Consider the following 67,119-nt stretch of genomic DNA (forward strand, 5'->3'; position numbering starts at 1 on the left):
GGTTCAAGGCAGTGCTGACCATTTTAGGTCATAATGCCAAACTAAGACTTTCAGTTTATTAAAGAACTAAGTTTGAAGTTTTGGTTTTTTCCCCAGGAGATGAGCTCACTGGTGCTCTGCTTGCTTTGTAAACTATTACAAAAAATAATTATTTTTTCAGGAAGATGCTGTAAGTCCTCTGCTTTTCCTGAACTGCAGTTATCAGAAATGATTATCTTTGTGCCTGAGAGATCTGTCATGTCTGCCCCTTCCCTTAACACTTACAAACATGTATCATGTTGATGAATTTAGATGGTCATTTAAAGGTAAATTGCTTGCTCTACTTTTTGCTTCTTATTGATTGTCATGTAATTAACTGATTCATTTTGTTAATATAATCCAGAATGTCTGTAACCCACTTAATCAGCAGAGCCTGATCAGAAGACTAGGGTTTAATTAGACTGCACTAATTGCCCCAATGAAATGATATTTCCTCTGTCCTGAGCCATTACTTATAGGACCCAGATGTTTTTTTTCTAGTGAGATTTAATCAGGGACAGAATAATATTTTGCCTCCTGCCAGAGGAAGGACTTTTCTAAGCAAAGACAAAGTGGTTGGGGAGAGCAGTCACACATGGATAGAGGTGATACACCCCTCACCAGCTGAGCAATATGATGGTTTACCCACCCACTGAGACCAGGTGTATTTAAGGTTGCCTGGTCTGTGCTGGGAGCACCTGAGCTGACCCTGGAGCAATTCAGGACCTGGGGCAACTTGGTACCATAGTGGTGAAGGATGGTGTGTTGTCACAAAAATATTTTGAAAAGCCTGATGCCTGTGTGTTATACTCAGACCTTCTTTAAACAGAAGACCTGAAGCGTTTGGGGACTGTGCATACTGTGGATGTCTTCCAGGGGATGTACCTCTACCACCCATCAAGATGGTTTCTTCAAACCCAGATGTGAACATAGAGAGCCCCTCAGCTGCCAGCCAGCCTCATTCCTGGCCCTTGGAGATTGTATAAATTACAAAACTCATACACGGGGGCTAAAATATTCTCCTAAGGGAGCCAGTGCTTGCTCTCTGCAGGGTTCAAACAGTGGGCAGGGAAGTTATTCCTGCCCTGGAGAAAGACCCCATTTGCAGAAAAGTCTTTCTTGGTCATGCAAGCTGAGAAGCGAATATTTTTAAATGTGGTACAGGGCGCTTGGTAGATTAACTGCTTAGAAATTAAGTGTGTGCATATATATCTATTATATATTCTATCTTTCAGTTTTCACACCCGGACTGACTATGGTGGGTGTCTCTCTACAGATCATAAAAATGACATGATGGAGGTAGCTGTTACAGAAAGATGGGTGCAACCCTTTTTGTTTCAGTCCTGGTCCTGCAACTGGATTTGCATGAAGACATATTTGTACCCCTGAGCAGCGTCCCTGAACGCATCCCCAAAGAATTTTGGTGGTGGTGCTGAGTGAGTGGTGAGGACCCAGCAGGATCAGGGGCTGTTCCTGGCCCATAAGGCTGAGTTATGTCCTTGGATGTGTTCTGCAGTTCTCCAAGTGCTCTGTAAATGTCTGAGCTTGGCAAGGAAAATGGCAACTGATTGTAAATTCCTTGCAAAAATGGACCTTTAGCAAGGCTAAAACAATTTGCAAAATCAAGCTGAATTTGAGAAGTCATTTCAGCCTTCCCTCCTCCCTTTAAGAAACGCGGGATGTGGTTTTGGAAGTGCCAGCACAGCTTGACTTTGACATTTCCTAAAACCAGGCTTTTTAATGCTTGCAGGTTGTGCTGTTGGCTTGCTTGTGCTTATAAAGGAGAGAGAGATAAGACTGGCTAATTAGCTTGTAAACAAAAGAGAACATTTTGCTTTTCATCAAATGAAATATTTTGTGTTGTTGACTCAGTCTCACACATGTTTAAAAACATTTTGGCAAAAAAATTAAGCTAGAACCAAAGGTGGAAAGTACCCTGTAGGGACAACCTTCCTCTTGAATGAAGGGCTCGTTCTTGAAAGCAGTTCCACAGACTGGCAAATGGCTATTGCACTCAAGTTGCTGATGTTTTTTTCTCAGAGTGGGGGGAAAGTTCTTTGCAGGTGAGCAAGCTAAACACAGGCTGGTGAGTGAGCATCTGCTTCCAGGTACTCTTCAGCCAGTGCTATAAGCTTGAAGAGGAATCAGCTGCTTAATGTCAAAATTAGTGACAGAGACTGTGATTAATGCTGCATGCAGCAACAATGTGGAAGGAGGCTTTGTCTCTGGAGGAAGCTGTTGCATTACCTGGAGGTCACCCCTCTTCCTGCTTCTCCACTCATCCCACATCCTCCTCCTGTCTCAGTGCCACTGGTCCTTTCTCCATTTCACAACTTTCAAGCCATGATGTGTGGTTTAGCATGGTGTGGAGGTCTCTGCCCTTGAGGTGAGGGCATCTTGATTTCCAGCACGGGGGCAAGGAAAGGATACACCAAACTCATGAGGAAGGAAGCGGGTGTGCAGCATTTCTAGGCATCAGAGTCTGCCGGAGTAGCAGCTGTGGAGATTTTCCCCTATTCCTTTTGCCTTTGCTGCTTTAAGGAAATAGGATTTTGTAGGTCCTTTTTTTTTTTTTTTTGTAAACAAACAAGATTAGTAAAGATTCATTTTTTCTCTTCTAACAGTAATAAAGATTAGGTACCACTGGGGCAAAAGCGACAGCAGTCATAAATGAATCAAAAGAAACCGTGAAATCTAATATGCGATATGGGATGATGAAGGGCTCCAAGGCTGAAGCGGTCAGTGGATGCCCAGCTGCAGGACACGAGAGAGCTTCAGGCTGAAATGGGTGCTGTGAAGGAGGGCACTGCATGGATGGCTGGGTGGGATACGGACTCGGCGCGTAGCCACAGCCCTTCATTGATGGCACAGGCATATGGGCTCAAGCTCTGTGGCAGCTCAGCAGCCAGACGGCTGGGGGTGGGAAGCATGTCAGCTGCCTGACTTGCATCAGTCTGGGCTCATGACTCAGTTTTCTTTTGGGTGATATTCATATAAACGTGCCAAAAGCAGCGGAAGTGCTGGAATCTTCGCTGAAGAGGCTCTGCCTCCATCCAGCATGCAGCTCAGCGGTATGTTGAATGGCACCTGACCTCCAGAAAGAAAAAGGATTTTTGTCCGTGAAGTTAATATTTTTAAAGCACTTAGCATTTATTCTCTCAATAAGTGGCTTCAGTGGAAAAGCAGTTGAGCTGTCGCTGGCAGTGATGAAATGGGATCACAACTCCAGCTGATAGCAACTTGGTATGATCATACTCAGTTTCCCTCTCGTGGTTTGCAAAGGAATTAACTGAAAGGATATTTAACTAATTACTTTCTCAGCTGAATGTGGCCAAGCTATGCTGGTGCATGGGAGTCTACATCCTGCAGTCTTCGTCACTTCAGGGCTTCACCTGAGAAGATCTAGGTGGCATTGCTGAATTTTGTTAGAACTGTAGCTCTGCCCTTATCCTCATTACAAATTTTCACTTCAGCTTTTCATTGTAGAATGGCTGAAGCTGTTAGACAAGGTTTGAGGAGTCCCTCCATCAGGAGACGTTTTCTCACATTCTCTCTCCCTCAAGCTCTTTTCCACTTGCCACAAAGGTCATGAGCTCTCTTGGGAAGACTTGTCTTTATTTCTGCCTGTGAAGAGCTGATATGAGGCCCCAGTTGCTGTGATCCATTTCTTAAAAGTTTCTGTGGGGAACTGGGAAGAGCCTGTGCTCCATAGCAAAAGGAAGGAACCTCCAAAAAGGCAGTGCCATGAGTTCATACCATGGTGGTGACTGAAAGATAGGCTCTGTTCGATATTTTTTTGACTGCTTTTTTTTTTTTTTCCTGCCTAATCATGTAGGGTCCCTGAGGAAAATGTTTGGCATCCACCCCTCTCCTTGCTCACACTGGAGGGACTCGGCATCCTGCAGAGACACAAGAGAAATCACTGGATTATTCCTCATGGTGATTATCCTGTGATCCCTCAGGACTGTATAAATGGGAGCTGATTACAGTCAGAAAAGGACTAAATTGTGTAATTAGAAAGAGGGAAAAGGGGAGGACTTATCCTCTGTCTGAAGGTGTCGGTTTGGAGAGAAGAGTGGAAAAGACAGTGCCAAGCACTGTCTGTGTGCAGGGACCCATAGCACCAGAAAGGGCCACCACTGACCTTGTTGCCAGCTACTCCTGCTGCCTTGGGCAAGCCCTTTGATCTTCTCATCTGGAGAAAGAATGAAATATTTCTTTACGATGTATCTCTTAGCTGGTTTCTTTGGGAAGAAAGGGGATCTCCTTCATGCATGCCCACCTTGCTCCAGGTGTGCAGTGTGGTTCGCTTACAAGTGGGCACGTCATGCTCAGGCATCAGCATTATCCCAAATTTCCCTCTGGGACTTTTTGTGAATGGTCAGAAGACAAAAGCTATGGCAGGATGGAGTCCTCAGTGGCTCTGTGTTGGGTGTAAGATGACTATGACCATTTTTCTTGCTGTAGCATTTTGCCTCCCCTTCCGCTTATTATTGACCCAATCTGGCCTGGGCCAGAAAATGTGTCTGTTCCCATTGCAGGCAAAATGTATGCGGCAGAATTGTTCTCAAAGCCGTGGTGAGGGAGGCTATTAATCTGAGTATTATTCATGCCAGGAAAAATAGCCAATTACCTTCCTATAGAACCACTCTCTGCCCAGTGAGCCAGTAATTGCAACATCTAACATTCGTCACTGACTTCTGAAAGCACTTTGGGAATAAAATACTGACAAATGGATTTGAGCTTAAAAGAAGAAGAAGGGGAAAAGTTAAGTACTAGATATTCTGGAAGTGTAAATGGCTGCAGGGAATCTATGCTCACTTCCTAAAGATGAAAGAATTTGGTTTTGTCTTATATCCACTCTATTTTATGGTCCATGTTTTAAAGGTGCATAACCATATTAACATAGATGTTTAATAAACAGAATAGAAAAATAGCATGTAACTTGAGGGGGTGCTGGCCTCTTCTCCCAAGTGATGGGGGACAGGACAAGAGGGAATGGCCTCAAGCTCCGCCAGAGGAGATTTAGGCTGGACATTAGGAAAAAATTCTTCACAGAAAGGGTCATTGGGCACTGGAACAGGCTGCCCAGGGAGGGGGTGGAGTCACCTTCCCTGGAGGTGTTTAAGGCACGGGTGGACGAGGTGCTAAGGGGCATGGTTTAGTGTTTGATAGGAATGGTTGGACTCAATGATCTGGTGGGTCTCTTCCAACCTGGTTATTCTATGATTCTATGATTCTATGATTTTGCGTTTCGTGACATTTAAGAAGGTCATCGGTTCAAATGGACATGAATGAAGTGGTTTTGCGTGTAATTTATGTCCCAAGTTTACCAGTGAAACAAGCAGCAAAGGGGAAATCCATCCTTCCCCTTCTCCTTTCCCTCCCTGGAGGAGGAAGGAAATCCAAAGTCCTTTTAAGAGCCACAGTGCATTGCATATTGAATTCTTTGCTTCGCTGGACTGCGCTGAAGGCCACGCTTCACTCCCTGTCTGTCCCCAGGTGCTCCACAGATGGCATCCAGAGATGTGACAAGTTTCTCACAATCTATGAATGCTGTCGGATGGTGAAGCCTCTGGGAACCCATGGGCTCTGGAGGATGTGCTCCAAGGGCTGAGACACACGCGTCTTGTATCGCAGGCCTTGTGGGAATCTCATCTTGAGGGCACCTTCCCTGCCTGCCCATGCAGGGGTTCACTGCATGGATCAGAGGACGTGGCTCATTTCACAGACTTGTGAGGGGTTTCCCCTGTGTAGGCAGAAGGAGAAAATAGCCAGGTATCTCCAAAATGCTGTGGGTTTGCCATTTGTTAAAAGCGTGTCCTTTAAACTGCTCAGTGAGCGCCAGCCCTCATTTATCACGTCAGCTGTGATCCATGGAACAGGATCATCCTCACTCCTTCCTGAGGAGTAGCCTGCCCTTCTCTTTCAATGAAAACAAATCTATGCTCAAATTGCTGCTGCTCTGAGTTTGCTTTTCATCCCAAACCCACCCACCCCCAAACACCCTTTAGGCTGTACCAAAGGGATTGCCATTTTGATCTGAGAGTGCACTAACAGATACTGGACGGGAACTGCAGCACTAGGGTCAGCCATGCTCTGAACGGGTATGTAAAACAACATAAAATTGTACAGAAGTGTCAGTGTATTTTGAAACACTACTGTGCAGGGAAGGCATCTATCTCTCTGCATCCCTCTCTCCTCGCTGCGCTGCCTGCTCTGTCCCAGCACAGGATCCGCACTCCTGCAGCCAGCAGCCCCCACGGCCAAAGGCTGTGCCTTCAGACCCTCAGAATCAGAGAGTTGTTAAGGTTGGAAAAGACCTCTAAGATCATCCAGTCTAACCACCAGCCCAACACCACCATGTTTACTAAACCATGCCCTGAAAGTGCCACGTCTACACGTTTTTTTAACAGCTCCAGGGATGGCGATTCCATCATTTTACTGGGCAGCCTGTTCCAGTGCTTCATCACCCTTCCAGTAAAGAAATTTTTCCTAATAACCAATCTAATTTTAAAGCTCCATTTTAAAGCCCAGCCTCTTGTCCTTGCACCTCTGTATTGCAAGAATGTGGGAGCAGGGCCTGTGGCTGCCTGCCTGTCTGTCCATCACCTTGCTTGTCTACCTGCCTATCTGTCTCCCTGCCTGTCTCTTTGTCTGTCTGTCTCCCTGCCCGCCTGTCTCTCTGCCTGTCCACTTGCCTGCCTGCCTGAGTGTCTCTGTCTCCCTGCCTGCCCGTCTCTTTGTCTGTCCATCTGCTTGCCTGCCTGTCTGTCTGTCCATCCACCTGCATCTCCCTGCCTGTCTCTCTGTCTGTCCATCCACCTGTCTGCCTGTCTGTCTGTCTACCCCGTCTCTCTGTCTGTGTCCGCCTGTCTCCCTGTCTCCCTGCCTGTCTCTCTATCTCCCTGCCTGCCTGTCCCTCTGTCTGTCCATCTGCATACCCATCTGAGGGTCTCCCTGCATGTCTGTCTCTCTGTCTGTCCACTTGCCTGCCTGCCTGTCTCCCTACCTGTCTCTGTCTCCCTGCCTGCCTGTCTCTCTGTCTGTCCATCTGCTTGCCTGTCTGTCTGTCCATCCGCCTGTGTCTCCCTGCCTGTCTCTCTGTTTGTCCATCCGCCTGTCTACCCCTGTCTCTCTGTCTGTGTCTGCCTGTCTCTCTGTCTGTCCATCTGCATACCCGTCTGAGGGTCTCCCTGTCTGTCTGTCTGTACATCTGTCTGTGCTCCCTGCCTCCCTGCCTGTCTCTCTGTCTGTCCATCCGCCTGCCTATCTGTGTCTTTCTGCCTGTCTCTGCCTGTCACTGCTCGTCTCTCTCTCCGTCCGTCTGTCCATCTGCCTGCCTGTCTGTGTCTCTCTGCATGTCTGTCTGTCCCTCTCCCTCCCCCTCTGCCTGCTTGTCTGTCTGTCTCCCCCCCCCCCCCAGCCGATTCCCGAGCGGGTCGATGCTGCTCGGCGCTCGCTTGGCCGCGCCTGCGGCCTCGGGGCGGGCCGGCGCTTTCCCGCGCTCGGCGCGCGGCTCCCCGTGAGGCGATGGTGAGTGCGGGGCGGCGGGCGGCTCCGCGGCCCCTCGGCCTCCTCGGCCCCTCGCCCCCTCAGCTATGTGTCCTTCTTGCAGAGGCGGAGCCTGGCCCCCAGCCAGCTGGCCAAGAGGAAGGCGAGCGATGAGGAAGAGGAGGAGGAGGAAGAGGAAGAGCGGCTCGTCCCGGCGGTGAGCGGGGTCGCGGGGCGGGGGGGGGCGGCCGCCCCGGGGATGGAGGCCCCGGCCCCGAGTCTTCGCCGCTGCTCCCCTCTGTCCGGGCGGGTGCTTGGCGAGGAGGACCGCTGGTGGCGCCTGGGTGCCCCTTGGCACCGAATGAACCCTCGTTTTGGTGTTTTAGCAAGCGAGTGGCCTTTATTAGCCTGGGCTACACCAGGAGTGATCTCCATCTATGTGTTTAGCGAGACACATCTTAAGGGGAGCGGCTGAAGGAGCTGGGGTTGTTTATCCTTGAAAAGAGGAGGCTGAAGGGAGACCTTATTGCTCTCTACAACCATCTGAAAGGAGGTTGTAGAGAGGAAGGTACTGGCCTCTCCACCCAAGTGACAGGGGACAAGATGAGAGGGAATGGCCTCAAATTGTGCCAGGGGAGATTTAGGCTGACCATTAGGAAAAAAATTTTCACAGAAAGGGTCATTGGGCACTGGAACAGCTGCCCAGGGAGGTGGTGGAGTCACCTTCCCTGGAGGTATTTAAAAGATGGGTAGGCGAGGTGCTCAGGGACATGATTTAGTGGCAGATAGGAATGGTTGGACTCGATGATCCAAGAGGTCTTTTCCTACCTGGTGATTCTATAATTCTATGAGACAAGAGCTGAGGATGAAATTTATTTCCTACTTCCAACCATATGGATAAATTTTCTGAGGAATCTTATGCATATTCTATTACTTTCCGAGGTCTGATTTTAATGTTGCTATAATCTTCACAACAGTCAGAACTCTTAATAATTTGGACCTGGCTCTGGCTCTGCCTGACCTTGGATTTGAGATAGGAAGAAAACTCAGGTGATTACAGAAGACACATCTGTTCAGCACAGATCAGACTGAACGTGAGATGTTATCATCTCCAAAGAATGAACACTGTCTGGAAAAACACTGTTTTAAAAAAATCATGCTATCAGAGGGACATTCTGTCCAGTTTTCAAAAAACACAGTTACTTAGATGAGACTTCACTTTAGCTTAAATCAAAATATTCCACTTTTTGTAATAGTAACCACTTCTTGTATCGTTTGGATGGGCTCCTTGCACTTAGTCAAGTTCCTTGTGGGATTCCACACCTACAGGAGTGTGAATTTGATGTCCCTCGGCAGTTGAGGAGGGGGGTCAGCTGTTTGAGGGTTCCTTTTCCCCGCTTGAATGTGACTACAGACCATCAAGCTCCCACTGTTTGCCATAGTTGTCCAAATTTGATCACAAAATTAATAGTAAATTGCCATCTCTGCTGAATGCCTCACCCACGGGTTGTGATGGGCAAAGCCCAGTAGTCTCAGAGGATAGACAGCAATAGGTTATTGCTGTCATGGAGTCACCACAATCCTAGTCAATGTGCAATTCTTGTGATGATTATGACTATCACGATGTTGTCATGAAAGCACGACATCAGGCTGGCTGTGACTGGTGGATGGGGCACTGCACCTGGAGAAGGTGCAGATGTGTATGCCTGCTTGTGAAATAGAATAGAATCATAGAATAACCATAGAATCATAGAATAACAAGGTTGGAAGAGACCCAGGGACCTTAAAGTCCATCCAGTTCCAGCTTCCTGCTGTGGGCAGGGACACCTCCCACTGGATCAGGTTGCACAAATCCCCATCCAACCCTGAACACTTCAGGGAGGAGGCAGTCATGGCTTCTCTGCGGAGGAGTATGGGTGCTGCTTTGTGGTTGTGGAAAAAGCTATCCTGGGAGAGTGAGTGTTTTGTAATAGGGCAGGCAACTAGGAATGGGTAGATGTTTAAGACAAAACAGAATGCTATGGTGCTAATTCTGCATCATACAGGTCAAGTGATAGGATGAGAGGAAATGGCCTCAAATTGTGCCAGGGGAGGTTCAGATTGGACATTTGGACAAATTTCTTCACCAAAAAGGTTCTCAGGCACTGGAATGGCTGCCCAGGGAGGTGGTTGAGTCACCATCCCTGGAGGTATTTAAAAGATGGGCAAAGTTTAGTGCTTAGGAATATGATTTAGTAGTGGACAGGTACAGTTGGGCTTGATGCTCTCTAAGGTCTTTTCGAGCCTAGTGGTTCTATGATTGTATGAAAGTGCTTTGCCTAGAGCTTTCTGTGTCAATCCTCTTTTTCTATGCCAGCAGGTGGTTAAAACCATCCCTCAATCTGCAGAGGACTGTGTTAAATCAGGGAACAGATCAATGACTTATTTATCTTCACGCCTTGATAGATGTCTGAAATTGAGGTTTTAGTGCAAGGCCTTTCACCTGCTTAACAACAGGTGTCATGGGAGCCTCTGGGGACTTTCATGTAGCTTGTTCCATCCTATTGACCCTTCCTTTTTTCACTTCTGCTTTTTTTGGGGGTGGTGGAAGCAGCATGAATCCCATTACTGACAAACCTGCTCCTTTACAGGTTGGAAGGTGGCAGCTGTTTTTGCAATTAGGAGAGTATTTTAGCCCTCACACAGGTTAAACATTAAGGCTTGGGGACCTTGGTGGTGTTGTTGGCTCTGTCCTTTGGCAGTGCAGGTCAGTAATGATTGGGTCGGTTCAGAGATACTCAACTGGCTGGGACGTTGTCAGTGTGGTTAAGTGCTTACTGAGTGTGACAGTGGCACATTTATCTTCTGGTCTCACCAGATGTCCCTGAGTTTTTCTATCTTGATTCTGTTTTTCAGACTCGCAAGAGACAGAAGCCTGTCAGTGAGACAGAGAGTAGAGAATGTTACAAGTCGCCTTTTCGGAAACCCTTGGCTCCGTTGACCAATAGACCTCACTGTGTGGATAGTAGTCAACATGTAAGTGGATGTTACTGCTAGAACGCCATAGCAGGTGGGTGGCATATGGAGCTCATTCATCAGAGGAGTCCCAGGAGGGCTAAATCTCCCTAAATTTCCATGGTCCCATCTAACCAGAGATGTTATGGAAGTGCTACACACGAGAATCTTTAGAAGAGATCTTTTGCCAGCTCTGGCCTTTTAAGGTTGCAGGTGTGGTGGAGGTACTTTCTATGATAGGCAACCTGAATAAGAGAGTTCTGTGGGGTCTTCATGAAGGAGAGTGCCAGGGGAAGCTTTTCATACGGATCGCTCAGCTACTGTCTGCCTGGTTCTCTCTGGGCTTCCACTGCTGGAGACTGGTTGGGTGCTCGCTGATCCAGCATGAACGTTTCTGCAGTGGTAACCCAGATCCTTTACAGGAAATGAATTGCTTGACTGAATTACTAAGGCAGAGGGAAGTAATAGCATTTAAAGAAGTGAATAATGCTAGTGGACTTAAGATGGGAGTTATGAAAAGTCAATTTCGGGCATTAGAAAACCCAAAGGAAAATAGTTTCGAAATGCAGAGTTGGTGGGGGGAATTCTGCTGGTTGTTAATTTTGTCATTTTGGGTATTTTTGAAAATAGTTGGGGTTGAAACTTGAATAGGTTGAGTAGGAGGACTCTCAGCTCTTGGCAAAATTGAGTTCTCAAAAAATGTCCTGGACTTGTCTTCTTGACCAGCATCTGATTTCAGACTTATTAAGCATGTTTTCTTTCTGAATTCCTAGGAGGCTTTTATCCGCAGCATTTTGTCCAAACCCTTCAAAGTCCCCATTCCAAATTACAAAGGTAAGATGAGAAAGTTTAAGGATTGTCTGTGTTGACTGACTCGGGTAAAACAGATGACACTCAGGCCTGTCAAATATATCTGTGGGGATTATTGTTATTTCTTGCACTGATGCATATGTTCCAGAAATCCTGACTTAATTCCAAAAGAAAAAAATACTGGCACATTAGCAAAGTCTTCACATTTCTTGCTAGTGTTTAGTTTGGATAATCCTACATTTCAGAATTGGATTTTGTATTACTGCTGTGTATTTGATGTAGTGCCAGAAAGAGAGTACACCATATCGCAAATACAAAAACAAGATTAATTCCACACGGTGGAGGTTTACCATCTAAATAATACCCTAATGATACTAACAGACAGAAGGCTGTGGGTGAAAAAGATAGTATGTGCCAGCTTTTTACTTGGCTTGGTGTTGTTAAGTCTCAAGGTGATCTTCAAATCAAGACACTTTCAATGTTCAAAGCCTCAGCTGGTTTAAATCAGAGAAACACAGGATCCCAGACACAAATAGGCTTGTTCTTGTCCCCTTCTTCCCCTTCACCCTCGAGCTGAAAAATTCAAATGCAGATCAACCAGTTTGAGTTAAACTTAAAAAATATGTCTGTAGGCAGACGCTGACTGTGAAATGGCAAGCCCTGAAAGAGTTGACAAAGTTAACTTGTGGAAAAGCAGATTTGTCAGGAAGCTGAAACAACTGTAACAGGAAGCTGCTTTCAGTTATTTTCCTGTTTTCACTGGGACATGAGACTGTTTCGTGTGCTTTTTGTCTTGGTGTACACACACGGTTGCTGCAGCTTGTGATACACTCCCATTTTGCAAGGAGCTTTAGCAAGCAGCAGGCAAATTGACCCTGCTTGAATCTTTCCCGAGCAGTATCAATCCTGGCAGCATGTTTGCCTGAGTTTTGATGGGAAAAAGGATTTCTGTGAATGTTCTTTTTATCTCTGTTTATCATCTCCATTCCAAAACTGTGACATCAAAATCTAATACTAGGAAGAGGGACTCATCCTTGGCTTCTGCTCTTCACAGAAATAGGTTACAAGGCCTAACATCTGCTATTGGTCAGCAGAGGGAAGATAATGCCATAGAGTAGATAATGGCAGTATGGTGCTAACTCTGGTACTGTAAATCCTCATCACTGTTAAAGATCACTTCTTGACTTTGTATAAAAGATACAACTCCGGCTAAGTCTGGGTTAGGTGATCCAAAAAGAGGATTTGACCCAGTATATACTATGAACATGAAAATGTATTTATTGAGCTACTAAGGTGTTACATTCTGGAATCTTGCTTGCCTTCAAAAAACTCAACCAACCACCTTTGGGTATTAGGAGTAGCCCTGATGCCCACAGATAGCTGAGGGAGATGTTGTGCCTATTCGTGTCACACAGGTCTGGGATTAAGCCATCTGTCACCTTACAAGACAGTTTATACTGCTGTGTGCCAGCACATATGGCATCTCTTCCATGCAGTCACGCCCATTTTGCTGCACCCAATGTGATGGGCAATGCCACCGGTCCAGCTTTTCCTCGGCTCCTTCGTTCTGTTCTTTCCTGCTGCAGAGCCTTCTGCTGTGTGCTGGCAGAGTGCTGCCAAACAACCACCCTGTGTGGGGTTACTTTCTGCACAAGTTGTGCCTGCAGCTCCACTTCTGCAACCAATTAATTCCCTGTTCCTAAATGTAATCACACTCTTCTGCAAGGCTCTGCATTCTTCCAGGAGGAAGTTGTTCTTTGAGTTGTGCCTTTGTTTGCTTTCAGGGCCACTGGGCTTGCGCGCGCTGGGTATCAAACGGGCAGGGCTGAGGAGTCCTCTCCATGACCCTTTTGAGGAAGGAGCTCTGGTTCTGTACGAGCCCCCGCTGTTGAGTGCCCACGACCAGCTGAAAATAGACAAGTGAGTCATCACCTGGCACAAATGCCTCAGCTCTGACCTCCTTGTACGCGTAGGTTTGTGTGCTTGCTTCCCAAATTTGTCTAAGCTGGGGTCTGAACATCAAGGAGAGATTGATTCCAAACATTCTGCCTCTGAATTGGTTCATATATGGTAACCATCAAAGAAGGAATGTACCCATGCCAAATCATTTGCTTTCTTCCACAGGCTGTATTATCTCCCACTCATCAAAAATTTAAACGTGTTGCAAGGGATGAGGATGCACGCATGGAGAAGCTGCTTAGAAAAATCTTATGGTTAGTTGTTAGTCAGGAAACATCAACATCCAGGACAAGCAAAGGGAGATGACAGACAGTCAAATGTTAGGTACTTAGTGGTTTTTATTCTTAGATAGGTTCCTTCTGTGCGGTTGTTACAACTTAGAAGGGCTGTCAGCTGCATCTTCATGGACAGTGGAGAGGATTCCTCTCTCCAGTAACGCATTTACAATATTGTTATTGAAACAAGGAAAATAATAATGAGTCTTTAATCGTGTCTCTGAACCACATTCTACCCTTGTTTTAACCATGGCCCAAATACGTGGTTTCACCGATGTTTTAGATTGTAGATAAGGCCCCTGTGACTTCATTCTCAAAACTGAATTAATGCATATTTCACTTTCTTGTTGGTAGTTGCTTCCCTCATGCCACTGGGGCGTCCTCAGTATAGCCATGAGATTTTCAAAAACCTAAACAGATGCTGTACAGAGTTCATTAATCACAGTCTTCTTCCTTGACTGCCTCCTGCAGGGACAAAGCACCCGTGCATGTTGTGGTGGATCCTGTCCTTAGCCGTGTTTTACGGCCCCATCAGAGAGAAGTAAGTTTTCCATTGGGACCTGAGGGTACTGCTGGAGGGCTTATTGCACTTCAAAACACTGCAGTTGCTGTGCTGGAATTGTTACCCACCAACTGTGAGGTTTACATAAACCTTGCATACTAACGAAGTGTGACAGTTCACAGACTCTAGTCTGCTGCAAATGTGAAGTGAAAAACTTGGTCTAGCTGTCCTCTTAGAGGCCTCAGTGCTGTAAATATTCTCTGTCGCGTGTTAAGCAAGAGGACATACTGGGAGTATTACAACAGTCCTTTTTGTCCTTAAAAATGTTGAAATTTACTGCTTTCTTGTAGGTAAGAGCTGTCTCTTCTCTTGCCTCTGATCTAGCAGGGCTGGAGCACTCCCAGCCTAAATGTTGATGCTGACTAGTATGCAGATTTGTTTTCTGTGGGGTTGTGGGTCAGCTGAGAGTGGAAACTGGGGAGTTTCTGGGAGCCCTGTATGCTGGTTGCACAAGTGTAGGAAAGCACCCTGGCTGACTTCTGTGTCACCAATGATACTGTAGGAAAAGATAGATTCTGCAGGTAGATGGGATCTTGCAGAGTTGAGGCACACAGTCCAGCCTTTGCTTATCCTGAAGTCTGGAGATGCAGCTTTGCTGAGGGGAACTCAGTGTGGGTGGTGATAGGATGTAGTTGCAGTAAATTATCTTGCAGCCTAGTCTTGAGTTAGGCAGGGCAGGCTGTCCACGACTGTTTTGCTGGGTAGCAGAATTACTTGGATCTGCAGTTTCTGAGGCAGGAAACACTGAAGCTCTTCTATGTGGTGCCGTGGTTCCCGACAGAGTGTGGAGTAGATTCCTAGTTCACTGTATTTTATTTGGAGGCTACCCTTTGTAGGTGTAGGAGAGAAAAACATTTTATGTCATAAATATGTGCAACGTCACAGTATCAAAGCAGTGATGCTGATCTCCACGTATCTAAAGCGGGTATCTGGACAATTTGAAGTTCATCACAGATACAGTATGTTATGATTTAAGCCTCGAGGCAGCACAGATGGAAGCTGTGATTGCTGATCTTGCAGGCTAAGCAGGTCAAGCTGGATGTGTCCCTGCATGGGAGATCTTCAGGTGGCTTTGAGAGCACTGTAGGCTGCTCCAGGCTTGTTCTTTTATCAGAATTGGTACTGAACCTGGGACCCAGTGTGATGCTCATCTCTTGTTATGTAGCTGGAAGTACTCTGGTTTTGGGTAGGATGCTGCCTGCTGGTGCTTTTATCAAGTAATGGTAGTTATATTGGTGTCCTGGGCACACTGTCTGCTTTTGACAGCCAGATGTCTCTGATAAAACAGTCTTTGTTCTAGTCTGACTAATAAGTTGTTGCTTGCTAAGATTCCTGTGGTGCTTTATACAGGAGATGCTCCCAGACAGCATCACTCTGTTTTGTCATGTCTTTTGCCTGGTTGCTGGGAGGTTACCCAGCTGGATCCCCAGCCAGATGCACTCTTCTGAGTCAGTAAGGTATTTTGTAATTCCTTCAACCTGTCTAAGAAAGAAAGAAAAGGACTTGAAAGTGCAAGCAAAGGTGTTCCGTCTTCCAGTCCTAAATAGTGGAGCGCAGAATGAATCCGTTGTCCTGGTGAGTGAATCTGTCCAGGTGTGTTCAGATTGTGTCCCTAACTCCCTGCTCTGCTGGCACGGTGCAGGGAGGTTGTAGGTTCTGTGCACAATACCACAGTTTTCCCGTGATAGAGGAATGTTTTGGAGTCTATCTCTTTTCTTTCCCTCCCCTTTTATCTGCTTTGGTGATGTGTCAGGGCCTAATGCAGGGCTGAGCTCTTCTCCCACCATGTGACGTGGGCTATAACCTCAGCCCTGTGTCTTCTCTGAAGTTAAATCAGCTTTGGGCCTTGAGTCCCCATGTGAGTCATTTCAATTCTATGCAGAAGTGACAAGGTTCTGCTAAGGGTGTTCTAGGAGTTAATCAGGCAGCAGAAACACTTCTGCTGTCTCTATGAGTCTGTGTTTTTAAAAGTACCTAATTGAGTGACGTTAACCTGTTTGCACTGATTGATGCAGGTTAGGTGATGGCCTGGGCTTATCTAATGCAGCCAAGGGTAGACATTTCTGGGAATTCCTGTCAGGAAGATGGTTATAATTGTGCAATTAATATGTAGTAAGTTTTCCTGCATGTTATGAGGCAGGTGTTGGCATCAGTACTGTTGTTCTAAACCAGATTTGACTGCACTTTAGTTGCATCTCGGGTAATTTCCCTCTGTCTCATTAGAACACTGCGTTTCCCCAGGGTGGTGCTACACAGATTTGCTGTTTGTTGTAGTCTGTATTGCAGTAATGAAGCTGTAATGAAGTTGTCATTCTACTGCTGTCCCCATCCTGCTCTGAGAGAACAATTTTTTGGCAGGGAGTGAAATTCCTCTGGGACTGTGTGACAAGCCGGCGGATCCCGGGGAGTCATGGCTGTATCATGGCAGATGAAATGGGGCTGGGCAAAACCCTGCAGTGCATCACACTCATGTGGACGCTTCTCCGGCAAAGTCCAGACTGCAGGCCTGAAATCGAGAAAGCCATGGTGGTGTCTCCCTCCAGCCTGGTGAGAAACTGGTACAATGAAGTAGAGAAATGGCTGGGGGGAAGGATCCAGCCGCTGGCCATTGACGGAGGCTCCAAAGAAGAGATTGACCGTAAACTAGGTACAGAAATGTTTGCAAACGGTGTGGTCGGCTGGCTTAGGTCAAATTCTTGTGTGGGAAGAAGTCTACAGTCTGATGTGAATATCTCGGAGCTGTCAGTAGAACTCTGGAGAGTGGGCAGAGATGGGAGGGGGATGGGAATGGGGCAGGAGTGGGGAGAGAAGCATGGGTATATGTGGGTAGAAGGAATGCTACAGATGAATCAAAACAGACAGGTTTTCCTAGATTTTAAGGCAAAAGTTATGACTACAGAGCTTGAACCCTTTTCTATTAGTTTTCCTCATTATTTCCTCTTTTTCCTTCTCCCTATCCATCTGCAGTTGGCTTTATGAACCAGCGTGGCCTGCGAGTGCCTTCACCCATCCTGATCATCTCCTATGAAACCTTCCGACTCCATGCTGAAGTGTTACAGAAGGGCAGTGTTGGGCTGGTCATATGTGATGAGGTACAGGGGGATCTTTAAAGAGAATCTGTTCCTGATGTTTTCTTGAGATCTGGGCAAAACTGGCTTTGCTTACTTAAAGGGAGGGGGGCAGAAGGAAACAAGGTGGCCACTTTGTAGGTCCCTGCCAGGGTGGGGGCACCTCCTAGGACCTTCTCAGCATGGAAGAGGTAGCAAGAAGGAGGTGCACTGTCTGCCTCTGACTCTGAAAGAGGCCTTACTCAGTTGGAATGGTAGTGCCCTGGCTCAGTGATCTGGTCTTCTGTTTTTCTGTTGTTTGTATCTGCCTTTGCTAAAGTGAAAAGTGCTTTCTGTTTGGCCTGGCCTCATGTTCTCCCTGGTATTTTTTAACTTGGCTCTGCTTTGAACCAGAGGGGGGACTGGAGACTCCTGAGGTCTCTCCCAACTTAAATGATTCTGCAGTTCCTCATCCTCTTGTGAGTAGTGTTGGCTGCTGTCATCCACTTTATCTAGCTGTCTTATGCTGTGCATGTGGGGGAGTTTGAAGGGCACTCCCATGGCAGGACCCTCTTTCCCTCTCTGTAGCCTCCTGTGCAGAGATAGGGGAGCTGGGTGAAGGGTTACCTAGTATTTCTTGTTCAAGAAGAGAAAGACCTGGCTTGACTTTTTCTGATTGCTGACTGCTGGTTCTAACTTTGCCAAGCCTGAGTTGTCAAGCTCTGCTTCCACATGACTGAAATGGAGTTGCTTTTTTTTTATTATTATTGTTTGCTATTTATAGTTATATGTAGTGAGCCCAGGGATGCTCTGAAGGACAAAACAGAACAAATGCCCTCTGCCTCCTTGAAATGATCAAGCTGGGGGCCTCAGCCGCTCTCGAGGTGTTGTCCACTGCCAGTAAGAAAGAATTTGTTAAATAGTGATGCCCCCCAGTGGTTTGGGATTGTATTTGCAAGAACAGTGCTGAGAGGAGCTTAAGAAGAGGGAACATCCTCACAAGTTTAACTCCAGCACCTCTCAGTGCCCCTGGGATGGGACCAGCAGCTAGGGGTACTGAGAAAGCAGGTCCTTGGCCTTTTGTCTTCCATATGTTCCAAATAAATACTCAGCTCTGCAGTAATCTGGCACTTGTAAAAAGCATCACATCACTCATGCTTTGTCCTAGAGCATAGCACTCAGATGCTAATAAAATTGCTTTTCCCAAGCATGAGAAATAGAGCCTGTATTCAGATGACCCCTATAAGAGGTGCAGGATTTCCAAGCTGCTTTCCATCAGAACTACTGGATTTATCAGCTTCATCTCCCCCAACTTTTTTTTTTTGTCTTTATTCAAAGGGCCATAGACTGAAGAACTCTGAAAACCAAACATACCAGGCTCTCAACAACTTAAATACACCTCGACGAGTCCTTATCTCAGGCACCCCCATTCAGAACGACCTGCTTGAATATTTCAGCCTGGTGCACTTTGTCAATTCAGGCATCCTAGGTAAGACGTGAGTGTGTGACAGACATGAGGAGGGGAAGTTGCTGGCAAGGCCTCCCCTCGCTCCCGCTGCCAGTGAAATCGGCAACCAAGACAAGAGGAAAGGTCGTGTACAGGTTGGAGATGTACTTTTCCTTTAGCTTGTATCCAGAAAGTCTAAATCGGAGTGCTCTGTTCCAGAAGATTGTAATTTGGAGTACACCAGTCCAACAAGTGTTTTGGAAGAGAAATTAGTAATTAGAGTAATACGAATATATGATGTTGAGTACTGTGTGGCTCATCCCATGTAGCTGTACTGGTCAGCCAAAACGTCCACTTAGGCTAGGAGCTTCTCTGACAGTAAGACCTTGGAGATACTGCAGGAGTTGCTTGGCAGGAGGAACCAGCTCATAATAATACTTCCCACAACACTCCCAGGTTATAGCAAATTCAGAAATCTAGGCCAGAAATGATGTGTTTGCAGGAGAGTCTTTGTGGAGAGGAGGGTTTGAAATGACATGCTCTCTGAGTTGAGTACAGAGGCGGCCTAGGAGACAGCATTCCCCTGCTCTCTTGTATCCATCTGGCACAGGAGGTTGAAGTGGCTGGTGCAAGATGTAATGCTGTACCTTGTGGCAGAGATAGGCAACAAAACCTGAATTTCTGGCAGTCTGCCATCACACTTTCATATTATCAAGGAAAAAGCTGAGGGTGGTGTCTGGCATTTGGAGTTAAGACTGCTGCTCTTCCTTTAAAGCGAGGGAGGCCTGTGAATATGGGGTTAACTTCATCTGAGATAGAAAGAGGAAGAGTCTGGAGGAGAGATTCTAATTAGTGTTGAGCTTTTGGGATCAAACACCTTCTACAGTTGCTGGGAGCAGACTCAATATCTGTCTGTGACTCCAGAGCTCTGTGTCTGAGAGCTCTGTTTTCATTTTAAAAGCAAAGTAGTCTTTGCATCTTCTCCTGCATCACTGGGTTAGGAGTGGGTGCACTGCTTTCCAGAGTGGAACAGCTTGTCTTTTTCAAGAGGTCATTTTTGTTTCTGTCAAGGAATGAAATAAACCCATATGTAAATCACTTTCTAGTTGCTGTAACTCTTCATCCACATTAGTCTGATTGTTTGGTGTCCAGTCCGAGGGGTTTCTCATTAATTCTAGTGCATGTGCAACTCTTGTTAAACACCATTCTTCAGAATCTTCATCTTACAGGCAGCAGCTGTTTTGCCTTCGGGATTTCTCAAGGAAAGGATGGGATGGGGTTGTAGATGTTCTGTGTCTGCTTTTTCCATGTGCTTCAATTTTGAGTAGTTATTGCCCCGCCTGATCTGCATTTTGGTCAAGACTAGTCTGCCCTACTTGCAGTTTGTTCTTTCCAAGATGAGGTTGATACTGTACTGCCAGCAAAGCTGCATGCATGCAGTAGTCATTTTTCCCACTTTGAGCCTGTGACCAGTAATAAGCAACTGATTACAGATAATTTTGTAACAGGCACGCAGAATGCCTGTGCTGTTGTTTGCAAGGACAAAATCTGGGACTGAAAGTATAGCAGGAATGTGAGCAAAACCAGTACGTACTTGACTGAACTTGGGTTTAAGTAAAATTGTATGACCTTTGGCAATGAGTTGTTACTGGGAGTCCAGAATGATTTTCTGTTGTCCAGATTTGCCTGCCTTGTTTGAATCTTTCCTGGCTAGAAAGGAAAACAAATCCTACCAATGGGGTGAGAGTTCATTTTATCTGCAGAGCCTCATGCTTGTGTACGATAACTGGGGCTGCAGGATACTGATCGAAGGGGTTTTGGTAGTAATTGTCACCTTTTCACTTCTGTTTTTTACAGGGACTGCACAGGAATTTAAAAGGCATTTTGAAATTCCCATCTTGAAAGGCAGAGATGCGGATGCAAGTGAAGCTGAGCGACACAAAGGAGAAGAGAGGCTTAAAGAACTGATCAGCATTGTTAACAGGTGAACTTCATCCCTCTTCTCTTTGCAGAGCTTTTGCATAAACCTTTGGTGTTCACTGGTATCTTTCCAGATTACAGTTGTAGCTGTAATGAAATCTCTTGCCAGTTATGTCTATTCAGCAAGTGATTGTGCAAGTATTTATTGGCTAAGAAACCTACGTAGCATGTAGCTTCAATCTGAAAAATAGCACATTGAAATGGCACAGTTAGCTGCAGTCATCCCAAGCAAATGTACTCGGGTACTGAACCGTGATCTGGCTCTTATGTTTCTGTTTTCTGCTGGGATCCAAATAGTCATGCAGCATTCTTTTGTGTTAACTACAGTGTAGACTCGGTCAGACTTGAGATCTGTCTAGCTTAGATGTTGAATGGCAGACAGAAAGAGTACAAGGAGTGTCCCTCAGGTCTGTTGGTTGCCCACGTCATGAGGGTCCAGTTCACACCTTCATGGCTTTGTTGGCTCTGTAGAGCTAATGGGATTAGACTGCTAGTGTCAGAGATGTGACTTTTGATCCCCAAGTAGCGCCTCTGTGCTGTCTTATTTCTCTTTCATTGATTTTGTTTAAGCCTGTTTTTTCTATTTTTCTATATTTCTATTTTTCTGTTCATGGGTGTTTTTCTGTTCGTGAATATAACCAGTTTATCCACATCTGCTGGCAATCTCTTGTCTCTGTAAGAATTCTTACTAGAGAACCTTTCAAATTCTCAGCATTACTTCTTTATTTCTTTTTCTTTTTTTTTAATCTGAACGTTTGCAACCATCACAAATACAATCCTGCAGTCTACGGTCATGGTAAATTGAATTTCACACCGAGTAGAGCCTTGCTATAGAGACAGCCCTGACCTTGACTTGGGCCAGCTTTCAGATGCCTAAGAGAAAGGAACGTTTGGGAGGACAAGAGCTTATTCCTTCTTTAGGTGCATTTATTTCTTTCTATAGTTGGTGGAAAATGAGTGTAGAAGTGTGTTTGGGAATGCTTGTGCCTGGCTGTGTCCAGGTCTGTGTCCTTCCAGTTTTGTGCAACAGTCATGATACACAAACAGGGAAGATGAAGCCCACAGGTAGTAACAGATGAATGGGCCGAATTTGGCAGGAATTACAAATGAGACATTGATGCATAGATATGTGGAATCATAGGTGTAAGGCTGGAAGGGGCCTGGAGAAGTTGTCTGATCCGTTTTGCTGTCCCAAGGTAAAATGTATTAGACAGAAAGTGCCCCTTACTTAACCCCCACGCAGCACTGAAAACTTTAAAAATTCCCCAGGACACCTTTTCCGAGGCATCACTGTCTTTACAGATAGGAAATGCTCTTAATGTGTAACATAAGTCTTTCTTATTGCAGTTTAAGCCTGTTACTTTTCAACCTTCTGCTTATGAGTTTGGAGACCAGATTATTCATTTCTTTAACAGCCTTTGACAGATTTCGGGGCTGTTCTATATCCCTGCTATCTTTCCTCTGTAGGTTTTGGAACAGCACATTTTCAATGTTTACTGGCAGAATTGGGTTTCTGCACATCTTTCTTATTCTGGTTTTTCAATTCAGTATTTTTTCTAGTCCATCCCGTCTTCTAAAGTGTGGTAGAACTGCCCCATGAGGCATTTCTAGAGCCCCAAAGGATATGCCCTTTGCTGAAATTTTGGGCTGGACAGTTAAACCATCTTGGCTGAGGATGGCTTCTAAGTTACTGCATGAGGAACTGTTTGTACTTTGAGTTATGTCCCTAGTCTGTGACGGTTAAATCCTGTCCTTCCTTGCTGTCCGTGCTACTGGTTGTAGCTCAAGTTGAAAATGCTGTTGATAATCTGAGAAAGAGCTGAGTTTCTCTTGTAAGGGACTGGGCGCATTTAGGTGAAATCATGCATGGTCCCTCCAAATCTCATGAATGAAATTGGTAAGCCTCACAAAGACAGCGGGTTATCCTTGGTTCAGAAGCACGGGCTGATGGAACCTCTTGCATTGGCTTAGTGTGGATGGTGGCTGTATGACCTTTGCCATGTGTGGCACTGTCACAGGCTTTTGGAGGTAGGATATCAAAGGGACTTTGTGTTGAGCTTGTGAGAAATAATAGGGTAAAACAGGGTTTTGATGTCATCCAAGCATCTGATCTTTCCTTCCTTCCCTGCAGGTGTTTAATTCGCAGAACTTCAGACATCCTGTCCAAATACCTGCCGGTGAAGATCGAGCAGGTGATCTGCTGCAGGTACCCGCAAGCATGTGCTCTGTCTGCGTGGGGGATGGGAGGAGCAGTGGGTGGAGCACCAGGAATGACCAAGGAATTGCAAAAAGCCCCTCAATGCACGCAGGGACTATTTCTTTCTAGGAATGAAATTGTAGCCGTAAGCAATATGTTGCTTTTCCTCATGAAGCAGGGATGGACAATGCACAACTAGTGGTTATGCCAGCCAGCTGGTGTGCTCAGAGCAGCTGTGTACATCAGAGCCCTGGGCTGTGCAGAGTATCTGCAAGCTTCTCTTCCAGCTTTGGGCTGAGGCACTGATGCTCTTCCATCAGCCTTGGAGGCAGTGCTAGGCTGTCCATGCTGTAGCTAAAAAATTGGGCTAAAAGGAACCCATTATGTGGATGGAGGAGAAAGGATGGGGTTGGTTTGGGGACAGTCTGAGTCTACAAAAGTCTTATTCTGTTTCAGACTGACACCTCTGCAAGCTGAGCTGTACAAGAACTTCCTGAAGCAAGCCAAGCCGGTGGAAGAGCTGAAGGAGGGCAAAATCAGTGTGTCATCTCTCTCTTCCATCACTTCTTTGAAGAAGCTCTGCAACCGTAAGTTGTTCCACTCACTCAGTGGGTTTAGTTTTTGTACCGTTGGTGGATTTTTTGGGGGTCTCCCTCATGCACTCCACAGTCTCTGAGCTCTCTTTGTTCTCCAGACCCTGCTCTTATCTATGATAAGTGTGTGGAAGAGGAAGAAGGTTTTATGGGAGCCCTGGACTTGTTTCCTGCTGGCTATAGCACTAAATCTGTGGAGCCCCAGCTTTCAGGTACTGTGTAACCCAACAGTACAAATCTGTAAGTGCTGCTTAATACAGGCAACCATGAGACTGTATTTAGCGTCTTATCAAATGTTCGTCTGAGTTATGGAACCTGGGAACTTCTGCTCTAGCTTTCTTCTTTCTTTCCTTTTTATCCAGGAAAAATGCTGGTTTTGGACTACATCCTTGCTGTTACAAAAAGCACCAGTAATGACAAGGTGGTTTTAGTGTCTAACTACACTCAGACACTGGACCTATTTGAAAAACTCTGCCGGAACAGAAGGTTTGTCTTTGTGCTTCCTTTGTTTAATCCTGCAAGACTGTATTTGCAGCCTACACTGCAAAAAAAAGTGGCTATTTTTAAAGTTTCTAACAGTAGGAACTTATGATCTGTCTTTTGTCTCAGATGTTCTTGAAGTTGAACTAATGTGGCTTGTGCTTTGGCTACTGGCGTCACTCAGCAGAAAAGCACTAGGCCTCCGCAAAAGCTCCTAAAGCCCAGGATCTTGTTACAAGGCTGTTTGAAAGATTATTTTTTATTTTTTTTATCTTTTGAGTGGGATGCTGTAAAGGTCACAGCAGTCTGACTGTAGCATATCCTGTATATTCTAGCTATTTATATGTCCGGCTGGATGGCACCATGTCCATTAAAAAGAGAGCGAAGATTGTGGAGCGATTCAACAGCCCCTCGGTAAGTAGAACCCGCCAGATCTGAGCATCTCTCCTGCCAGTTCTGAATGCTGTGAGTGAAAGTACAGCTGCCTCCATAGTTTAATCCAAGCCTGCCTTTTTCCACAGAGCCCTGAGTTTATCTTCATGTTAAGCAGCAAAGCAGGTGGCTGTGGTCTGAATTTGATTGGGGCTAACAGACTGGTTATGTTCGATCCAGACTGGAATCCAGCTAACGATGAGCAGGCCATGGCTCGTGTGTGGCGGGATGGCCAGAAAAAGACATGCTACATCTATCGACTGCTTTCTGTGAGTCTTACTCCTCTTGCTCTCCTCAGCATGGAGTTCTTGGTGCCAGCCCAGACTGCAGCTGCTGTGATTGTGACCAGAAGGGGAGAAACCCTTTTGTGTTGGTGACCAGAATTGATTGGAACTTAATTGCTTACTGCCCTTAGGTGTGTTGCCATGGAAAACCAAGAAAGTTCAAGCTAATCGTTACTGCAAGCCTTGGTTTCTAATGGTGACTGGCTTCTGAGAAGTAGGAACGACTGAGGCTTTCCAGATAAGATGCTCCTTTGAAGTCATTTAGGCATCTGACTTCTTTAATTTTGTGGGGTGTCTGATGCCGGAGTTGCAGGTTTTCAGTCTGGCTGCAGTCTGTTTTGGTTGGGTGTACGTGTACTTAATTAACAGCAACTGTATTCCCAGAATTATAGCAGTGTCTAGAATTTAGAATAGCTTTAGAATTTCCTTTTTCTGTAAGGAAAAGTATGAAGTTTAGTCTTTTCAGGCTACTGTAACGCTTTGTCCAGCAGTGTCAGTAGTGATTACTGCTCAGAAATGTCCCCTCTCTGCCCTTGTTCTCCTTCACCTCTTAAACCTCTTATTAGTTCAGACTGGGGGTTTTTTTGGTTTGGGTTTTTGTTTTCAGTAAGCTTGTGTTCCTTGATCAATTAATATTTTGCTTTGACAAAACAGATGTTTGCCCATCTCTTCCTTATGTTATTCCTCATTTTCTCTGACCTGGCTGCACCTGGAAGCAGAGTGGTTCTTTGATTAAGAAGTAGTGAACTAGTCTGCAAACCAGGACTCATCACCCCCTTCTTTTGTTTTGCAAACAAATGTAATCTGGACATTTTGCTCTTAGCTTTTTGCCATAAGATTGGAGCGGACTGGGCTTTCTGCACATGTGTTCTAGAAGTAGTCTGGTGCCTCCAGGCACTGAGTGTGATCGATCTGTGTGTGGGTGGACCAGCAAATACCACTGATGCTCGTGTCGCCCTAGTCCTTGCTGCTTTTTTGGAGAGGAGGTTGTGTTTGGGTTTTTTTGACAGGGAGTGGCTATTGCTGCTCAGCTCCTTTCCCTTCTTTCCTGTCAGCACAACCCAGCACAGTGTGTGCGCTCCAGCCACAAGTGGCAGCTCCACCTCTTCCTCACCTTCCTCCCTCGGATCCACTCTCATAGCCATGGTGAAAGACTAGAGAAGCAAAGTTGGGTTAGATCAGCAACCAAATAGGACTGGTTGAAGTGCAGGTAGTAAAATTTGCTTGTCATCTGTAGCAGTCTGGCAAGGCACTAGGTGGTCCTGAGAGCTCACTGATGTTCCATCTGGGACACTTCCCTGTTGTGTGGTGCTCCTGTAACACCAGTGTCACAGCTGTGCTTCATCTCTTGACTCCATCCTGTAGACGGGGACCATAGAGGAGAAGATATTCCAACGCCAGACCCACAAGAAGGCCCTCAGCAGCTGTGTAGTGGATGAAGAGCAGGATGTAGAAAGGCACTTCTCACTTGGGGAGCTGAAGGAGCTCTTCACATTAAATGAGACCACCACCAGTGACACCCATGACAAGTGAGTAGAATGAATGACTAATGGATGGAGTCAGCAAAAAAAACCAGCTTGGCCTACTGATTCAAGGGTTCATCAGGCAGCAGGAGAAAGCTTATAGACCTCAATTGTCTCTGCTTCTGAAGCTGCTAATGACCTGGAGATGAGTATTTCCTTGCTGTCCTCCCTCTCTTTTATCCTAGAAAAGCTATGCTGGCAAACTGCCTTGTCGTTACCTGTGTCTGGAGGCTGTGAAATACTGCAGCTAATGAGAAAAGAGAAATCTATTTGAGATGTTCAAATCAGTGGAGCTCAAGTTGGTTCTTCCTTGCTGCTCCCTTCCTAGTGCTTTCTGATCGCCAAATGCTGAGCTGCTTCCACTGCCAGGGCTACTATATCAGCTAAGAATTCGTAAGGCCAACCCAAGTGCTATTCTGGGGACTAAAAGACTTTCTTTTCCATTGTCTGCTCTTCTCCCTCACTGCTGACACCTGTGATATTGTAGATAGCAGAAAGAGGACAGGGAATGCTTCACTGTCAGAGTTAAGACTCCAAGTTCAGGCAAGAAGTGAGGAAGATTAGTTTTAAGCTGACTCAAAGCTTTGTTCTGTGTAGGTATCTTGTCTGCATGGCAACAAGCTTCGACAGGGCGGCTGCTGCTCTTTGTCTCCTCATGTGGCAGCTCAGTAGAGTGTCTGTAGAACAGCCTGAGCACAACCCTGTGGTTGTGGTGGGATCAAGGATGTGTTTGGAGCATGGTGTGCTCTCTTGAACTCAGGAAGCCTGACACAGTGCTAAGAATGTGTTAGCAGTGGGGGTGTTCACTTGAGATCTGCTCTAAGCAACATCCCTCACATTTCAGGGAAAACTGTACCTGAACTTCCCTCGGGGTTTTGCTGGACCATTCCCACGTGGCTAAACATGGAGAGAGAATGCTTTGGTGTTTCCAAAATGTGAGAGTCATAGTCCTTATCTGTCACACGTTAAATGAAACGTGGTAGTGATTAATACTGTCTGAAAATCCATTTGCTAATGTTGCAGGTGATGGGGAGTTAATTCAAATGTTACCGGGTTGCCTTTTTGAAACAACCCATGCAGTAAAGTAGAGGAACCTTGCACTGATCTTGCACGGACTCTGTTCCAGGATCAAGTGTCGTCGCTGTGTGAATGGCCACCAGGTGCGGCCCCCTCCTGAAGGATCTGACTGCACCTCTGACCTCTCCCAGTGGAACCACTGTGCCGATAAGCGGGGGTTGCAGGACTCGGTGCTAAAGGCTGCGTGGGAAGCTGCTGTCACCTTCACCTTTCATCATCACTCCCATGAGGAGCAGCGAGGGATTCCCTAACAGGTTACTGTCCCCTGTGGGGGCAAGGGGCAGGCTGCTGTGGCAGTCCACCCCACTTTAGTTCCTTTCAGGGAAAGGGGCAGTGGGTAGCAGTACGTTCTGGAGTGGTGTGTGGCTGTTGAATAGCAGAATAACGTGGTTCTGAGAGGCTGGAAGGGATTTAGCATTGGCCTTGCAACAGTAAGGAACCCATCGCTTTTTCTCTGCTGTTGTATTGTGTGACTGAAAAAAACAGCCTTTTGGGAACTGGGAAGAACTGGACCTTGTATACTTCATCACATTCAGCACTGGTTCTCATGCTTTTGGTGTCTGTGCCTTCTGCTCAGCCAAGTTTTTCTCTGCAGGTTTGTTAAGCCTGCAGTTTCATAGCACCTGATGTGCGTAGTCATGGTTTTCTTCCTTGACAGCTGTGGCTTGCGGCTGCTGATCAGAAAGTTGCAGGATCCATTTCTGTTGTGAAATGTGAACCTTGCTGATTACTCAGGAACAAGAGGATTTGTACAAGGGAAAAATAAAAATCACCTTGTATGTTGAACATCTGGCCTGAAAGATCATACAGGCAGTAGAAAATCAGGCTCTATTAAGGTAATTCAGTTTCTAAAGCTATTTGCTTTGTTACGGGCAGGATCCCCTGATCTGGCACTGTTTTAATTAGATTGTATTACAAGCCAGTAATAAAATTCACACTTTGGTACATAACGGGTCTTAATTATTTTTATTATAAAAACATTACAAAAGAACAAGCTGTTCAAAACCTCTGTATAAAAGGACTGCTGACATTGGAGGGGGCAACACAACTGCATGTGAATAGTAGGCTACTTGGTACATAAAGAATTTCTATATGAAGTAAAATTTTCTAAATGTAAAAGGTCAAGACTGGGTGCTTTTTTAGCTCGTTTTCGACTCCCTTTAAGTGGAGGGAGGAGTTCTTGTTTCAAAGATCACAGAATGGTTTAGTAGGAAAGAGTCTTTCTGAAGTCATATTGTCCAATGCCCCTGCTCAAAAGCAAGGTCACCTTGAGCTGGTTGCCACAGATTCCAGCCAGATGGCTTTTGAGTCTCTCCACCAGTGGAGATAGTTATTGATGAAATATCAGCTGATACAACGTGAAATTTGTAACAACACTCAGTGCAATAAATAACTGCTTGTCCCAACATCTGCAGGAAGTCACAGAAGCTTGTTTGATAATCTGTCCCACTTAAAATATCCAAACTGAGGAGATGGTAAGAGGTAGATCACTTGGAAATACAGCTGTTGACCCACATGGCCTTGTGTCACTTCACTGTGGTAACCCTTCTTCAGATGAACAGGAAAGGGACAAGAACAACTGCACCCTGCTTGAACCAGGGGAAGAAACCCCTGCCTCTGTGATGAAATAATCTTATTGGCCAGGGACTGAACTGCTTAGGTTCAAGCGGATTGGTTTTCTCCTGTGTCCATCACATGACACTGAGGTAGTCAGCAAAGGCCTGTGAGGAGTCCCACGAGTCGTTGACCACACTGCACACAGCTTTCAGACGCCGAAGTGCTTCTTGAGCTGTTTCAGCATCCTGGTCCAGCCAATTTTGGAAGAGGCGGAGGTGTGTGAATGGAATCCGTCCCCCTCTCTGCTGGATGTGGCCTTCCAGTTTCTTTGTGAACTCCAGAAGCCCATCAGGTTTGATGCAATTTGAGCTTCCAAGGGAAAGGAGGACAAAAAAAAAATTATTTCATTACGAGTCTAGGCTAGAATTCAAGCAGTTTAAATTACTGTTCCTTCTAGTTCCTGCCAGTGCAGGTATCTAAGGATGTTTCAATGCGCAGTACAACTTTCACACTTTGTACTGCTGAAGAATGATCTTCTAGTTTCGATGAAAAACATAACTGAAGCACAGTAATACGAAGGGCCGGAAGCTTTTAAAAACTTGGGTAGTAACCACAAGTTAAACTCCTTATTACTGACTTAAGGCCACAGTTCAATCTACTTAAAGTGTTGCAGGACCTAAGCTGCTGGCTAAGCAGTGCCGGGAGTGCTTCAGTCTCACAGCAGCTGCCTGGACCAAGGGGCATGGCCCAGCCTACAGGTCCCAGTGCAAGCCTCAGCAGTAAGTGAGTGTTTATCTCTTCCTTCTGAGAAGATCTGCAGAGCATGTGTCATGTCCTGGTGTTTTAAGGATATTAAAGGTCCTTTTCCCTGCATAGATCTGTAAATAAGTATGAAGTTGCAAGCTGAACTTAATCTTGTGAGATACACAGGAACAATCATGATTCAAGGCTGCTGAAAGAGCGGCCATCGTTAAATACACTGTCAGCAATCTGAGCTGGGAGAGTGGGAATAATCAAGCAATGAAGTCATTAGTATTGCAGAAATGCTACCTTCCACGTGCTTCATGATGGTTACTACCTATCTTTATGGCCATTAAAGCTCAAGTAGAGAACAGCAGTTCAGGTTGATGACCAAAACTGATGAAAGGAATGCAGAGGCATTCACAGGATCTGACAGGAGCGATGACGGCATTCTTTCCCTGTTCCAGGGCAGTGAGAACAGCTATTCATGCTGATGCTTAAGAATAAAAGTACATTACTTCTAACCTACAATGCAGGAACCTCCCAAGGAAGCAGCAAACCAAAGCTGCTTTTTAGGTGGAGCTTGACTCACTTATAAAAGGGACAATGAGATGCCTCAGAGATGCTGAAGGTCCCTGGGGCTGTATGGCCTCTTAAGTTTTTCTTGGGCATATGTTCTTTTGAGGAAGGAATCACAGAACGGTTTGGATTGGAAGACACCTTAAACATCTAATTCCAACCCCCATGGCAGGGACACGTCCCACTGGATCAGGCTGCCCAAGGCCCCATCCAACCGGCTTTGAACACTTGAAGGGAAGGGGCAGCCATAGCTTCACTGGGCAACTTCTGCCAGGGCCTCCCCACCCTCAGCGTGAAGAATTTCCTCCTTATGTCTAGTCTAAATCTCCCCCTCTCCAATTTATGGCTAAGGAACAAAACTATGTTTGAACTTCTCCTACTGCCTGAGCCCAGTTCAGCTCTTACGCTTGCAAAACAAGAAATCCAGTGAGTTCAGAGCAGCAGAATACCTGACATCCAGCTGGCAAAGAGAAGAGGAGGAATCTTCAGAGAAAATGTCTGCGAGGGCAACCAGCCTTTGATTCCCTGAGAGGGGAGAAATACAGGTGTTAGACGCAAACTGGGAACTGTCTTAAATATTCAAACAACCACAAGGCTGGAACAATAGTGCAGAAAGGAAGCTCTAAGCATGTGTGTGCAGCACAAAGGGCTCATCTCCGCACCCTCAGTTTGTCCTCCTCAGTGACCTAAAGTGAATTTGCCTCACTGAGCACGGCATTCAAAGCATGGGAAGGGTTTGCTGATAGGGCACAGTTTGTTTCACTAGAAAAATCCTGGCTTTGTTTGAGAAGTCAATATGCAGCTTTGTTTTAAAAGTGGCCAATAGCACAGGATGAACTCAAATCTCTGACATTAGGTGTACTTCAGCAAATCCTGAGCTTTCCCATTTCAATAAAACAGAAACCATTTCTGGATTTACATGAAATTAATTTCACAGATGTTTCTGTTTGGCCTGTGCCCCAAAAAGACAAGTGTTTCTGTAAATTTCAGTTCTACTCCTTTGACACAAACCCTTCCTTTGCTTATCCCCATCCCTGCAGTGCTGCCAACAGCTTTTAAGGCACAATTTCTGGGAAAAATCCATGCCTTTAGATGAGAGGCAGTGCATCTGCTGCTGGATCTGTTCCTATTAAAGAGTGTGAAGCAGACTGGTGCTCAGTCAAATCTGGAGTCCCACTGATACTTGCTTTTGCTGCAGAAAAAAAGCAACCATAATGCCTGTGCAGCACCTGGGCTCTCGGTACATTGCTGAACACAACTGAAATCCTGCCTTTAAAAAATGAACTCGGTGCTTCTTACTTCATGAGCTAAATCCACTCTGTTCATGCACATGTTAAGTTCAGCACAAAGGTCACCAGGTAAGCAACTCCAACCCTTAATTTATCTCCAAGGGAGCTGGTCTAAGGTCAAGGCCGCATCACAATATTCACAGTACGCACCAAGACGATTCCCAGGCAGTTTGAGGCTCTTCAAAGATGAGTTTCTTTTCACTGTATTGATTATTTCTGACAAAAACTCAGCAGTAGAGCTTTCAAACAGTCGACAGAAGGAAAATGTGATTTCTACAGAAGAAATGGATTGACAGTACATGTTAGTACTCCCTGCGTGCTTCATTATTCTGTAATTACATCCTGCAGGCAGCTCCAGCCCTTAATCTGTATGCAAGAACAAAGCTTCCCCAGCAGTGGATTGCAGACAACAGCACTGCTGCTCTGTCACAGGAAAAGAGCACGGATCATGCCCGGGGAAAGTGGCTTTGCGGCTTTGCCAGCTGACCCACTTAAAGGCTACTGCGCTCTGCAGGTTGAAAAAACCTTTGTTTTATAACTGATAATACAGACTCTTCTTGGCAGCACATGCCAGCTTTGCAGCTGCTCCTCTCTCTGCCCTGGTGGCACAAAGAACCAGACACATTCCCCCTCTGCCAACAGCTATGGATCTGCTCCAGTTTAACTAAACCTTGTACATCAGAACATCACCTGTCAAACGTCAGCCAGCCAAAAGCAGCCACCTGCAGCACCTTTCCAAGCACCAGCACCCCGGAGTCTGCTGTACCTTGCAGGACAGGATCCTGAAGCAAAAGCAGAACTTCCTTCTGGTGCTCAGCCAGGTTCATATCACGGAAACTCACTTTCTTCAAATTCGGGTTACACTCTAAAAGCAAAACAAGTTCTCCAATAAAGCACTGTACATCCTCAGGATAAAGAGAGCCTGATCCAACTACAGCTAACGCCCAGAAACTGAGCCAGACCGTGGGTAATTTGTGCTGGATTCCAGGTAATTAAAAAGGAACTATCCTGCTGTGCAGGATCATTCACATGCTCGGCATAGAACATGGGAACCATTTCCTTTTGTCAGGAGTCTTCAAGGATGTCCACACTGAAGAAATGGACCCACCTAAGCTGGCTTCGCACTAAAGGATGGAAGATCACAGCAAGGAAGCTACTCTTTGTCACAGCGGTGTTAGCAGAGTACCTTTGAGCGCCTCCAAGAGGAGCCCAAGCTCCTGAGAACAGGGCAACGTGGCGCTGTCAAGGGACAACTGCTGGAGGGACTTTGACGCCTTGAGCACTGGCAGCAGGAACATGGTCTGCAGAGGTTCCCTGGGGAATCGGATTTCCAGCTGCTCCAGGCAGCTCTCTGAGGGAAGAAAAACAACAATGAAAGAGCTTGGTCTGGAGTGCCTGTCTAGGTCCCAGAGCAAGCAGGGAGTCTGTGTGACTGACATGATCATAGTTCAGGTCGGTAGAATGTGCCTGTGTGACCCACCCTGCCCCACAGAGCTCTATGGCAACTCAGACCTATGGTAACATCAGTCCCTTAAGGCTCATTTCAGGAATCCTGACAGACCACAGGGCCACCAATTTCTGCTGTGTTCTAGCAGTACAACAATACTGCAGAAAAGGTTCCCAGAGCACAGCTCTTCACTGACCCCACTCCATTCTCGCTCAGGCTTTGCTTACTGCTTTTCTGGTCATTCAGGGGCTGAAGAGGGTGGTGGGAAACCTGTGAGTCAAGAACATGTTGCTGTAGCTCCCACACTGTAATCCGGCGGCTTGGGCAGTGCTTTACCATCACCTGTGGTACTGTAGTGATCAAGAGATGCTTTCCCTCTGCTCAAGAATCTGTCTAAGGCTTTACAGCCTCACAGGGAATAGGATGGACAAAGCAGAAGCTCCCAGCCAACGTACAGATCTGATGGGACACGCTTCTGGTGGGCTGCGTGGACTGTCACTGCTAGCAGGTTATGACTCCCCTGTTCAAAGCTGACGTTGCAGCAGGCTGGCACACAGCAATAAAATGCTTTGTCCAAGGCTCAGGCTCCACAGAGCACGTCAGACTGGAAATGACAAACTGCAGCACCATCTAAATCAGGAAGGTGAGGCTGTAATTGGTTAATTACACAACACTGTAACAGTGCGGAGTTCAAATCTGGGTGCCAAGCTTTTTATGGCTCTATCTGCCTGCCACATGCTGGTCATCACTCAGAATCTGTTTCCTACCTGGTATTTCTGCCTCACTGCAGCTTGGATTCCCCTCTGGCCTGTTCCCCTCCAGCTGTTTTTTGAGGTCAAAACTGAGCGAGAGCGTTTGGAGCTGGGGAAGGGCGCTCAGGATGCAGTGAACAAGCTCCATGCAGGGCACATGGGAATAGACGTCACTCACACGCACGACGCAGAGATTGCAGTCCGGGTGGCAGGACAGGGTGCGGAGCCCAGAGAGGATGCAGAAGATGTTAGCGCCCAGGCCTGGAACAGTATTTGTACAGAATGGTGTTAGCTGTGCCTGTACAGACACCAACACACACAGCTGGAGCTGCAATGGCCAAGCAACCTCAGTCAAAAGCTCACAGACTGCTTTATCCACACATTCTTAAGCTGCACGTACAGGAGACAAGATCTGGCCCTCTCTGGGTAGCATTTAACCACAAGGCCAGGGGCTGCTCTGGGGGAGAAGGGCTCCATTCTCTCCCTCAAAAGAGTCCTCACACTAATTAATCATCTCTAACAATGCCATTTTTAGGATCAGGTACCAATATTTTTACAACACCCGTTCCAGTAAAAATAAAATCAGGGTAAACCTGAGCATTAAGTCAGACCCCTAGATCAAGGCTGGAGGGAAGCAACCTGTTCACCCCACTAACCGTTGTAAGACAGTACCAGGTTTTCTAAAGACAGCCAGGAGCTCAGCAGGTTACTCAGTGTCCGACACATCTCTCCAGTCAAAGGAATGGAAAACAGTTCCAGCGTGGACACGCTGCGGAAGTGGTGAGCTGCTTTCAGAGAAAAGATCCCAGCTGATCCTCCTATTTTCTTACAGCCAGCATGGTCAGTGTGCAGAGATCCTGGGGAGGAACTAGTCCAGTTCTCAGCATTTTCTCCCTCTGTGGTGCTGTTTTTGTCAATAAACTCCGACTTATCCTCTCTAGCAACAGTAAAAACAAAATCATATAGGTCCTCTGGGTCAGCGTATCGCCCCCTGCTTCGTCTGAGGCAGCGACGTTTCTTCCCTACTGCAGATTTCAGCCGTCTGCGTGTCTTTTGAGGAACGGGGCAACAGGATGGCTGGTCTGAGATGCAACAAGAAGATCCTCCCTGAACGCTGCTGTGGTCGCAGGGCACCTTGCTGCTTGCCTCATTGTACACTTGGTTTTGCAGAGGATTTCCGTTCATCTCCACATCAGCCTCCTCAGGGGCTCTAGGGGATGTCTTCTGGTTCTCACCATCGCTCCAGGCCCTCTTGTTGCAGCAGCTCCTCTCTGATTGCTCTTGTGTTGGCTCCTGGCTTTGAGCTTTGTCCTCCTCTCTGCAAAGGCCACACGGGCTGCTGTGATACATGAGGGCATTTCCTGAGCGCCAAAACCCAGCACTCATGCTCAAAATGAGAACGAGAAGAACCGTGTCGGGAACAGGCCAGGAATACATGGACACTTGGTTGACAGAGCCATGATGAATCAGCCGGTGAAGAAGTAACACCAGCGAACGCCTGGTGGACTGGTCGGAGGAGAGGAGGTGCTGGAACTTCAGGACGTGCAGGGACTCAGCCAGGTTCTCAAGCACTTTCTGGTTGTGCTCAGCCGTAAGCTCTACCGCGCCCTGAAGCATGTTGCAGAGGGTAAGCTGGGAAACGTGCAGGGAGCTGTGGAGCAGCGGCAAAAAGTGATGGTCGTTGAGACGCCAGTCAGAAGAAACATCCAAGACACCGTGAAGGACGTTTGAGAAGAACGTTTCAAGGAACTTCTTCCTCCAACAGGTTATACTCTGCAATTAAACAACAGGGCCATGTTCACAAACTTAGCCACTATTTTTCTTGTTCTTTTCAAGTTAAATTATTGCTATCTGCTAACCTAATGAATGTAGTGCTCAAAAAACCCCTCCTGCTAGCACAACTGAACCTGTCTGTCTAGCTCTCTGCATCCTTCCTCGATGTATTAGTTGAAAAACTGAGTTACTCCCATCACCCTTGCTTCATCCTGCTTCTGGCCCCATTAAAACACATTCAGTGGTTTGAAGCTGAGCCATGTGTTTGCCTATTAAAATCCCACATCATCAGGAATTTTCTTCCCGAGTGTCTATTTATAGGCTATGACTAAGTAGTCTGTTAACAATTCTTTTGCAATGCTGAATCAGTGGAGCTGCTTCAGTTTTCCTACGTAAAACCATTCGTCCAAACTCACTATCTTCTCTAAGTATTTTTCTAGGGCTTTCTAAGACATCAGCACATTTTTTGCCACTGTAGGTGTAAGCATGATATAAGATACTGGTTTTATCCTCTGTTTCCCTTGGAAATTCACCTCTAGAATGAGGGCAAACTCGCTTACGAGATGAAGGGTGTGGCTGTACACTACAGCTCCTTTTATAAACCCCGTTTCCCAAACTGATTGTACTGGGGTCATGCTTTGGTCCTGAGCTCTACGAGTCCTTATAAACAAGCCCCAGCAATCGCTTGGAGGTGGCCAGGAGCACTGTCAGGCTTCAAAATGAAACGTCATGGAAGATGTTGAAAATGGAGAGCCTGCGTCCTGCCCCCTCTCTTGCTGGCAGCATCTCACCTCCGAGTTGGGTGGCCTGGTTTTCATCACATCGTCCCACAGCTTGCGCCACATGGGCTGTGTTGAGATGCCTGGGAAAGAAACATAATTAACCGGGTGCTTTCAGCCCTTCTCCTCGTCAGAGTGTCCTGCTTTGGCACTTGCAGGGGCACCGGGCAGACGAGGGGCAGCTCAGGGGGTGCAGAGACAGACCCCTGCAGCAAAAGGATGGTGCTTTATGGTGAAGGGAAGAGTTCAAGTCCCCCCTTTTAGGGGCCGCAATTTCAAAACCAACTGGTTTTGCTGGTTCTTGGAAGGCGCAGAATTACTGCAGAGCCCACACTGCTGTCAAAGCCTGCCTGGCTACAGGATGGGGCTCCAGATTTTGGATGCGGGGGTTAGCCAGGCCGCATCTGATGGCAAGGACTGTGCATAGCAGTGTCTCCCCCTTAGAAGTGGGGTTCAATCTGCTGGCCTGGTGCTCCCATTTGCAGCCAGGAGGTGTCCATCCCCCTTCTCTGGCCGGGATCCCCACAGTGCGGGGCTCCCCTTTCCAGCCTGAAGGGTCGCATTCCCCCTCTCCCACTGGGGTCCCCCCAGTGTAGGGCTCCCATTACCATTCTGGAAGGGTCCATCCCTTGTCTGAAGCCAGGGTCCCCCCAGTGTGGGGCTCCAATTTCCATCCTGGAAGGGTCCATCCCCTCTCTCCGGTCAGAGTCTGACAGTGCAAGGCTCCTGTTTCCATCCTGGAGGGGTCTGTCCCATCCTCTGCCAAGGACCCCCACTGCAGGGCTCCCATTCCTAGCCTGGAGGGTCCATCCCTGCTTTCCAACTGGAGTCCCACAAGCGTAGGCTCCTATTTCCATACAGGAGAGCCCTTCTCCACTCTCCAACTGGGGGCTCCCAATCCCAGCTTGGAAACTCCATCTCCCCTTTCAAACCGAGGTCCCCCTGGCGTCAGGCTCACATTTCCAGCCTGGAAGGGTCCATCCCTCCTCTCCAACTGGAGTCCTCAGGGTGTGAGTCTCCTGTTTCCAGCCCAAAGGGATCCATCCCTCCTCCCTGGTCCGAGCCCTCCCAGTACAGAGCTCTTATTTCCAGCTTGGAAGGGTCTCATTTCACTCTCCCACCAGGGACCCCCCAGTGCAGGGCTCCCATTCCCACCCTGGAGGGTCCACCCCCCACCTCTCCAACCGGGTTCCCCTGGTGTGAGGTTACCATTTCCACACCGGAGGATCAATCCCCATCTCCAACCAGCGTTCCCCAAGGTGTGAGGCTCCTATTCCCACCCTGAAGGGGTCTGTCCCCCTCTCTAACTAGGTTCCCCAGGGTGCAAGGCTCCTATTCCAGTCCAGGAGGGTCCACCACCCTCTCTAACTGGGGTCCCCAGGGTGTGAGGCTCCCATTCCCACCCTGGAGGGCTCCGTCCCCTCTCTAACTGGGGTCCCCATGGCGCGAGGCTCCCATTCCCACCCTGGAGGGCTCCGTCCCCTCTCTAACCGGGGTCCCCATGGCGTGAGGCTCCCATTCCCACCCCGGCGGGTCCCCCCCGGCTCACCCGCTCTCCTCGCCGCGGGCTCGGCGCGCTGCAAGCGGAACACGTTGAGCAGCGGCAGCAGGCCCCGCAGGAGGGGCGCGGGCAGCGCTGCGAGGGCACAGAGATAGAAGGAGAGATGGGGGATGGCGGAGACTGTGGGCACAGCCCGATCCCGCGCCCCGCGCCCGGCTCACCGCCCCTTACCCCACGCGTCCCGCTCCAGGGCGCCCATGTGGCGGCTCACGGCCAAAGCGCTCAGAGCACAAAGGCTGCGCGGACCCTGCGGAGGCTCCGCCGCCATCGCACCCCGCCGCGTCGCTGCCATCTTGGGAAGGACATCCCCGCCACCCGCCGCCATCTTGGGAGGGACAACTCCTCCCCTTTCGCCATCTTGGGAGGGACGGCCCTCGCCGCCATCTTGGGAGGAGGACGGAGCGCGCGGCCACGTTGGGGAGGTCACGTCGATGATTACGTGGAATAAGCACAAAATCAGCAGGTTGGAAAAGACCCACCGGATCATCGAGTCCCACCATTCCCATCAATCACTAAGCCATGCCCCTCAGCGCCTCATCCACTCGTCTTTTAAACACCTCTGGAGAAAAAAATATTTCACGGAAAGTGTCATTGGGCACTGGCAGAGGCTGCCCAGGGAGGGGCTTGAGTCACCTTCCCTGGAGGGGTTTAAGGGACGGGTGGACGAGGCGCTGAGGGACATGGTTTAGTGATTGATGGGAATGGTTGGACTCGATGATTCGGTGGGTCCTTTCCCATGTAGTGATTCTATGATTCTGTGATTCCGGAAGGCGCCTTGGAGAGCTTAATTGCCGCTATTTTCAGTGTCGACATCGAGCGCTAACCCTTTCCCGGTCGGGATGTTGCGACCCCTGGGGAGAAGGGCACGAAAAGGCGTCCTTCCAAACTCCTGTGGGCGGCCATCTTGAGACGGTCTCAGCCTCCGCTGGCCGCCATGATTGGAAGGGAAGCGCTGCGATTTCATTTCCGCTTCCGGTCTCTTGGCGTCACTTCCGGCGGGTGACCGTGGCGAGTCCTTCTGCGGGGCGCGATGGGGCCGCTGGACACCGTGGTTCACGCCGGGGAGCCCGAGGTGAGCCGGGCCGGGCCGGGCGGAGCCGCAGCCTCGCGGGACGGTGCCGCACGTCGGTAACGGCTCTGCTTTCTTTTCTTTTGTTCCCTAGGAGGAAGAGGAGGAGGAGCTGGTGGTAAGGCGGGCGGCGCGCCGGGCGGGCCTCGAGGGCGGCTTAGCGGGGAGGGAACCCGTGGCCTCAACGGTGGCTCCGTAGTCCCGGGGGGCGCCCGAACCGGCAACGTGCGCTCACAGCCCAGAAAACCAACGCTGTCCTGCCGGCATCCAAAGCAGCGGGACCAGCAGCGTGAGGGAGGGGATTCTGCCCCTCGGCTCTGCTCTCGTGAGACCCCACCTAGAGTCCTGTGTCCGGTTCTGGAGTCCTCAGCACAGCAAGGACATGGAGATGTTGGAGCAAGTCCAGAGGGGTCACGAAGTGGTCGTAGGGCTGGAGCACAGGCTGGGAGAGTTGAGGTTATTCAGCCTGGAGAAGAGAAGGCTCTGGGGAGACCTTAGAGCAGCCTTCCAGTAGTGAAAGGGCTACAGGAAGGCTGGGATGGGACTCTTACCACGGATTGCAGGGATAGGTTGAGGAGTAGTGGTTTTAGTTTAGTTTAGATCTTATGAAGAAATGTCCTATCGGGATGCTAAGGCTCTGGCACTGATTGCCCAGAGAAGTGGCTGCCCATCCCTGGAGGTGTTCAGGGCCAGATTGGATGAAGCTTTGAACAACCTGATCCAGTGGGAGGTGTCCCTGTCCATGGCAGGGGTTTGGAATTGAGTGTGGCTTTAAGGTCCCTTCCAACCCAAACCATTCTACGATGATTCTGTGAAGGTGCCTGGTGCCTTTTAGTTCAGACAGACAAACTTGCAGGGGCTCAGGTCCCTGTTGCTGCTCTGTGCTAATGAACTCAAGTTTAGTGCAGTGGTGGCTGGGCTCTCACTTTGGTGCCATATATGGCTCCCTGTTCAAGCGTGGGCCTCCAGGGGCAAACGTTGTTTTGGGGTCTCCCAGTCGTGACGGCAGCCCCGTGTCTGCAGGATCCTTTAACCACAGTGCGGGAGCACTGCGAGCAGACGGAGAAATGTGCCAAGGCACGGGAGCGGCTGGAGCTGTGTGATGCACGCGTGTCCTCCAGGTCCCAGACAGAAGAGCAGTGCACAGAGGAGCTGTTTGACTTCCTGCATGCCAGGGACCACTGCGTAAGTGCAGCACCCAGGGGTGCAACATCCATTCTGATGCTGGGGGCAGAGCTGCCTTCAGCCACGCTTCCAAGAGCCCGCACCCCTCAAGTGTGAGGTGCACTAGCTGCTTGTTCTCTGAAGAGCTGTGAGCCTTGATGCTTTTTCTTGTTAAATGTTTGCTTTCTCCTCATTACAGCAGTTGCATGTGGGTTTTGGTAGGTTATTAAACAATGGAATGAGTCAGATATGTTGTTTCTGCCTTGCAAATGGCACTCTGCTATTTCAGTGTTGCTTTTGCCATTTTAAAGATCAAACCTTTTTAGCTTGAGGTGAAACTTTGTAAGAGATCTCAGCTTGTTAGCTTCTTTGAGTGACTGCAAAACAGCAAGGAGTGCAGAGGGCTGCCGGGCCATCTGTATCAGTAGCCCAGAAGCCTCACAGGCGTGTGGTAACACCATGCTGATTCCCAGCCCTAAACTATGGGGTCTCAAGCTCTTTGTCTTTTCAGGTTGCTCACAAACTCTTTAAGAGCCTGAAGTGAAGGTGGGTGATTATCTGCTTCCACAGCCAGTGCTGGCAGTTCCTGGATCCACAGTCCTGCTCCTGCCTGTTCATTCTCCACACCAGGTGTAAACGGAACAGTTTCCTGGCAGCGACAGTGTGTCGGCCTGTCACAGCATCTGTTCTCATGGAAGATGTGCAGCTACGCAAAACTCATGTTGTTGTTCTGTAATTTTCCATATTAAACAGTTCCCATGGAAATACCCTCTGTTTATTTCCTAGCTCTTGTGCTTCCAGGTTGTACTGGGTTAAGGTCAGAGCCCAGTCCCACGGAGAAAAACTTTTCCTCACTTGTGGGAACATCCTTTTTGTGCAGCCGTGATGTGCAGTGGCAGGAGCGCCATCCCAAAGGGAGGAATTTTCTGTTGGAGCCACAAAGATTATTTCCAAGTCTCCCAAGGCCAATATTGTTCACGCAGCAGGTGAAAGGGAACGACCCTTTTCTAGGAAAGAAAAGCTCCTTAGCGCTAGGGCAAAGTTGTTATCTGTCCCTTGCTGTCACCAGCTGCTGAGAGTGGCTGGAAGAGCCTTGTGGCTGCGGTTGGCTTCTCATTCTTGCCCAGAGTGACCGACACCATTACTGCAGGTGAGCAGGGTGGTGGTTCCACGTGCTCAATCCCCGAGCGGAGCAGGAAGGGTCACCTGAGGTCTCTGAAGTACTGCTGTATGACCCACCAACCTTGCGACTGTCCGGTGGGAGGGTCAAGTTCACACCCTGCCTGTTTTTCCTGAGTGGAATGCTTAGTAGCTGGAAATCTGATCATAAAATGGGCTGTGTTGGAAGAGATCCACAAGGATCATTGAGTCCCACTCCTGTCCCTGCACAGACAACCCCAACATTCACACCGTGTGTCTGAATGTGTCATTCAAATGCTGCTTGGGTATCATCAAGCTTGGCAGCACAACTGCTTCTCTGAGGAGCTGTTCCAGTGCTCCACCACCCACTGGGTGAAGAACCTTTCCTTTATGTCCAACCTAACCCTCTCCTGGCACATCTTCCTGCCATTCCCTTGAGTCCTATAACCGGCTACAAGAGAGAGATCAGCGCCTGCTGCTCCCTCCCTTGTGTGGAAGCTGTAGGCTGCGATGAGGTCTCCCCTCAGCCTCCTCCAGGTCCCTCGCGGCTCCGGGGAACACGTGTAGCGGCTGGAGAGGGGACAGCGGCCGAGGGGGCGTGGCCAAGAGAACAGCGTGTGTGTGAAAGGGGCGTGGCCAGAGAGAGCGGTGGGTGAGGGGGAATGACAGGAAGGGGCGTGGCTAAATTCGAGGGGGCGTGGCCTTAGCGGCGTGTCTATATAAGGGCCGAGCCCCGCCCCGGAAGTCGCCGCGCGATGGCGGCAATGGCGGCGGTGGCCCGCGGGCCTCTGGGGCTCTTGTTGAGGCGGAGGCGACCGCTGGCGGGGCTGGGACCGGGGCCGCGCCGGCACCGGCACAAGGAGAAGTGGGTGAGCGGGTCCCCGCCGTGGGGGCGGCCCCGCTCGCCTCCCTGCTGACCCTTTTGCACCTCCACTTATGCTGCACTCTTCCCTCTCCCCGTCCCGGCTTCCTTGCATCCCCTCTTGTCCTCGTTCCACTCCTCCTTGCACCCTTTGCAACCCCATCTTACCCTCGTTATGGCGTTATTGTGCCCTATTGTACCCCTTCTGTGTCCCCATTTCACCCTATAGCGCCCCTGTGAAGCCCCCCACATGTACAGCCATTCCCCTCTTTGCGTCCCCACCGCACGCCCCTCACCCCATTGAGCTGTGCCCCATCCCAAGCCCACCCCGTGCCCTCGAGCCCCGTTCAGCCGTCCCCACGCCGTGCCCCCCAGTCCCATTCACCTGTGCCCCATCCCGCGCCCACCCGGTGCCCCCCAGCCCCATCCAGCCATTCCCCGCTCCATTCCCCACCCTGTGCCCCCCAGCCCCATCCAGCCATTCCCCGCTCCGTTCCCCACCCTGTGCCCCCCAGCCCCATCCAGCCATTCCCCGCTCCATTCCCCACCCTGTGCCTCCCAGCCCCATTCAGCCTTTCCCGACCCAGCGCCCCCGTTCAGCCACTCCCACCCCATTCCCCTCAGTCCCATTGAGCTGTGCCCCATCCCGCGCCCACCCCATGCCCCCCAGCCCAATTCAGCCATTCCCCACCTACAGGACACCACCACAGGGGTACCTGGGGCACAGTCACTTTCTGGGGCAGGACAGAACCTGGGGCTGGATTCTCCCAGAAAAACAAGAAGGTTGGGAATCTGGGATGTAACGATGTAAAGGTATTTTGTCTTTTAACCTCTCTGGTGTTTTTTCCTGCAAGGCCACCACGGCCCCCCGCATCCCGGCCACGCGGCTGGCCCTGCACCACTTTGACATGAACTACAGCCTGCACCTGAAGGAGCTCTGGCCCTCCGTCCGCGTTGGCCTCCTCTGCGAACAGAAGTACGGCGCCCTTCTCAACAACTTCTCTGGTGTTGACCACGTCACCCAAGAGCTGGAGCTTCTCAGTGCCACGGATTTTGTTTCTGAAGCCTCCCAAAAGGCGCAGCAACTGCAGTTGGAAGTGGGGAGATGGGAAAGCGTGTGCCAGGAGGGGTCTGGCGAGTGCGGGACGGTGACGCACACAGAGTCAGTGACGCACGCAGAGACATCACCACAGCTTCGTGCTTCCATCAGCTCCAACATCAAGTGTTACACCTTCCCCAGAGGAGACATCACACGCTTTCGCCCTGCACGGTGAGACATCCCTGGGACAGACCAGTGCTGTCACTGTCCACCTTAGGGGCTGCACGTGTGTGAGCACCTCCTGCTTCTGTCCCCATCCTCATGTCGACTGCTGTTTTCTTTCCCCTCACACATTTGTTTTCTTTACTCAAACCGGTGATTTTCAGACCGGACATGCTGGGGCTCCTCGACTACTATCTCATGGATGCAGCATCTCTCCTGCCTGTCCTCGCGCTCAATGTGCAGCCAGATGACTTTGTCCTTGACCTCTGTGCAGCTCCAGGTGGCAAGACCCTGGCTCTGCTGCAGACGGGGATTTGTGGTAAGTGGAGGTGGGTATTCCCTGCCCCCATGTGTGAAATGGGGCTGGAAGAGTGTGCTTTGCCCATTAATACCTGACCATTAATTACTTGTGCTTGTAAGAGTCGGGAATTTGGTGTGTTTCTGCAAGAGTGACGTTCCTTGTATGCCTGTTTTGTTGTCTCAGGGCATCTGACAGCCAACGACGTCTCCATGTCTCGGACAAAGAGGCTGCACCAGATTCTCCATAGCTACGTGCCCAAAGAAATCAGGGAAACTGTGAGTGTCACGTCCTGCGATGGAAGGGACTGGGAGCAGGTGGAAGGTGGCACTTTCCATAAGGTAAATACAAGGAACTGGGGAAGATAAACCCACTAGTTCACTTTCCTCCTGTTTCAGAGGAAGACAGTAGCTTGTCTGCAGTATATTTGTATAGTTTTCCCTAATCTTAAATGCAGAGAAAGAGATGAGGCTAAGCCACGTATGGGTTAGTATTTCCTCCTGCTGTACCCTTTCTGCAGGATCTGGTGTATGTGGGCATTTGGAGTTGCGCCTTCATTTACCTGTGTAATACTCCATAAAAATCCTGTTCTAATCCATCAAATGGAATATTAGATAATTAGATGTGAAGATTAGATAATTCCATAGCTGGACACAGCTGAGAAACAGGGAACTGGGTTCATTACTCGGAGGTACCACTGCTGGAGCTCTGACTGTGCATTGTTGCAGCCAGAGGTGCCGCAGTAGTGCCTGCCAAGAAGATGCAAAGAGTGGAAATGTTAAATGAGGACGCGTGCGGGGGTGTGATGTTATTCACTGCTTCCCTGTCTGTCTGCAAAACCCAAAACACAAAAGCAGCCAGATGAGTTACTATTAATTGTGGCTGCACACCTGTACTCGACAGCATCAGAGGGGCAAGCTAGCAAAAGCTGCTTGGTGAGCGATGGGGGCAGAGGAGTTGAGCAAGGGGCAGGTTGTGCTACATTTGCTGAGCTTGGCCTGGGCCCAGGGCTGATGCAGAACCTCTGCTGCTACAGGTGCTGGTGGATGTGCCCTGCACGACCGACAGGCACTCGGTGATGGAGCAGGACAACAACATCTTCCACAAGAGACGAACCAAGGAGCGTCAGATGTTGCCCATGCTGCAGCTGCAGCTGCTGATGTGAGTGAGCTCAAAGCTGTGTTTTGGGGCTGTTTGCGTTAGGATAGCAGCTCTCCATGGCCAGCACCAAAACCTCCTCTTACTTTATGTGTCTCCAACTGTGAAATCTGGAATGGCAACAGTTGAACACATCAAATCATAATAAATGTAAGAAGATGCACGTGTTCCTGGTCACATCAAATGTCCTTCCTGTCCTCAGCAGCAGCCACAGAAGGTAGAGAAGAGGGTCTAAGGAACATAGGTTTCTGCAGTCAGCCTTGGCGGGTTCCCAAGTGTCCACTTCTCCCATCCCATGGGAGGACGTCGGGATGCTTTGTCACCTCGTTTCACTAGGAAGGCTGGATGGGCTGACTGCAAGTTCAGGCAATAAGGAAATGGCTTATAGAGTCCCATGGCAGAACTTGAACTGAGGAAGCCTCTTTCCCTGTACGTACTCTTAACCCATTTCCTTGGAGGCAAGTGGAGGATCCCACCTTCCAGCTGCTCTCCAGTAGCATCTGTCCCATGTTAAGTGCTTTATCAATCTAAGCATCTGCTTGACCCATATTGCCCTGGTATGAAATAGTCCTTGGGTTGACGCAGTGAGGCTGCTGGGCCTGCAGAGTTCAGGGAAACCCGTCTCCTACAAATTATGTGCTGGCTCCCTAGTTGCAGTGGGTGGGAATGTTGGTGTCCCACATGGTCCTTTTCTTCCCATGATGATTGTGTGTGTCCATTTTGCCTGCAGGGCTGGGATCCTCGCCACCAAGCCGGGAGGAGAAGTGGTGTATTCTACATGCTCCCTCTCTCCGCTGCAGAATGAGTATGTGATCGAGAGAGCCATAGAAATTGCAGAAACCGAGTTTAACATCAGTACGCGTGTCGAGGACTTGAGCCACTTCAGGGTGCTCTTCCAGGACACATTTTCCTTCTTCTCAGACTGCCGGCTGGGGGAGCTTGTGCTGCCTCACCTCACAGCCAACTTTGGACCTATGTATTTCTGCAAATTATGTCGGATGTAGAAGCGGGTGACAGACTGTCTGCAGGTCCCTCTTCTTGGAGGTAGCGTTGTCCTGCAGGAGATGATCAAGGATAGCAGCAGTCATGTACAGAGACTCCTGCTGGAGTCCTAATTTTAGCTGTACTTGCACAAGCCAGTCAATGAGCTCAGCACGCTTGTTCCCATTGATTTCCTGGGCAGCCAGGTATTTGGATCTGGCAGGAAATACTCTACATCTCCAAGGGAAGAAAAGCTGCTTTATATTTATTTTTCTTTTTAAAATATCTCAAAGGAAATCTGCTTTTTTACTGCGGGTAGGGAGAATAAATGAGAAAGACCTGCTGTGGAGTCTCCTGCCTGTTTATCTGTTTGAGTTTGGGTGTTAATGTAGGAAAGAGAGAGGAGTTTTATCAGAAGGAGCAATTCATTTGTCTGTCTTGGGATGGAGTAAATCACCCTATGCAGATATTGCTCTCCTATCTGCTTTGATCCTACATGAGTGTGTTTGGGTTAATAAACGCCATCTGGAGATCTTAGTCTTTCTGTCCACAGAAATGAGCTGCATCTGTCTCTGCTTATCTCCTACCTTCAGAAAGAGCAGTCTGAGGTCCTGGAATAAGAGGTTCCTAAGAATACTGCTGCTGTGAAGTTGGAAATGTGCTTGGGATGCGTGAAGTGTGGTGGTGGAAAGAGTTTGGTACTGTGGAAACCCAGTGACTGTTGCCATCCCTCATGGATAGGAAAGCTGTGATTGAGAGGGAAGATATGAACACTCCCAGGTGTGTTTAGATGCCTTTTAATGTCCAGTGGGAAGGTGTTTGTATGATTTTGAGTAATAACTATGCACTGATACCATAGCCATGGGTGAAGGATTACTGGAGTTGATGATAAAAGTTGCCTTAATAGCTACGCTTTTATTTTTGTGAGTGAAATACAGTGACGAGGAGGGTAGATACAGCTGTGTCCATCGTTCCAGGAAGGTGCAGCTCAGGTTTGTTATCATCTGAACCCTATTTAAGCCCGTCCTGCCCTCTGCATCACATCTTGGTACCTTACAGGATCTGCGTATTGGCAAGGAAGGGGGTCAGGAAGCAGCTTTTCCTTCCTCTTCCTCTCCTTGCTGTCATCTCTCCACTGCCTGTTGCCAAAGAGAAGTCATGTAGTGCTGTCCCTGTTGCTTCACCGCTGGCCCTACAGGCGTGAGATTGTGGAGGCTACACCGCTCTCTTCTCTTGGCTGAGGGTCTCCACCTCCTTCATGAAGCGGAGGCACAGCTCCTCTTGCCAGGGCAAGGCCACGCACTGCACGGCCACGGGCAGCCCCACAGCTCCTGCCACAGCCTGCAGCGGGGACAGAAGCAGGGAGGAGTCACAGGGGGGGTTCAAACCTCCAGCAGCTTTTGGAAACTTAGTTCAGGCACCCGTCTCATGATGGAGACAGGGAGGTTGGAGGCTGAGCCCTGCTATTCAAGCAACTTTAGGGCACTGGAGCAAAGGGAAGGCTCTTGCTGTTCTCACAATGGAAACAGTTGACAAATCTTGGGCAACTTGTTTAAAAATCTCCCCCACGCCCCAGCCAGTTCTGCTTTGGGCTGTAATGCAGCTGGACCCCTTTTCCTTCAGCATCCTCATTCCTGATCCATGCTCCACTGGGAGCCTGGGACTGAATGGCCTCGAGTTCTGCCAGGGGAGGTTCAGGCTGGACATCAGAAAAAATTTTTTCATGGGAAGGGTCATTGGGCACTGGCAGAGGCTGCCTAGGGGAGGGGGTTGAGTTGCCTTCCCTGGGGGTGTATGAAAGGCAAGTGGACGAGGTGCTGAGGGACATGGTTTAGTGATTGATAGGAATGGTTGGACCTGATGACCCTGTGGGTCTTTACCAACCTGGTGATTCTGTGATGAAGGTGTCATGGAGGAGGAAGAAAATGTAGTGCAGTGGCTGTCACAAGGACCTACTGGAAGAAGCCCTGCTGCATGTCTTCTTTCTGGTTTCAGTGTATAATCCAGCCTTGGGGTGTTCCCCTAGTCCCCCACAGCTTAGTGACACATTTTATGGGGCTTGGGAGAAAAGGCATTTGCCAGGGGTATACAATGAAGAAGTACATTTTTTTTTGCTCTGTGCCCACATTGACGGAGATGTTTTGGAGCCCCCGATTTCAGTGACACTATCACTTGAACATCCATCAGCAGTCTCTGCTCTACCACTTTCTGTTTTGCATACCTGTTTCAGTGTCCGGTCCCAGGGGTCATCATAGCATCCTCGGTAAATCTTCAGCTCTTCCTCATCAGCTTCTGTCACCCTGCTGACAGGTACAACCCCAGCAGGGAAGTTCAAGACGTTATACAGCATTGTGGAGGAGATGGCAGCTGGGAGAAACAGAAGAGACAATACACATAGCTACAGCCTCCTGTCTTCCTTCAAACTTACACTTTACATGCTCCTTGAAACCTCTGAGAACCTGCTGCTTCTGGAAGAAGAGGTTGCATAGGGCTGGTCATCTGCAGGTCCAAGTTCTACTGCAAGAAACAACTATCACTAGATCACTTCATGCATGTGTCTGTTTCCATCTGCTCAGAAAGCTTTACAGTAGTTATTTCTTCTTCTTAACACCCATAAAATGCCTAGGTGGGTGGTGAAGCTCTGTGGTAAGGGATGTGTCCATCCAGTCTCAACCACTGTGGGCTTCTGCCCCTCCCAGGAGGTCCCCCAGTCACTTACTGAGGAGTTTCCCAGGGTATCCTGTGGTGAAGGCAGGGCCCAGGACAGGGCACAGCATAACGTCCAGCTGCAGTTCCCTCCACCGGGCGATAAACTCGGTGCGGTACACCTGGGGGAGGAGAGAGGACAGGGCATGGAGGCCACGTTCATGCCCAAGGTATCTCAGCTTCTCCAGGGTACGCACAGTCACTTGGGAGAAGAGGCCACCTCCCTGCTCTCCACAACATCCTTTCAGGTAGTTGTAGAGAGCAATGAGGTCTCCCCTCAGCCTCCACTTCTCCAGGCTAAACAATCCTTTCTTCTGTGCCTTTCCCTCTGCCTCCCCAGCACCCCTCTGCACGTATCCTTCCTTAACTGATGACATAAAGCTGCAACTCACAGCATGATGTCAGAGAGAAAAGCCCTCAAGACATACCTGTATTTGATGGTGATGATTCCACATCTCCTTCACTGATCTGCAAATGGAAATTGTAGCAACGCATTTTAGAGGAGGAGGGATTGCTTAATTAATCCTCCAGGTTTATAAGCCCTGGTGATTTAGCAATTATTGAAACAATACATCTTTCCCAATTTCTCTAAAGTTTCCTCTGGCATTTGGCCAAGCAATTAAGCAACAAATGTCTGGAAGTGGTAGAGATAAGGCTTCTCTTGTGAGCCTGGATTTAATACTCATTTCTGCTACACAGGCTTCCTCTATGACCTTATCCCTCAAAATCCCTCAGTGCTTTCAGGATAACATCAGGGGCAGCACAACACTGGGTAGATATGTTCCTGAAGGCTGAAGCCCAGCATGAATCCTGTCCTCTCACACCACCGTTGACATTTGGAGGAGAAAGTACCAATCATCTCCATAGACATCCCTGGGGGTGATGCTGTCTCACCTCATTCCACTCAAGGCACTCAGATAGTCGGCCAGGCGGGGAAACTGGAATGGCAAGAGGTTTTTGTTAGAGATATGGCATGGGGATGCAGGAAATCACCAGTCCTGTACCAACTCTGTCCCTGTGGATGCTGCACTGAAGGTGAAAGTTGATAATTAAAAATGCTCCTCATTATTCTGGTTTTACTTTGCTTCCAAATTTTGGTTGTTGGTTCCCAACTTGTTTCTTAAAGCTGCAGAGGAGGAGTGCACAGACTTGAACCAAGTCACCTGTCGTTATTTTTGATAAATCAAATATTTCATAGCTTGGTGTCTCACAGAAACAGGACCACTGCAAGCACTTTGGTTGCCTCCCACTCACTGTTACCTTTTTGATCCTGTCAGATGAGAGCAGCCCAACTGGCCAGAAAGGCAGAGAAAAAGGAGGATGGAGGAGAGAAGTCCTGCAAACAGATGCTCACCTGATGAAGGGGCTACAGTGAAGACCAGCCTTATCAATCACCAGGAGTCCCTGTGAAAATGTGGTCTTTTGGAGGCCTCCAACACAGGGACAGAGCTTCAAACTCAAGTTCCCCTCCTGCAGTAATCCTAATGCATGAACCTGTAGGAAACCAGGCCCTGCTAAGTCTAGAATTTGAAGAACCACTTGCTGTGGGTTCCACATTAATCTTTTGCAGCTCTTGGCTGGTTCTCCTCTTATACTTCGTTTCAGACTAGATAAATCCCAACAGTGGTATAGAAAAGACCTTTCAAAGAAATCCCAGTGTTTCTAGTTAAAGGCGTCTCCCAGAACTATCACGCTTTCAGACTTCACAAGGTCTTGCTGTCACCACTCTGAGCTGGAGGCAAAGGACTCACCAGAGGTTTAAGAATCAGAGCCAGCAGCTTCTTTCCCAGCCTTGGGATTTTGCAGCAATTCACCTGTGGTTTCAAGTTTGGATCTACAATATCTCCTGTGCTGAGAGATGACAAGAGGAGGTGGGTCATGCCAACAGAAGCTGTCTACCCTTTCTCAGAAATGTGAGTATCTTCCATTTGAAAGAGGAAGAGACAGGCTCCTTTTACCCATGCATTGTGCTCGTGGGCTGGGAGATAAAGGTGTTTTACAGCACTGCTGCCAGAGAGCTCCTACTTACAACACATCCAACCAAGCACGGCCTCCATCAGCAAAAAAAGTCTTCAAAAACAGTTCAGTCATGACATAGTGAATCCGAGGTGGAGAAAAGGGCACCAGCTGCACCAAAACACAAGATTAAGTGGCAGCCTGGGGATGTGAGTAATTTTCAAGGTCTGACTGTGGCTAAACTTCAAAGGCAGAGCGGCAGCTCACTGGGCTCCATATGCTGATGGAGGCCCCAGTTCAGCCTTTTGCCAGCCCAGGCATCTCCCTGTTGGATTATTCCTCCCTGATTACAATTTGGCTCAGCTCTGAGATCTCTCCAGAACTCTTTCCTCCTCCATTCTGCTCCAGGCAGTCACTGAGCCAGGAACTGCACTAGTTTCCCTCCTGTCCCAACAAAGTCGACACCTACTTAGATATGGACTCACTTTGCTATGATGAGCATCGCTAGCATGTTTCCCCTCCCATGCCCCACAGTCCTTTTCCCTTAACAATCCAGAAAGGACAGGCGTCTCCATGGACATTGGGGAGGAAGGAGAAAACCACCTTTCAGAGCCCTGCTGGGGGAGGACAGACCTAGGAAATGCTGGAGCAACCTTCTAGGTTCAAATGCAGCACTTGATGGATGCTGCTGTCTGGTGGGGACCACTGCCACCAGGAGAGCAGAGACAGATTCATTACACACCTGGTCCCCTGAAGGTACAAGTTTGCTAATTGCTAGTGCTGTTTTCCCAGAGAAGGTGTGTATCTGAGTTGGGCATGTGGCTGTAGTAACTTAATCCTGTATCTCTGGTAGGTTGTTCATCCCACAAGTGGGCTTGGGCACTGCATCTAGTGATTCCAGCAGTGAGGAGCAAAGCTGGGGACACCTTAGGGAGAAAAGGGCAGTTGTGCTCACCTGGTGCCCCGCTGCCTCCAAAGCCCTCTTGGTGTCCTGCACGGCCCGCCGCATGCAAGGGGACAGTGGGAAGTAGCTGTCTGTGTCGTAGAATCCGACCCGCAGAGGAGCAGAGCTGGAGTACACCTGGAGCAAAGAGCCACCAGCTGAACATTTCCAACACTGCTGGGGGTAGGTCTGCCCCCATGCTGAAGCCCACAGCAGAAGGGAATAGAAGATGAAGATGTTAGAGAGTAAATAACTTTCTGTTTTGCTGCTTATTGTTTCCATAGGTTACCCTTTCCCAATGTCCACCCTCACCTTTTTCTCCAGCTTCCCCTCCATCCCTCCCTTCAGATAAAGCACAGCCGCTCAAGACCAATAGATTCAATCACTGCTACAAAAGATAGAGGTGGAAAAAAATCTGAAGTTCATCATCTGCTGCAGACAGAGAAAGGAAATGTCCTCAGTCAAGAGATGCGCTGGAGGAGTTTCTGATCCTGTCTTATCTTCCCCTAAAAATCTAGCTTTTTGCTCCTGTTGTTGCCTGCCTTCCCACGCTTTTCTGGGGTGTCTCAATCTGATAAACCACATGCCACCTGCAAAAGCCAAAAGAGTAACTACCAGGAAATTACCAGAAGGGTAATTAGCCTATATTTTGCTAATAATTATGAATTGTGCCCTCAAAGAGTTACTGGAAACCAGTACTGTAAAGATAACTGGCCCCTTAAAGAATGCATACATGGAGTGTGCAGCCCCCTCCAAAGAACCAGGGCTTGCTGACTTAAGGTCTCACCTCCTCATCAAAGGGGATGGGGGGCACCGTGGGGTCCAGACGGAACATCTCCTCGCAGAGCAAGGCCTTCATGCACAAGGCGAGACTGTCCACATCCCTCGCCATTGGCCCCAGTGCACAAGGAACTGGAGAGGGACAAGAGCAAACATCCACGTTAAGCAAATGTGTGCGCCAGACCCTGTTCCACCACTCTACAAGGCTGCGTTGGGTGCAAGGGATGGTCAGCCAGTGAGACGAGAGGTTTTGAATGGTCTCTAGACAGACCTTGGTTGTCTCAGGCTTTCCTCAGCCCTAGAGGAAGACACAGGACTCTTCACAGCATACAGAGAAAAGCAACTAAAAACTCATATACCTGCCAGGATCCCACTGACTGGGTCACTCACTCCGGACAGGCTGTGGGAAGAGAAGAAGTATATTGTCATTTCAGTAAAGGCAAGATATTCTCAATATATTTGAATTGCACAGTGGGGTATCCAGTTTAGGACCCAAACCAGAAGGAAATTATTAAAAGCATTTGATTTGAGTCACGCAAACCAGAAGATTTTGGTCAAAATGAAGAAAAAAACGAAAACCCAACTTCAAACACTAACAAATCTTAGTTTTAGTTTAACGAAAAGTTATCCACTTCGGCATAATTTAACCATTTTAGCCCACTTTTAATTCCAGGCCAGATTTAAAATGAAAACATGGTCATTGCCCCACAAAACCCAATAACGCTGCCTCTTGGGAGAGGTTTTGAGCAGAGCAAGCTGGCCTGTAAGAAACTCCCTTTTCTTTCCCCGCCAAGAACTCATTGAGCACCTTGCCCCTTTTGCTGACTTTGACAATTAGCAGGCTCCTTGAAGGTGGGAAGGGCAGATCCTGGCACCTACCTGAGCCTTTCAGCTGTGGGTTTGAGCCCACACAGCCCACAGAAGCTGGACGGCAGGCGGATGCTGCCACCAATATCCGAGCCGATGCCAAGGATGGAGCCTCCTCCTGCAATCAGAGCTCCCTCTCCTCCTGAGGAGCCCCCAGGGCTTTTCTGGTGGTTGAAGGGGTTTACGGTCTGGCCGAAGATTGGATTGCTGCAGTCATAGCTAGGGAGAAGAAAACCAGCAAGCAGCATGTCAGGAACTGCCTAATTCCTTGAGTTTGTTGGTTCTCCCTTGTAGTGAGCTTATGTGGCACAGCCAACCCCATCCTTCTACCCTGTAAATCTCTTGGGACATTGATCATTCCCACGAATCTCTGCTTTCACTCCCATGCACAGTACATTTGATTTCTCTTATGTCATGGTGGTTTTTTTTTTCCTCTTTATCTTATCTGAAGACCATTTCTAGTTGAACTGAGATCACCGGCAGCTGATGGAAGGGGGACTTGTACAGGCAACATCTCAGGAGACAGGAGGGAGCTTGTCCCAGGACCTACAGGCTGGACTTTAGCTTCAGGAGCACAACTAGAGGAAAGATTTCTAATGATATATGTTACTTGAAGAGGGATTGCGGCACGTTGGTCAGTGCAAATGGGATGGCTCCCTGCTTCTTCAAAACCTTGACTAGGACGCTGTCCTCCTGCACCAGAGTGTCCAGGCATTGCACAAGCCCGCAGGTCGAGAGATGCCCCTGTAGAGGAGAGAAGTGACAACAGACACAGTCAGCGCGGTTCCCTTGCAGTTTTGGAAGGATGACCCAGTGTCCTTGGTGGGGCCAGTGGGTACTAACCCACTCCTTTTCAAGGCCTTGTATGAAGGGCCAATGACTCCCTCTCTTTCTATCCTTGGCCAGAGGGCTGCCAAACACAGAATTAAGACTTATCCTGAAGCTGTTCTTGCTCTTTTCCATGCTATTTCTCGTCCCCGGTCCAGATACAGCTTCATAGGTGCACTATCTCAGGATCAAACCTGTCCTGCTGTCTAAGTGAAGCCATCAGTGGATGTTCAGGGAGACAATATACATCCCAGACAAAAACAGTGTCATTTTTTTCAGTTAGCGTTGGTGTTTGGGCCTTGCTTTGGGCTTAGAACCATTTTACCTGTGTTGGTAAGTCAACATGGAGGAGTCTAACAAATTCAGCTCAGGAGTGTGTGGTGAGTCCTCATCAGAGCTTTTTTGTGAGGGGGTCCCTGGTGCATCTCATGCACAGGCTCTTCTCTAAGGGGTGAGTCTACAGCACAACAGGGGTATGAATTTAACAGTTCCTGCTACTAATGACTTTCTAGAAGCTTTGCCTTGTTCTTATCCATGATACTGCAAACCTCTGAGTAGATGTCTGAGTAATGGCCCAAATAAGCAAGTAGCCCAGCCAGTGCTAACTATTCACCCCTTGTCTTTTGCTGACGGAGGCTTCTAACTGCTAGGGTTGCAGCTGCAATAAGATGTGGGGCCACAGCCAGCCAACCTTCCTGTGGTGTAAGCAGGAAGGGAATCAAGCCCCTTCTCCATTCTCTGTGTCCCACCACCTCACCACCCAGCCCAGTTCACAATACGACACTTCCCAGGCACAAAGGGAAGCACCTTGTGGCCGATGTGGTCCTTGATGCTGACTGGGATGCCGTACAGCAGCCCTTTCGCACTCTGCCGTTGTATTTCCTCGAGCTGCTCCTCACACTCTGGGATAAAATGTCGCAAGCAGTTTGTCTGCTGAGTCACTTCCAGGGCCTTTGCCAGACACGTGGAGGAACAGGTGTTAGTTAAGAACAGCACTGGTACGCAGCTGTAGTCAGAAGCTAGCTGAATGGCCTGGTTTCAGCTAGGATAGTTAATTTTTCTTCCTTCCCACGCTCTGCCTGGGGGAAGGTTGTGGTTTAACTCCAGCTGGCAACTAAGTGCCATGCAGGTGCTTGCTCACTCCTTCCCTGGTGGGATGGGGGAAGAATTGAGAAAAAAGGCGAAACTTGTGGGTTGAGATAAAGACAGTTTAATAGGATAGCAATGGAAGAGAATATAGAATCATAGAATCATAGAATAACCAGGTTGGAAGAGACCCACCGGATCATCGAGTCCAACCATTCCCATCAAACACTAAACCATGTCCCTCAGCACCTCGTCCACCCGTGCCTTAAACCCCTCCAGGGAAGGTGACTCAACCGCCTCCCTGGGCAGCCTGTTCCAGTGCCCAATGACCCTTTCTGTGAAGAATTTTTTCCTAATGTTCAGCCTAAACCTCCCCTGGTGGAGCTTGAGGCCATTCCCTCTTGTCCTGTCCCCTGTCACTTGGGAGAAGAGGCCAGCACCCTCCTCTCTACAACCTCCTTTCAGGTAGTTATAGATATAGATATACTACTACTACTACTAAAACAATATACAAACCAAGTGATTCACAATGTAATTACTCACCACCTGGTGGCTGATGCCCATCCCACCCCTAAGCAGTGATCCCCCCTCTCTAGCCAACTTCTCAGTTTATATACTGAGCACGATGTTTTATGGTATAGAATATCCCTTGGATCAGCTGTCCTGGCTATGTTCCCTTTCAACTTCTTGTGCACCTCCCCATTGGCAGAACATGGGAAACTGAGAAGTCCTTAACTTAGTAGAAAGACTACCTAGCAACAACTGAAAACATCAGTGTGTTATCAACATTATTCTCACTCTTAGTCCCAAACATAGCACCATACCAGCTACTAAGAAGAAACTGAAACTATCCCAAGCCAAAACCAGGACACTGGGTCTTCAAAACAAAGGCTAGTGTCTTGGCATGAAGGTAACCCTCTTGCCAGAGCCTCACAACTCAAGCCATCTCAAACGACTGTTCAGTGATGGGTCTGACCCAGGAGACAGAGAGACCCCTGCTTTTTCATATTTTTCTCCTGATATCTGCTTGATATTAAAGACTTGTCATTGTCACCAGCCCACATACCATGGCACGGAGAATATAGGTGATATGCTCATCACACTGCAGACAGGCACTTACCTTCCCTAAGTAGGTGTAGAGGACAGTCTTGGGGGACAGAGACCCTTCCTGCAGTCTCTGAGTGAGTTCCAGCAGGGGCAGAGACAGGATGGCATCCCTCTGGACAGTGGGGACCTGAAAGAGAAAGATGAAGGGGATGCCAAGACAGCAGCTCCAGCTACCGTTTGGCTCAGAGGGGATGAGCCTCTTAAGTTTTGCCAACATTATCAATGGATCTTGCTGATCCTGCGTGTGAGGGTTCAGACCTTGAGCTGATGAATGTTTCATCCCGAGTTTGGATGTCATGGATACGACAAAATCACAAAATCCCAGCTGTCTCTAACGGTGTAGAAGAGTTTCACACATCCATTGCAGCAGAGGACAAGGCAATACCTCACATCAGAGCCTTCCTCCTGGCACTGTAGGACTTATGTGCTGACCAAGAGGTGCTGAACAAACACCAGGCTGGGCAGAAGGTATTGAAGTTATTGCAAACAAGCATCGTGCTGGCACTTCACCCCTCAGAATAGGTACAAGCAATGTGGTCACCCTGGTCTGAGGACAAACATCTAATAGCTGAAGCCCAGCAAACTGCAAAGAAGTTATCAGGGACTCACAGGTGGGTAAGGTCTACTCCGGTGAAGACGACCAGCAGTTCTCAGTGCCACCAGCTTTTTTAAGGTATATCATCTTTATGTGATTTTTTTACATTTAAGAATAAAGGTTGTAAAGATAAGTATCACTTGCAGCTCATATACTTCATCTCCAGGTATGTTATCTGAGTAAATATAGAATCATTAGGCTGGAAAAGAAAGATCTGCCTACTACTAAATCATGTCCTCAAGAACTTCATCTACCCACCTTTTAAACAACTCCTGTTCCGTTGCCTGACAACCCTTTCTGTGAAGAAGTTTTTCCTAATGTCCAATCTAACATGAGCTGGTTTAGCCAGTATCTACTCAGAAGTGAATGGTGGTTAGAAATCAGTTGCAGTTGGAATTCAGGACCACATCCTTGCTGGTTGGGTGCTGGCCTCATCCATTCCCATGTCATGTCCTGGGTGCTCCCAGGGTACAGTGACTGCCCCATACTTCATTAGCATTAAATTAGGCCAAGAATCTTCTGGGCAGCCTGCTGGGTGGGGACGTCTCACTTGCTGGGAACCCTAGTGCGAGCTGGTCTGAAGATTCTCCAAGACCCATCTGGAAGCCAGATTTTAAGGACAAAGATATAGTGGTGTGGACAGATGTGTAAACTTAGACTTAGGAAAAGGAAAAAGCTTTCTTGCTTCCACCCATACAGGCAAGAGACATTTCTAGATCCCAAAAGACCTGGGTTTTAGATCAATGAAGGTCCAGTGCTTCAGCACCTGTGTTGTCCAAAACCCTCTTCCCAGAGACTAATTCACATCTCCCTGGCTGTAGACTCCCACTGCATCTCATCCAGCTTGAGGAGAGCAGTGACCTGCCTTCCTCTCAAGGCAGCCTCTCCTCTTCTTGAGGGCTGCTGGTGCATCTCCCCTGGATTCCTCATTATAAAAGCTATGGAGGCATGAGCTGGAAGGAGGAGGTGAACAATGACATCAGCAGGCACTCCAGTGGGACTCAGACCCCCCCAGAAGGATGCGTTACCTGTTCCCTGAACTGCTGCACAGCCTTTACCATTTTCCTCACACCCTCATCCCGGGTTCTTCGAGCCTCTTCCATTTTCTTCTGGATCTGCCTTTTGCCCAGCCATTTCCAGACCACCACAGCTGCTGCTGAGCCGCAGAGCAAGGTAAGGGCAGCAGAAAGACCCACCTCCCTCTCTGGCAGGAGCTCTTTCAGCTGTTGCTGGACCATAATGTGACCTTCTGGTTTCCAGGGATGGAGTGAGAAGGAAAAGCAATGCAGGAGGAGACCTTCCCTACCTCCCCAGATCTGTTCCTTCTCCCAGCACCACTGCCTCTGGTCAGAGAATAGTTTGTAAATCCAAAGCTGACCCCAGCAAAGCTGCCTTCAATGGAGCGTACAGAGGAGAATGATTGACCAGGAAATGGAAAAGGTGAAGTTTAGCCAGTGAAACTTTGGGTGTCGGGTTTATAGTGGTTTTCTGGACTGTAGGAAGTTCTCAGCTTGGGAGGAAGGGCTGTGGGATCAGCTGAACAAAAGGAGCAAGGAAATAGCTGCTCCCCTGTTTCCTGAGTGGCCTCAGAGGACAATGGGAGAAGGGGAAAAAACAGCTTGAATTCACAAGACTTCCTTGCATGGGGATGGGGAATTGTATGACAGGAGGATACATACCCACTCACTCACCAAATCCCTTAGCCTATGCTGCACCATGGTGGATGGAGACCATTTCACACCTGTGGGATGGGACTCGACACTGTTGTGATGTCTGCATATACCAGAAGGAGAGGCTGTTCCATCTCACAACACAGCATATTAGCGTTGTCTTAGGAGTGGAAAATCCCAGAGCTGCAGGCCACAAGTAAACTATTTCCAACAGATGCTGGGACAGCTAGTGTCTGATGCCTTTCCAGCACAGATTCCTCTCATTACAAGCACACAAGAACCTTGCACTAAGCTGAAGGAACCAAGCCCACCACCATCAGCCTCAAAATAAATTCCATGATCTGTCTGTGACCTCTGCCGGCTTTGGATGATGGGTCCTCCTATGGGTTCCACCTTGAAACAAGTTTTTGGGCAGCTAGATTGCACATTACAAAACTTCGCAAGATTGCACTTGATGCCTAGAAGCCCAAAAATCTGATCTTGCTTCCACAGAGTGTGGAACTGGATATGGAAAGGAAGGTGAAGCGCCTTCTTCCATCAGGGCTTGGTAGTCCTCCAATACTTCATTTTTGATCCATTGTCATGTCCATTCTTAGCAGTTTAAAAACTTTGCTCTTGTTTTCTGTAATGGTTTGCATCAGTAGGGAGTGTTCTTCTCTTTGTCCTTAACTAGGGAAACTTATGAAAGACTCTAAACAACATTGGCTTTGACATCCTCTAAGGACCAGTCTGGAGCAATTAGCTATGTGGCCTTTTTTACTGTGTTCCCTTGCTCAGAGGGTGGCTCCTCAGCTAAGGCTCTGCTGGTTTCATGAAAGCAGCAGGATGGGGACTTGCCTGCAGCCCCTCATCTGAACAGGGTCAGCTCCCAGCAATAGCAGCCCCTCTCCCAGCCTCTGGGAATCCATTCAAGAGCTTCCCAAGGCAGAGGTGGGTTCTTTGCCTATGTGACAGCAACACCACCTCTATGATGGGCTGAGCAGCTGTGAGAAGTTTTTTCCTCTGTGCTGAGGAGTGTCAGGGCATCGGCTTCCCACACCCACCTCTGCACTAGGACCTCTGCTCTGATCCTGCCCTTTAGACACTTGGCAGATGTTTGATGGAGACAGAGCCAGCTGCGTCCAGACCGACTGGGCCCCTCACCACAAGAAGGATGTTGAGGCTCTGGAGCGAGTCCAGAGAAGAGCAACGAAGCTGGTGAGGGGGCTGGAGAACAGGCTTTGTGAGGAACGGCTGAGAGAGCTGGGGGTGTTTAGCCTGGAGAAGAGGAGGCTGAGGAGAGACCTCATTGCTCTCTACAACTACCTGAAAGGAGGGTGTGGAGAGGAGGGAGCTGGGCTCTTCTCCCAAGTGACAGGGGACAGGGCAAGAGGGAATGGCCTCAAGCTCCTCCAGGGGATGTTCAGGCTGAACATTAGAAAAAAATTCTTCACAGAAAGGGTCATTGTGCACTGGCACAGGCTGCCCAGGGAGGGGGTTGAGTCACCTTCCCTGGAGGTGTTCAAGGGATGGGTGGATGAGGTGCTGAGGGACGTGGTTTAGCGTTTGATAGGAATGGTTGGACTCGATAATCTGGTGGGTCTTTTCCAACCTGGTTATTCTATGATTCTATGACTTGGTATTTAAAAGGTCAGATTTATCAGCAGGTGCAACTGTGTCCAGGTGGCTCAATGGTGCTGAGAGAGCCTGTTTCCCTACCGATATATGAGTACCTCCAGCTACGTGAAGGGTGGCGTGACCTCCTCCTGCCACTGCAAGGCCACAGATAGCCCCATGGCTCCTACCGCAGCCTGCAGCAGGGGCACAGACAGTAGGGTGTGACTGGAGGGAGCAGAAGTTGAATCCACCCTCAGGACTGGGATGGTTTCAAAACCCAAGCCTGTTTTGTGCTCCGAGTAGACCTGCTGTGGCACTCCAAGAGCCAGAGGAAATTAAAGTCCCAGCTGGGATTGGGACCCAGTGGGCTGGGTCACGGTGGGTGGCTTTGTGTGGACACACATCTAGACAAAGAGGAGCAAGGGGTGCTTGGAAGAAAAGTCTGCTGGGAAAGAGACCACTGTCTCCATGGGGAAACTGAGGCAGAGAAACAAAGAGATGTGACCCGGGACATCATAAGCACAGGAGGATGACCTGCCTGACTCACAGGTCAGTGTTCACTCCACCACATTGCACTGGTGTGCACTGAACAACCAAGGCCAAGTGCAAAGTTTTTTCCATGTTTTTCTTGCCTGAATCAATCCAGGTCCAAGGTCAAACTCACCAGCTGAGTTAAGATGAAAGCCAAGCCCCTTTTCAGAAGAAGAATCAAACTGTAGCAGCTGGTCTGGGATTTCACGGTGACATCCACAACACCTCTTCCACTGCGAAGCATCACAGAAAAAAGGCAGTTAGACCAACTCACTCCTGTCCCCAGCGAGAACTGCAGTGTCTTTGCTTGCAGAAGCAAAACTGCCCAGGCTTGCTGTCATCATGCTCCATCCAACACCTTCAGCTCTCAGGCAAGATGGGTTTTAAGAGAAGTTTTCTATAACTGAACCGTTTTCCCTCTAAACTGGTAGTAATTATTTTTGTCAGCTTTGACTCTATTTTGATTAAAAGGACAAAGAATAAACCCTGACAGCTGTACCTCGTGTTTACATTTATGGAACCAAACACTCTGATATGCTTTTTCAACAAAATTTACAAAATGAGGTCTGTCAGCTACGCTGTTCTGAAAGATTTTTAAAGACATTTCTCAAAATGCCAAAGACAGAGTGAAATGGGCTGGTCCCCTCTGGTGAAGCTGTTCCAGTTGGCTCAGAGGACTGAATAATTTTATTTTTTTGTTGGGAACTCTCCAGTTTCTGACTCATTCAATCCTGGAATGACTATTGGAAGCATGAGACTTTCCTCAATCCCAGTCCAACTCCACCAACAGTCATGGACCATAACAACTAATAAGAAAGTTGCCACTACTTAATCTGCACCTTTCCACCAACCAAGAACACCAGTGGAGAGATGACGGTCTGTTTCTGTCAATTCTTTCTTGTGTTGCTCACCCAGGACCCTGTTTGTTCTCCCTGAATAAACTGCAATAGGATGGGGAGAGAAACACCCAATACCAACCCTCACACCTCTGACACCAGGGGCTGCTTTCTCCCTTGATCATCCCTACATCTTTCTCATGGGTATTGCATTATTTTCCTTGGGCCTTTCCATAGCCAACTGAGTTGTATGGATCCTACTTACAACTTTTTTAGCCAGGTCGAGATGCTATCAGCTGTTAGTTCTTCACCAGAAGTCCAGAAGCATTCCTACTTCTTCCATCACGCTCGGTGTCTTGCACAAGTCTGTTCACACTGAGTGACAGCAGAGACTTCAGCACCCTGGTGGTAAAGAACTGAGATGTTCCCGGCTGCTCCCTGGCTGGGTACAAAGCTTGCAGCAAGAAGTTGGGCTTTTCACTGGTCTCACCATGGGAAAACAAAGCAGGAGGGAAACCAAATGATTTGAGTGCAAAGTACAAGAGTAACAGGACCAAAAGGAAAAAAAAGAAAAGAGCCGATTGTGAACATTCTTGGAGGGATAAGGATTTGTGCAGCTGACAGCTGTTTCAGAGCGAAAGATGTACCAAAACTAATTCTTGCATTTCTCTGTTTGAAAGCTGAGCTGTGCTATGTTAAGGCATTTCATATAATCTATTTTTCAAACACTTGCTTTTAGCTACTTCAACTACCTCCTCCCTTGACACTTGTTTGAAATGAACCTCTGGGACCCTGGGGAGATTTGTGTCTGTAACATCTTCTGCCACTTTCTGTTACATCAGAGAGCTTTGTTTGCTTCAGATGCTGCAAGAGGCCAACCAGACTGTCCTGACAACTCATATTCTGCTGGTATCAGTTCTGCTACAGAGTTTGTTTGCTCCTGCTGCCACGACTATACAAAGCTTAACCTGCAAGCTAAAGAAAAAATGCTGCAAAATAAAGTAAAACCAAATAAAAAGGCTGGAATGTCTGGTGACTCAATCTCTCAACTTTGCTCACTTAACTTATTTGGCCACAGAATGAAATGTGGATTGAGGAGAGCAGATTGAAATTCTTATTAAAATTGGGAGGAAGAAGGAAAAAATAGCAAAGACCACAGTCAGGATATTGTGCTGGAGATGAGAGAAACTAGTAGAAACAAAGCCCTTTTGGGCCCAAACAGTATTTCTACTTGATTCTGTGAGACAGACCAAAGCCTGGACTTTGGTCAGTGCCAGGCAGCTGGACAAGTTCTCTGCAAACACACAGTGCAGGTCTACAAGGGCTGCACTGCCCGAGCCAGCTGCTTCCAGTGAAGGAGGCACGGAAGGGTTGGAAACACATCAGCATCGTGCCAGCAGGAGTGGAAAGCAGCTGATGTCCTCCCTCCAGCCCGGAGGAAGAACCCTCCTGCAAACCTGAACTTATGCCCTACCGAAAGCTTTTCCCTTGTTGAGTTTACCAGACCGCTCTCTGCTTTTTCCTGATATTTATGCAGCAATACTGCCTGATGTCATGCACAACATACCTTAAGAAGGAGCCTGAGTTTTACTCAGAAAAGTGCTTTGCTCTCTGCCAAGCTGAGGCACTTACCTGTTCTTTAAATTCCTAAGCAGCCCCCTACATTTGGTCCAAACCCGTGTCTCATTTCCCTCACACCTCATCCATCTTTCATCTTCTGGATATGTCTCTGCCTCATCCACTTCAGTGCCAGGAGAGCTTTGGCTGGGCTGCAGACCAGGGCTGAGAGCACCCACGTATTCTGCTTCATTAACTGCTGGATCATAGTAAGAACTTCTCTTTGGGTGCTGAAGCCTGAGATCTAATGACCAGCTGGAGGCAGGAAAGGGGAGAGCAGAGCAGGAGGACAGTAAATCCCTTCCAAAGAGCAGCTGGAATGCAGACTGAAAGTATGCATGGGGAAATTCCTTTCAGAAATAGGACCCTTTCAATATATGAGCAAAAGACACTGTCCTTTGCTTGTGAAACAAGGTCTGTGCATGCTCAGATCTAGTCAGGAATACTACTCAAACAAGCTACCTTTTAATGGTGAACTCCCATCCTTTCTGTGAGAGGAGAGCCAAAAATCCTTCGCTCCTGGCCTGAGATAGTCATGGCCATTTGGTAGACCCCCACCAGGCAGGAGCTTTGTGGCTGGTGCCACCCAGCAACCATCTTACAGAGGCAGAGCATCTTCTGGAAGCAGCGTTGTGCCATGGACTTTCTCCCTGCTTTGTGCTGAAAGGAGGATGGCGAGTCAGGCTGAGGACCCAGGAGTCGCTGTGTGACAGACCTGCTTGTGACCATGTGAGGCTGCTGGGTGACTGCAGCATCCCTGCACGGCCCCAGGGAGGCAGAGAAATAACAAGAGTAGTGCTGCCCCTTGGCTCTGTGGCTCTCTCGTCCAGTAGGGGAAATGCAACCTCCAGCTCAGGTACCTGGAGAGATATGCAGGCTTGGAGAAGCCACAGGTCATTGCTAACGTCGATCCTTGCTTCAAGGCACACTTGCGAAGCATTTTGCTCTCCTCCATCACATCCACCTTCCCTTCCAGGCTCACCCTCCACCTTGACAGTGAAGGATGGGTTGAGAAACAGCACACAATTGTCACAGTGAGCCTGGAAGCACCAGAAAGTGTGAATGGTCTAAATGTAGCCACAGAAATGCTTAAACCCAGTTTTCCATCAAGTGCTTAGAGGCAATAAAAAAACAACTCTTTTTTTCCCCCCGTTGCTTAACTGGAAGAAACAATGAGGAATAAGAGTGAAGACAGACCCATTACCACTTCTCACAGCTTATTTTTAAACAAAGAAAATTAAGCTTTTCACTACTTACTGCACAATTAGACTGCAGAACCCACTGCCAGCGGATGGTGTGGAGATCGAGAGAGTAAATGAGTTCATGAAGGAGAGCTTCCTTTGCAGCTATTAAAAGTGATGGCCTGACTACAAGTCTTCCAAAAAGTCTCTGTGCCAACCAGTAGTACAGCCAGAGAGGGAGTCCTGCATTCAGCAGATTATGCCCTCCTGCAAACATCTGCTCCTGCCCATTGCTGGAAGTAAAATATTAGGGTAAACTGCTCTTCAGACTCACATCATGCAACAGATGTTGTTACACTATAGTTATTGGACTCCTTTGGTCCAGCATTAACTGTCATTCCTTTCTTTTGGTTGTTTTTACTCATTTTAACTCTAACAAAGAAGGACAATTTGGACAGAGATGAGATTTTGCTATTTTTAAAGAGCATTTATTGAAACGGCGGTTCAGAGTCTGCAGGTCACTATTTACTCTGCTTTGTGCATCAGATGTGAAGGGCAGGGAATGAAAAGTCATCACAGTGAAGGCAGGTTCCCAGAAATCACACATTTCTCTTCGTGCCGTGAGCAAGTATCTCCACCTCCTTCATGAAACGAAGGCACAGCTCCTCCTGCCATGGCAGAGCCACACACTGGACGGCCACCGGTAGCCCCACCGCTCCTTCCACAGCCTGCAAAAGTTAAGCAGAGCCCTGAGTCAGAGCACCTGGGGAGTCACAAGAGAAAACACTGTCTTTTGCCATGATAGGAAGAGAAGGCAAAGGAAGACATGCAATGGGACAGCTGCGCGTACAGCAGCCTAGCTGCACACACAGGGCAGTAGCAGGGTGTATGCAAACTGCTTCACTAAACAAGCTCCCACTCTCATCAGGAGATGTAGATAAGCCTTGGGACAATGCGCCAGAGGTGTCACCGTGCCAGTCATAAAGTTTTGCTAAGACTTAAGCTCTTCTCACTGACCTCTTTCAGCCTCTTATCCCAAGGGTCTCTGTAGTATCCTCGGTAAAGCTTCAGTTCCTCCTCATCGGCTCTCGTGACGGTGCTGACCGGCACCACCCCAGCAGGGAAGTTTAAGACGTTGTATAAATTGGTATAGGAGGTCGCAGCTGGAAAAGAACACACAGAGCAACCAAAATGGCAAAATATAGTGTGCTGAGCCGAGGCAGCAATGACTTTCAGATGACAATTTGGATTACAGGAATCGGAGACCGGAGTCACCGGACCTGAAGAGACTACAAAAACATGCTGCTTTCGAATGGTCTTTTGATGGAGAGGTTTGAGAGCTGCATGGGTGCTGAGACCTATGCCTTTACCTGTCAGTCAGATGGAGGTTAGATCTGCTCTGGAAGAGTATTTGATCCAATTGAGAGTCTGCACTTATGTCTCCCATACACCAGGGCAAAAAACCTCACACCACACAAACCAGCTATCTTCTCATAATAATCCAGATGCCCAGTTCTGTAACAACTTATTGGGGATTTTGGATTCCTGGGAGCCATTGCCAAAGAGATGGAGGACCCTGTTTGATGGAAGCTATAAAAATTTCCTTTTATTTCTGCTAGTCACAGGCAACTTTGCTATTTGCAAAGTCTTGGGAAACACAAGATGTCCACATTCAGAAGAACATGGCCTTGTACTAATGTCTACCACCCCTCTGACAACTATCCTCACAGCCACCCTCTGCTTCAAGAGTAGCTCCTGGGCTTTCTACAGGAGGGATGATGCAGGGGAAACTCACCCATGAAGGATTGGGACAGATGTGCCACTTATTGCTGCCCCATAATAATCCAAACACCTGCACCTCAGATGAGGTCAGGCATGAGAAGACCCACCCAGAGGAGGCCTCTCCTTTGATTTCTTCTCCAGAGGGAAGACTAAGCATCATGCATGGTTTAGGAAACATCCAAGAGACCAGCTCTGCCCACAAACACCACCATGGATGCATCCAGAGACACCTCAATGGCGATTACCAAATAGCTTCCCAGCGTAGCCATGGTTAAAAGCTGGCCCCAGCATGGGGCAAAGAATCACATCCAGCCTTAGCTTCCTCCATTTAGCAATGAATTCAGTGCGGTAAGCCTAGAAGGAAAGATAGAAGAGATGACAAACATCAGTGACAGGTCAATGCCTACAGGAAAAAACTTCCCTGGGTAGAATAAAAAAAAAAAAAAAAAATCAAACAAGTTGTGAGATGTGCTTTGAAAGAGCCATTGGATTTTGTTATTCCACACTTAGCTTTCCTGTCAGGATACCATGTGCTGCCCAGACCTAGACAAAAATGCTAGGTGGACATTTCATTGTTGATTTATTCCAGTATTAAACCAATCCTTCCTATGAACAGTTTTGTCTTCAAATTTTATCTATCAACAATAGTTTGAAGAATCACATCTAGCTGACTAATAAGTCAAATTTCCTCAAAGCTTTGGTTATTTTGGTAGAAGAATGTAGAAGACACGATTAAAAATATTTTCACAAAACCTTTCATTCTGCATCAGGATACAGATAAGAGAAAGAAGCAGTAAGAGACAGCTAGGAAAGCCTTCCCCTCACAATGCAAGCAGCACAGCTTCAGGCTTTTTCTGTAGATCCAAGAGAGATGTAGATTTGCAGTCTGATTCACCGCAGCTTTGCTGAACACCAGGCAATGAATGAATCCGTCCTTAAAGTGGATATTCTGTGACAGGGATACATTTATCCCATGTTCTAGCCCCTATTCTGCACAACGCCTCACCCCAAGTTTTCTGTACAATGGTCTTCCACATCTCTCACAAAAGCCCCAGCCGCAAAGCTATTGTTTAGCGTGACCTCAATTTCCATATGCAGTCTGAGATCCTTCCTGCTGAAAGCTCAATAAATGAGATGGGTTTACAGGAAATATAGTCGGTGTAGCTAACCTGACTTTCCATTGTGAGATAAAATCTGGTTGCTAGCCAAAAGTTTTGAATCAGCTCTTGTCTGCAGTAGATGAAAAAATGCGACTAGGGGTTCACTAGAGAAAAGGAACTCAAACTATGTCCGAGGTCAACAAATCTTTTTAAGAGTTTTCTTTTCAGTTGGTTTTGGTTTCTTGCAGGGGAGAGAGGGATCTATTTTCACCTAAAAAAACCCCAGACTAATTCCTTTCCAATTATTATCACCCGCTCAGCAACCAGGAAGGTTTCAGGAGTTTTTCCAGCTGTC

The 67,119-nt window shown here is 48.2% G+C and overlaps 6 protein-coding genes across 10 annotated transcripts in view; 3 read left to right on the forward strand and 3 right to left on the reverse strand.

The window, feature by feature from the left end:
* The first annotated feature begins 7,515 nt into the window (after positions 1-7,515).
* On the forward strand, positions 7,516-28,122 carry RAD54L (RAD54 like). Its single transcript, XM_069863037.1, has 18 exons — positions 7,516-7,554; positions 7,637-7,729; positions 10,408-10,527; positions 11,280-11,340; positions 13,101-13,236; positions 14,022-14,091; positions 16,471-16,759; positions 17,080-17,204; positions 18,498-18,648; positions 20,464-20,590; positions 22,718-22,792; positions 23,240-23,370; positions 23,478-23,588; positions 23,739-23,862; positions 24,192-24,270; positions 24,378-24,557; positions 25,938-26,101; positions 27,222-28,122. The coding sequence occupies exons 1-18, from the start codon at positions 7,552-7,554 to the stop codon at positions 27,421-27,423; spliced, it is 2,241 nt and encodes a 746-aa protein (XP_069719138.1). The 5' UTR covers positions 7,516-7,551; the 3' UTR covers positions 27,424-28,122.
* A 1-nt stretch (position 28,123) lies between these two features.
* On the reverse strand, positions 28,124-37,968 carry LRRC41 (leucine rich repeat containing 41). Of its 4 annotated transcripts, XM_069863033.1 has the most exons (10): positions 37,822-37,968; positions 37,639-37,725; positions 36,102-36,172; positions 34,194-35,310; positions 33,553-33,798; positions 32,525-32,689; positions 32,105-32,203; positions 31,489-31,611; positions 30,499-30,574; positions 28,124-29,098 (listed from the first exon to the last, which is right to left on the reverse strand). In XM_069863033.1, exons 1-10 carry the CDS (start codon positions 37,940-37,942, stop codon positions 28,864-28,866), a joined length of 2,340 nt encoding a protein of 779 aa, XP_069719134.1. In that variant the 5' UTR covers positions 37,943-37,968; the 3' UTR covers positions 28,124-28,863. The 4 variants fall into 4 exon arrangements, with proteins under 4 accessions (XP_069719134.1, XP_069719135.1, XP_069719137.1 ...); XM_069863034.1 differs by lacking the exon at positions 37,639-37,725; XM_069863036.1 differs by lacking the exon at positions 33,553-33,798.
* A 623-nt stretch (positions 37,969-38,591) lies between these two features.
* UQCRH (ubiquinol-cytochrome c reductase hinge protein) lies at positions 38,592-40,648 on the forward strand. Its single transcript, XM_069862167.1, has 4 exons — positions 38,592-38,722; positions 38,814-38,837; positions 39,743-39,904; positions 40,395-40,648. The coding sequence occupies exons 1-4, from the start codon at positions 38,681-38,683 to the stop codon at positions 40,425-40,427; spliced, it is 261 nt and encodes an 86-aa protein (XP_069718268.1). The 5' UTR covers positions 38,592-38,680; the 3' UTR covers positions 40,428-40,648.
* A 1,133-nt stretch (positions 40,649-41,781) lies between these two features.
* On the forward strand, positions 41,782-45,926 carry NSUN4 (NOP2/Sun RNA methyltransferase 4). The gene is made up of 6 exons (XM_069863049.1): positions 41,782-41,892; positions 42,740-43,155; positions 43,311-43,465; positions 43,631-43,785; positions 44,481-44,605; positions 45,333-45,926. The coding sequence occupies exons 1-6, from the start codon at positions 41,788-41,790 to the stop codon at positions 45,604-45,606; spliced, it is 1,230 nt and encodes a 409-aa protein (XP_069719150.1). The 5' UTR covers positions 41,782-41,787; the 3' UTR covers positions 45,607-45,926.
* Positions 45,927-46,462: 536 nt separating this feature from the next.
* On the reverse strand, positions 46,463-57,840 carry LOC138723699 (vitamin D3 hydroxylase-associated protein-like). 2 transcript variants are annotated; one of them, XM_069863038.1, is made up of 15 exons: positions 57,480-57,837; positions 55,870-55,983; positions 54,471-54,614; positions 53,446-53,579; positions 52,848-53,054; positions 52,328-52,368; positions 51,976-52,100; positions 51,201-51,326; positions 50,319-50,416; positions 50,041-50,140; positions 49,184-49,227; positions 48,718-48,757; positions 48,303-48,411; positions 47,805-47,950; positions 46,463-46,924 (listed from the first exon to the last, which is right to left on the reverse strand). In XM_069863038.1, the coding sequence occupies exons 1-15, from the start codon at positions 57,687-57,689 to the stop codon at positions 46,799-46,801; spliced, it is 1,764 nt and encodes a 587-aa protein (XP_069719139.1). In that variant the 5' UTR covers positions 57,690-57,837; the 3' UTR covers positions 46,463-46,798. The 2 variants fall into 2 exon arrangements, 1 of the variants encoding a protein (XP_069719139.1); XR_011337914.1 differs by lacking the exon at positions 48,718-48,757 and having other exon boundaries at positions 46,792-46,924; positions 57,480-57,840.
* A 6,508-nt stretch (positions 57,841-64,348) lies between these two features.
* The window catches only part of LOC138723691 (vitamin D3 hydroxylase-associated protein), a 12,132-nt gene continuing 9,361 nt past the window's right edge, over positions 64,349-67,119 (reverse strand). Inside the window, exons 13-15 of the mRNA XM_069863026.1 lie at positions 65,910-66,018; positions 64,900-65,045; positions 64,349-64,610 (exon numbers count right to left, since the gene is read on the reverse strand). Coding sequence (XP_069719127.1) covers positions 64,482-64,610; positions 64,900-65,045; positions 65,910-66,018 — 384 coding nt within the window. The 3' untranslated portion in view covers positions 64,349-64,481. The remainder of the gene's footprint in view (positions 64,611-64,899; positions 65,046-65,909; positions 66,019-67,119) is intronic.

The sequence above is a fragment of the Phaenicophaeus curvirostris genome, chromosome 8 (assembly GCF_032191515.1).
Source record: "Phaenicophaeus curvirostris isolate KB17595 chromosome 8, BPBGC_Pcur_1.0, whole genome shotgun sequence".
Lineage (NCBI taxonomy): Eukaryota > Metazoa > Chordata > Aves > Cuculiformes > Cuculidae > Phaenicophaeus > Phaenicophaeus curvirostris.

Excerpts from the sequence above, each read along its gene's own strand:
- RAD54L (XM_069863037.1), top strand. Across the intron at positions 23,371-23,477 it reads TTTGAAGAAGCTCTGCAACC|ACCCTGCTCTTATCTATGAT; the intron begins GTAAGTTGTTCC and ends TTTGTTCTCCAG. Across the intron at positions 24,558-25,937 it reads ACATCTATCGACTGCTTTCT|ACGGGGACCATAGAGGAGAA; the intron begins GTGAGTCTTACT and ends TCCATCCTGTAG.
- LRRC41 (XM_069863033.1), bottom strand. The coding sequence starts at position 37,942 with ATGGCAGCGACGCGGCGGGGTGCGATGGCGGCGGAGCCTCCGCAGGGT. Across the intron at positions 37,726-37,821 it reads CCTGGAGCGGGACGCGTGGG|CGCTGCCCGCGCCCCTCCTG; the intron begins GTAAGGGGCGGT and ends GTGCCCTCGCAG. Across the intron at positions 35,311-36,101 it reads CCAGGCCACCCAACTCGGAG|AGTATAACCTGTTGGAGGAA; the intron begins GTGAGATGCTGC and ends GTTTAATTGCAG.
- UQCRH (XM_069862167.1), top strand. The coding sequence starts at position 38,681 with ATGGGGCCGCTGGACACCGTGGTTCACGCCGGGGAGCCCGAG. Across the intron at positions 38,838-39,742 it reads AAGAGGAGGAGGAGCTGGTG|GATCCTTTAACCACAGTGCG; the intron begins GTAAGGCGGGCG and ends CCGTGTCTGCAG. Across the intron at positions 39,905-40,394 it reads TGCATGCCAGGGACCACTGC|GTTGCTCACAAACTCTTTAA; the intron begins GTAAGTGCAGCA and ends TTGTCTTTTCAG.
- NSUN4 (XM_069863049.1), top strand. The coding sequence starts at position 41,788 with ATGGCGGCGGTGGCCCGCGGGCCTCTGGGGCTCTTGTTGAGGCGGAGG. Across the intron at positions 43,466-43,630 it reads GCTGCAGACGGGGATTTGTG|GGCATCTGACAGCCAACGAC; the intron begins GTAAGTGGAGGT and ends TTGTTGTCTCAG. Across the intron at positions 43,786-44,480 it reads AAGGTGGCACTTTCCATAAG|GTGCTGGTGGATGTGCCCTG; the intron begins GTAAATACAAGG and ends CTGCTGCTACAG.
- LOC138723699 (XM_069863038.1), bottom strand. The coding sequence starts at position 57,689 with ATGGTCCAGCAACAGCTGAAAGAGCTCCTGCCAGAGAGGGAGGTGGGT. Across the intron at positions 55,984-57,479 it reads TGCAGCAGTTCAGGGAACAG|GTCCCCACTGTCCAGAGGGA; the intron begins GTAACGCATCCT and ends TTTCTCTTTCAG. Across the intron at positions 47,951-48,302 it reads ATACCCTGGGAAACTCCTCA|CTGCCATCTCCTCCACAATG; the intron begins GTAAGTGACTGG and ends TGTTTCTCCCAG.